Raw genomic sequence first — 72,089 nt, forward strand, 5'->3', positions numbered from 1 at the left:
GTATTTATCCAATGAAGAGATTGACAAGTTTAAGGCTCGCTTAGTGACAAAAGGGTACACCCAGATAGAAGGAGAAGACTATCACAACACCTTTGCCCCTGTAGCTAAGATGGTTACGGTTCGTACCATTCTTTCTATTGCTTCGACTAAAGGATGGGATATTCATTAGCTGGATATCAATAACGCCTTCCTTCATGGTGATTTATCAGAGGAAGTTACATGGAGTTACCTAAAGGATATCTTCCACCTGACAATTCTGTGAACCTTGTGTCAGGCTCAATAAGAGCATTTATGGTTTAAAGCAAGCCTCCAGAGTATGGTTTGAGAAACTAGGAGCACCTTTACTGTCTTTTGGCTTTAAGCAAACAGTTGCAGATTATTCACTCTTTACTTTACAGAGAGGTGATTCTTTTATCATTGCATTAGTCTATGTCGATGACATCCTTTTGACTGGAAATGATAATTCTGTCATTTGGAATCTGAAAACCTTCCTTGATCAGTCTTTCACTATTGAAGACATGTGTTTAGCAAAATATTACTTGGGATTGGAAGTTACCCGTACGGACACAGGGATTTTTCACACCAGCATAAGTTCATCCATGACTTACTGGTAGATGTTGGACTAGAAAATAGCAAGCCTTTATCTTTTCTAGTAGACACTACTGTTAAGTTGTCTTCAGATGATGGGTTTCCCATTGATGATCCTACGATTTATCGAAAGTATATAGGGAAGCTGTTATACTTAACAGTTTCACGACCTGATATAGCATACATTGTGAATCATTTAAGCCAGTTCTTACAGTTACCTAGAGTACCACATTTTCTTGCAGTTCGGCGAGTGCTTAGGTACCTTAAGGGCACACCTTTGCAAGGCTTATTTTTCCCTACAACTTCTGATCTTCGCCTCAGGGCATTTTGTGATAGTAATTGGGGTAATTTCCATGATTCCAGTCGAAGTATTACTGGTTTCTGTTTACTCTTGGGTGATTCTTTAGTTAATTGGCAATCGAAGAAACAACAAGATGTTTCCAAATCCACTGTTGAGGCTGAGCTACGGGCTAGTGCAGACACTGCTTGTGACTTAACATGCACTACAAGAAAAACACGATCTTACAACTGTTTTTCACCATTGAAAGGCATATATTTAGCCTATTTGTAATTAAAGAGGTACCAACTCAACTCTGATAAGAAAGCAAGGTAAATAGTAAGTACTGTTGAAGGAATCCGTACGAAGAACGTCAAGTGATTTATTGAAATTATATGTCTGAAGAATTTCAGGATGCTGCTGCACACCACTGGAAGAAGTTCATTAATATGTTCAAGCCTCAGTGTACAAATAATTCTTTGTAGCACGTCCAGAAGTCCAGAAGGTATAAAGTTTTAATACTTTATTTATTCAGAAAATTTCATACTAGTGTTACTAATGAAGAAGAACTACGAAGACAAAGAATCGACGAACAAGCCACGTCTCAAATGTTTATTTGATAAATAATATTTAATTCAGCTAGATACAGATGAACCAGACAGTACATTTGTGTATCAGCTACTCAGATTAAGTGTTCTGCATCAACTATAAGTGGCCGTTCAATCAAGACGAAGATCTACAACGTTCGACAAAGTCAAAAGTCCCTGCTGCTGAAGAAATATAATTTTATAAGTATTTATTTAATTATTTCACTTATCAAAATAATTAAATTAGTTGTATAATGTATTTATTAAATTGATTCAGCTTCAAATTAATTTAATTTATGAATTTATACAATTAATATAATTAAGTGAGTAATTATCTAATATTTATATAATTATTTAACACTGATTTATACATTTTATAACTCGGTATGACTTTCTTAAAGAATGTCATACCGTGTTATTTATACTGACTTTAGCAGTCGGTATGTCTTTGCTTAAAAATGTCATATCGTAGTCTGTTGTATGATATTCTATGCATAACATTCTAATGTCATACCGTGTGAAGGTATATGACATTTCAAATGTCATACCGTGTTAATCCGTATGGCATTCTGTTATGTATATGACTTGCGTGTGTATGACTTTGTTAAGTCATACCGTTTAGGCCATTATGAAATTATATGTCATACCGATTGTGTGCACATGGCTTATGCTGTGTATGTCATGTCTGGTAATCCTTTTAGGCCAAGCAAGAAAGTCATACCGCCCCTGGCAGTATGACTTTGTTTATTTATGTCATTCCTTCTTTGTTCTATGGCATGGCTTTGCTTTGTAATGTCATTCCTAAGCTAGTAAGTCATTCCTTTCAATGTCATACCTAGTTCCAAGTGCTTTGCCTATATATATGGCCTCACTTCTTCATTTCCATGTTGTTCAAGCATTGTAAAAGCTTTCAAGTTGTTTGTAACTTGCAATTGTTATATCCACAGTTTTCTGTGCTTTGATCACTCGGTTGTTTTAATCACTAAACTAGAATACATCCTGTCGAATTTATTCTACGAACTTTAGTGGACATTAAAACGAACCTTATTAATTATATAACGACTTAAAACATTGTTATATTAATTAATTAAAATCTGATTAATAAGTTTAATTCAAATCAGATTATTCCGCCGCGATTTTTAGTGACGATTGTATTCAACCCCCCCTTCTACAATCATTTCTGGACCTAACAACCATTGTTTGATGTCAAAAATTTTCATCGTCTATTGAGGAGCCGTGTGATTTCGATCAGACAACAGTGCATAGAACCATTACTGGAAGCTACAGACACAATAGTTTCATAACTGTTACCGAAAATCACATTCAACAACAGGTTTATAAAAGATGGTATTGTTGGAAGAATTTACCTGCAATGGTTTTTTCCAAGCAGACAACTGTTAGCTACTGTCAACTAAGAGTGCAAAAATCTATATATTATTTGTCAAACAACGGGTAGTTTATTGTATGTTGTTTGAAAGGCTAACCACAACAGTTTTAGGACAATACCGTTATGTTATGATGTCTTAGACAACAGGTTGAACCGGAATATTGTAAGGAAGTCTTTCCAACAACGGTTTGTGGAATGTATTTCTAATAATGAGTTGTGGTTAACTGCCATCATAAAGCTCTTTAGACCACATTTTTAGTTTAACTCCTATTGTAGTGTAATCCTTGAGACAAAATCATCGTACATAATGTTGTTTGAAACGCTAACCACAACAGTTTTAAGTCAATACTGTTATTTTATGCTGTCTTAGACAACAGGTTGAACTTAAATATTGTAAGGAACTCTTTCAAACAATGGTTTGTTAAAGTATTATCTGCTTGTTAATATCAGGACCGACCGAGGCTGGAAATGATATAGATGTGTTCCTTCAACCACTTATAGAAGATCTGCAGGAGTTGTGGGGCGGGAAACAAGTGTACGACGCATATAGACAAGAGTCTTTCATACTTAGGGGCATATTATTATGGACAGTAAGTGATTATCTGGCCTTGGGAACTTGTCGGGACACGTAGTTAAAGGGTATAATGCTTGTACAGTTTGTGTTGATAAAACAGAGGCTACTAGGCTGGTTCACTATCGGAAGACGGTAGTTATGAGGCATAGGAGGTGGTTGCCCCGTCATCATCCGTATAGAAAGCAAAAGGCAGCTTTTGATAACAGCGTTGAGACAGGTAATGCTCCGATTCCATTAATTGGTGAGCAGGTTTTTGAAAGAGTACAACATCTAAGGGACCATGTCTTTGGTAAGACACAACGCCAACGTAAACGAAAGAAAGGTGATGCTAGACCAGTTTGGAAGAAGTTATCTATCTTCTTTCAATTTGAGTATTGGAGATTTTTGTCGACTAGTCATGTTCTCGATGTGATGCACATCGAGAAAAATATATGTGAGGCTTTACTTGGAACTTTGTTAAATATTCCCGGAAAGACAAAAGATAGGGAGTCTGTCCGTCTCGATATGGCATAAATGGGAATAAGAACGGAGCTAAGGCCAAAAACTCCCGGAAAGAAAGAGAAGGTACATTTGGCTTCATGGAACTTATCGAGTGCAGAAAAAAGGTAGTTTGCTCATCATTTCTTCAAATGAAGTTACCGGATGGATTTTGTTCAAATATCAAGAATCTTGTAAATATGGAAAAACTTCGGCTTGTTGGAATGAAATCTCATGATTGCCACACAATATTGCATCATTTGCTTCCAATTGCGATTCGGTCGGTACTGCACAAAAAGGTCAGGTGCACAATAATAAGGTTTTGCCTTTTCTTCAAGGCAATTTGCAGCAAAGTCATTGATGTAGATAAATTGCAAAATATGCAATCTCAGTTGGTGGAAACATTATGCCAGCTGGAAAAACACTTTCCATCTTCGTTCTTCGATGTCATGATCCATCTCTAAATTCATCTTGTGAGAGAGGTTAAGCTTTGCGGGCCAATCTTTCTACATTGGATGTATCCTTTTGAGAGATATATGAAGGCGTTTAATGGATATGTTCGAAATGCTGCTCATCCCGAAGGTTGTATTGCCGAGGCATATGTTGCCGAAGAGGCCGTTGAACGTTTGGTCAATTTTGAAGAAGCTACATAGGTTTGCCAAAAAATGATAGGCATGAGCAAAATGCAATAAGAAAACCTTTATCTGGTGCGACAATGATCAAGCCAAACAAAGAGGACTTGCATCTAGCACACTTATGTGTTCTGCAAAATAGCAATGACGTCAGGCAATATTTTGAGTAAGTTACTAACATGTGTGTGTGTGTGTATTCTGTTATTTTCTCATTATCTGCAATTCGGTAAATATATTGAAGCAATTGATTTTACTTGTAGTGAACATATGGCATCTTTAATGGTAAGATACCAGCAGCATGGAAATGACGAGGTGTGGCTAAAACCAAGCAGAATGAACAATTCCCCGAATGGTTCAGGAAAAAGGTAAGTTTTATTACTGTGTTTATTACCTTGTTACGTAGTCCTGATTAAAAATGATACAGAGAAGTAATATAAGAAGTCGAAGACATCCAATAACAAATTAAAACACAGGCCTAAAAAGATTGTTTAAATTTTTTTTATTGTACAGATTGAGACGGAATTGCTCCATGACCATAATAGCATAGGTGATGATATAAGGTGGATGGAAGAAGGGCCTAACAAGAATGTTCCTACTTTCAGTGGTTATAAAATCAGCGGGGTTAGTTATAGCACCAAGGAGCATGATGGAAATAGACAAGTACAGTGTAGTGGTGTTTGTGTTGTTGCAGATACATTAATGCTTTCCGAAAAATTAATATATGTTGAACATACTTCATATACCTACTATGGAGTTATAACAAGTATATGGAAGCTAGACTATAACAATTTTAGAGTTCCTATATTTCGTTGCAATTGGGTAGATATGAACAAAGGGGTTAAGGTTGATGACTTGAGATATACATTGGTTAATTTAAACAAATTAGGATTTTTAAATGATCCTTTTGTTCTAGGGAAACATGTTAAGCAATTTTGCTACATTGATGATACTCTTGAAAAATTTTGGTCTGTGGTGTTGAAAGTCCCTGAAAAGAACTTTTATGACCACTGTGATGATGAAAATGAAGGCTCTGTAGAAATAGAACTTGAGAATGAGCTGCAGTTGCCCGTGTTCCCGAATGTTGATGAAGTAGACGATGAAAATACTAGCTATATGTGAGAGAAAGAAGAATGGATTCAACTTCCATCGTGGTAATATATATAATTATTTGTAGAAACTTGAGTCTATGTACCGCTGACTTTATTCTTTTTGTAGGTGAAGCTCATATTATCTACATGTACTTCTCGTGAACCCCTTGATGAGATTACTTTTTCCGTGATAAAATCATCATCTAGTTGACTGAGTTGTCAATTTGTGAATGTTGTTGGTTGATGCTCTTGTTATAATAGATGATGATTTTATCATAGTAAAAATAATCATTCGGCGGACATACAAGTATGGCTAGCTTCTACTGCAGAAACAGTGCTCGGAGATATGTTATCTACTGCAGATGATAAAATTATAAAATTTTCCACATCAAACTTGTGCAAATTTATGTTGATCACTTGTTTTTGTGTTTATGCAGAATTACCAGCATATGGTGTCAAGGCGTGCAAAATTATGGCTAAGCAGCATGCATGTTACCAAAGGCAATAAACAAGGATTGTGTTTCCATTTTCATTGTAATATTCACTACTACTAAACAACTCTGTCTTGTATATATGTTGAACAATGTAATTTGAAATCTCTGTCTTGTCCAATTGAAAGTGTATGGTTTGCCAATTTTGAGGAATGGCTTACAATTTTGATTGAGGATCTCTAGTTTGTTGTTGGTTGGACCTTTGGCTGATTTATGGTATTATCTGTTGGTTTGGTTTATTCAGATGGGGCATCGTATTATTTGGTTTGTGTTTGGTTTGTCTACAGGGTTGGGATATGTAATATGTGCAAGTCAACTTTTTTTCCATCTTTGCTGTATAGACAACGGTTTCTTTTGCTAATCAGTTAACTGTCTTCTCAACAGGATTTTCATACAACATTGTTCTAAACTATTGTATGAACCCCTATTATCCCATAATGTTAATAACCATTGTCTATGAACTTTGCTTTCTACAAAGGTATTTTAAGTCCATTGTTTGATAGAGTCTATGATATCAGTTTTAGTAAACCATTGTCTAAATTAGACAACGGAGTTGTCAAAAATTGTTGTCTTAAGATGGAATGAATTTTTGTACATACAACATGCATGCACCATTATGTAAAATGGTTACAAACAACAGCTTGTAAAATAACAGTTGTCTTAAGATAGAATGAATTTTTGAACATACAACATTGTTTCACTCTTGTGTAAAATAGTTATAAACAACAGTCCGTGAAAACACAGTTGTCTAAATAAATCAAATCGAACAGTTTAGACAATAGTGTGCAAAATCCTCTATAAACATTGTTGGATGGAAAGCAAGACAACAGTTTTTTCATAACGAAGAAAACCCCGTGGTTTGATTTTTTTGGGACAACGGGAATATTTTCAACCGTTGTCTCATGACAGTTGTGTGAATGAGAATTTGGTGTAGTGATGGATGCATTTGCTTCTTATTGAACTGCATATTCCTCAAAAGCACTTTGCTATTGAATATCATTTTGTCAGGGAACAGGTGCAGATGCAGCTGATTCAACCTGTCTTTGTACCTAGCTCTCAACAGCTTGTAGATATTCTTACTAAAGTCTTATCACGGAAGGCTCACTGGCACATTGTTTCCAGATTGAATGTGTTGTCTTCACCACATTTCAATCTGAGGGAGGACTGTTAAACCACATGGTGGTTATTCTGTTATTTTACTGTTATATATTTTGATGTTAAGTAAAGGTCAACTTGTTGTTGACTTTTGCGTATAAATAGACTTCAGGCCTACTACTTGTGGACTACTTTTTCTTGTTGTAAACATTTCGCTTGTAACAAACTTTGCTTACACTTTCTGTGTGTATACAGTTCAGTTGTGTATTATCTTCATCCCCTATCTTGTAGCTATGTGATTCGGAGCTTGTTTCAATGGCGTTTTAGGTTTTAATCCATAACTTTAGTATCTTTCAAAAGGGTTTAAAATGTTGTCAGAAGATTATAAAACCAAAACAATTGCCTTCCTGATCATTAATTCAATGGAATGTGTACTGTGTACCTGAATTCCCCTTTGACACAAGAGAATAGGAATAGGACAGGAGACCTTGGATAAATTCTGGATAAATTCTGTCCGAGTTGCCTCCTTGAGAATGTTATTGACTATTGAGCTCAACGGCAACTGCTAGGCTACTCCTATCAACCAAATTCATTTTTATGTACAGATTTAACGCAACTTCGTTTGAAAATAATACATCAAATTTTTTATTCAATGAGAAAACTCATGTCAAAGTAATTAGGAGGCCGTTTGGAAACATGCATTTCATTTCAAATGATGGATTTTAAATGATAGAAATTGAGTTGTCATTTCAAATTCTCCGATTTGTACTAAAATTTGAATATCTTGAATTCCCAAACAGCTTATTAGATCAAATCTAAGATTTCAAATGAAATCCAAATTCCCAAACAGGCCATAACACAACTTGCCTGATTAAGTAGACCGGCCTAGAAGTAACACTGTTGTTCCTTTATCCTCGGCTTCAACTGTAGCTTTTTCAATTTAGTGATTGATGTGTTTTCTTTAAGTAAAGAATACTGCAACATAAAGATAGTAAAGCATCATAGTAAACTTAGTATAAATTTTATCAGCCGTATTGTATATATAATTAAAAGTAAAAATAAATGTCTGTTTGGCAATTTGATGTTAGGTGTAGAAGTAGTTGTTTTGACGTGTTGTGTATACAATTAAAAGTAAAAGTAAATATTTGTTTAGCAATTTGGTATTGACAGATAGAAAGATAATTAATAATCAAAGTACATATTTGTTTGACAATTTGTTGTTAAGAGATAAAAATAGTTATATTGAATAAGTAACTGAAGTAGTTGTTCTAAATAGTGGATTGAAGTAACTATTTTGTAAGAAATTATTTGATAAATAATTATTTATGGACACAAAACTAGCCTTTAACCGAAAAGTCTCCTACAATTAGTAGTTCTTCCCAAAATTATTATTTCGAGTTTAAATTATAATTTCAATCCACACTAAAAATTACCCGGATCAGATGATTCATGTGGTCAAATCGCCTAAAGTCCAAACTAATAAACCCCGACGTTGGAAGATTCTGCTATCAAACCGCCCAAATTTCTAAATTTTTATCAAAATTTTCAACCACAAACATGCATGCAGCTTGTATGTTGTTTCTGGGAATAGGCCATGTTTGCGATTTGATTTGGGATTTTTAAAAACATTTCTCTTAACAACAAATAACGACCGCAGAACCGTGTTAAATCATACATTCTACTATGAAAGAATGCATTGAGCTTATTAGTAGCGAGTATATCATGTATGCAACACAGTTCTTCACTCTAAAAGTCCATTTTTGGATGAAATAATAGATCACTAAGTCCTTTTTTTGTGGCAATATTTAACCGTAGAACTCTAATAATATTGGGAGTAGCAACGTTTGAACTTGAGATCTTATTTGAATTATATTTTGAGTTATTTATAAAAATCATAATAAAAATCGTTCAATATTAAGTAGGTCACTAATCTCTTTGATTCTGGTTGGACTATGATATGACGTTGCAACAAAAGAAAATTGGGTTGTGCTGAGAGGTCTGTCAATTATTATTAATTATTAGATAGATTTTCCATGGATTTTTGGTTTCAATATTACAACCTTATTTCATTTCAACGAATATAATTATATCAACTAACTTGAAAAGCACCACATTTACCGTAAAATTAAAAATTATAACAAAAATGAAAGGGTTAGATAAGACTTTAACTAATCACCTAGGAGTCTAGGACCAGCTACAATAAAAATTCTTCATTATAATTCTTCACCTAGAACTTAGATATTATTATTTAATAATCATAGTATATACCTATCCTATGTTGTTGAATTTATTATTATACCTGAATTCTCAGCAATATTTCAACTAACAACCATATTTTTGTTATATGTTATACTTCGTACTCCTTTCTGTAGACTCTCGGATCTATTTAAATTTAAGTATGAAAGTGAAATATACCAAAAGTACTTGTAATATTTTTGGTGCCACGTCTAAGCAAGGAACACCTGAAGAAATTGTACTCTATAATGTATACATAATTTTAAAAGGATTTAAGCATGGGTTCTCTGTATTACATAATGAGGTGGCAAGTGATGACGTGGTGGGTTTTAATTGAGATGGTTGACGTAAATATAGAGGATTCATTCCAATTAAAACCCACCACATGTCATTATGTACAAGATTTTGTATACAATTATGTGCACCAAGTATCTAACCAAGAACAAAATGCATTTAAAGTTCCATAAATGATTGGGACTCGCGGTGTTGCACTCTGGTTACAGCGGGTCTACTACATACTGCAGCTTCAGTTCCATCAACAATATTTCCACCTATATTAGACATTATTACTATTTAGAGAGATGAATCAAGAATTGTTGGGCGCTCACATCTCAACTGCATGAAATTTACGGGTGAGAATGACATGAAACTGACCTACAATGTATCCCGATGAGTGTGATATGAAACTGACAAGAAGAAAATTCATAATTTAGTGGTGAGTGATGAAACTAACAAGATCTATAATTTACTGGTGAGTGTGATATGAAACTAACAAGAAATACACTTACAAGACGTTTAATATTTCCGGTTTGCAGAAATAAGCACTAATTTCAGGAAAAAAATTATACATTTCTGTACTTTTTTTCCATAAATAAATAACTTATTTCTAAAGAATAAGACAAGATAAACGGTACAGAAAATTAAATTTTGAGAAGTGCTCACGAAGAAAATGTACGAAAAAACAATCTCTATATAGATGTTGATATCCAGAACTTTATATTTTTGATTGAAATGATCTAACTAGTAACACAAAATTATTACTAGTTTACTACACACATTCTTGCTTTCTTCTTACAAATATAAATTCAAATGGAGAAAGCTGGAATGTAAGCGTATTATTTAAATATTGGAAACGATCTCAACTCATGGTCTGAACTCAATTAAATTTGATACCAGAAAGTCCTACAAGTCAATTATTCATGATTGTTCCAACAAATTGTAGTTGGCTCAAAGTTAAAAAAATGAGGTGCAACCGGGCAAGAACGGATTCAAACTAGCAGCAAACTAAAAGAGTTAAATCCAGCAAACTGAGAGAGTTAACACTTATGTTGTTTTCGGTTGGGATGAATGAACATGAAAGGAATGGAATGAGATTTGAACTATAATTTAGTTGGATGTATAGTAATATCATTCCTTCCACCATTCCAATCCTATCATCCTTAACTAAAGCTCAAACTCTCCATTTTGTGAAGAAATACTCTATTCCTTATCATATCTATTTTCTACCCAAACCCTATCATATAAAATTTGTCCTCGCTTAAGACCAAATATAGTCAGAAGTGATCTCGTTGGATTCGTATTTATGAGTACTTTGATACAATGAAATTTTTATATTTAATACTAACACGAAATTAAAGATATGAATGATTAAAAGTGTGCATTGGCAAACGTGAAAAGGGTAAACGGGAAAGTATTAAGAGACGGAGGGAGTAGCTTTAAAAAAATGACTTATTGTTTAAAATAAAGAAAAGGATTATAAGTAATAACTGAACTTGACTTATAGATTATTAAAAGTATTTGGATAATTTACTTATATATCAATTGAGTGTTTGATAATTTAAGTTTATAAATTAAAAAAATAATTCAAATTATTAATATACAAGAAACTTTATTAATAAATAGAATTTATTACACATTAAAATTTTAAAAACTTCATAATAAATACACATCATAAAAAAAACCTAAGAAAGAATAGTATTTCTGACTTCCCTGACTTCAAAAACCTGGAAAAAACACTTCTGCTTCTTTTTCCCAATCGATACACAAAAAATAGAAATAACTTAAAATGCTAAAAGAAGCCAGAAGTCCGGTATCCAAAGAATAGACGGAGATCTCTCCTTGTAGTCCTTCTCCAGTGCATTGTAGTCCTTCTCCAGTGCAGTAGCTGCCAACGATTGCAGCGCTAAGCTTTCCTTGTGCTCTTTGTTCAAGTCTTTAGTAAGTTTTGTGATGGAAGATGTACACTAGATAACAAGACTAAAATTAATACTTTGTGTTAGAAAACTCGTTACATACTGCAATAAATTTGAATATTCACATGACAGTCACTTGACAATCTACGCAGCTCATGCCTCATATATAAGGAAATACTCTGTCCTCTGAAATTAAACACGCACATGGTAATGCACACTTGACTTGGACACAACAGAAATTGACCTACAAAAGAGGGATGGAAAAGAGAGCTCACCAAGCAAATGCCCATGAGTGCTCTGGTGTTCTTGCCACCTGTCAAATCTATGGTAGAGGCGTGGTATTTCTTATAAGCTATGTGAAGATTCACAAAGTCCACCTAGCCCGTTTGGCTTAGGTTAAAATTATGACTTGACATTATTTATTGTGATAAGTTTGCAGCTTAAAATATTTGTTTAGATAATTTTGACTTATAGATTTTTAAAAATATAATAATGAAAATAAAAATGATTAATAGGTAACTTATAACTTATGGACAACTTTTATCAAAACAAGGTTAATAAATCAAGTCACTCAAAAAAGTACTACAAACTAACTTCTGGATTTAAATCAGTTTCCAGCTTAATTAAACTGACTTTAAATTAATTTCTGGTTTATTATTGAATAGATATTTTTCAACTTAAAATTACAAATAACTTTAAATCATGGTTTAAAGTCGGAGACGAACAGGCTCTACGTGTAAAGAACCTGTTGGGGCAAAAGGGAACACATTTTCATATTGATATTTTTGCATTTTCATGAAATCTTTTTAGAGATAAGTATGAAAAAGGTTATTGTATTTTGCTTTCCGGGAATGTAATTAGTGAATTCATATAACTGTTGGCTGTTAATAACATTTACTGTAATAGATTAACGCAGATGTCTTTATATGTGACATTACATTGACACTACAACAATTGTGAGCATTTACGACGGATATATTATGACGGAAAAGTCGGAGTGCAAAACTTAATTATGACGGAAAACCATTATACACTAAATCTGATAAAAATTAGTGCTTTGTGGCACACATTACGTAGTTGCAGCTTTACATGCATCAATACAATTTGTATAGTTCTAATTAACAAGACGAGTATGAGATACTTGCTATTGGAAAGCATGAGACAAGTAATATCCAAGTATATATACTGGGAACTGCTGAATATCATAATATTGTTTTGTCTTGGTTTAAAGAGCTTTCTATAATCATTAGGAAAGACCAGGTAACTGGAAATTTGGCTGACTAAACGTAGAAGCTGCCGATAAATCTGTACAAGAGGACAGGTTATAAACAAAGACAAATTTAGATGAGTCAACAAGCAAGAAAAGGAACAAAGGTCACGTAGATCTATTATCAGAGGTTGTCTATGCTGCTTCAGATAGAATGGCTAATCAGTTTGAGTTATCTACCAAGTTACTAACTGCAGCGGAAGAAGATATGAAGCTAAAAAAAGAAGCAACTAATGAAGAACTTTCAATGATTTATGGACTCGAGTATTGTGGAAACTTGAGGTTGCCAAGAAAATAGCTAAAGATTTGATGATATTGTTCTTTGCAGCATCTAAGAATAGACAACAACCTATTTGTTAAGGTTTGAGATTTGAGATTGGATTATATCTTTCATCATCTTTTTAATAACGTTTTATTAAATTGTGTTATACTTCTGTCAAAAAAAATAAAAAAATAAATTGTGTTATACTTTATTTTTGGTTTGAGAAAGACACTTTGGATGCATATTACTATGAAGTGCAACTTCTGCTTTGTTCTTGTTGGATTTTTAAGTTCTGTTTTTTTATTCCTTTTTTATATTTACGTAATATTTATTTTATGTATTTCTTTATTCATTATGTTTATTCAATTTTAAATTTTAAAAAAATACACTTTTGTAAGAGTGATAAAAATTAAATCCATTCCATTGAGTAAGCAAACAATCAAATTAAATGGAATGACTCATTCCATTCTGACCAAATATATATTAACCAAATATGAGACTTAAATGGTCATTTTATTCTCCCACCATTACATTCTCAATTTCATTTCATTCTTATAGAAATTCATTCCTTCCCGCCAAACATAATATTAGAACTATTTCTATGTACCTACTTCCATATTAATAGCATAAGCATAATTATACGAGAAGGTGGGAGATCCATGACATCGTCATGACATGGGAAACAACATTATCACTAAGCCAGCCTGTGATCATTGCCTTCACTGCTTTCTCAATTCTAATTTTTAACTATCAAATATCAACAACGAGACTCAGTTTTTTTGACACAATTTAAAAACCTCTTATAATAAGCAAAAATCACTGCATACGCTCTAATTGCCACAACATAAATATCCAATCCATAAATTCATGAATTATCCACAAATTAAAAATAGAACTTCTGCATATAAAAAAAACAGGTCTGTTCACTTGAGGAGTATTATACATAAATAATAGCCGGATCAACTGGCATCCAAAGTGCTTCCTCCTTAATGACACCATTCGACCGTAAATGATGCAAACCACGCCTTCCAATTTCTCAAACTAGTCTCTCGGAACAACATGCAAGTTATCCACAAGTATCATATTACCATTACCTCATTCAATCTCTAACACATTCTGTTAAGAATATGTCAATAAAAATCTATTGTATTTTCACTTGTGTTAAAAAGTAGTTGATCCACCGATAACAGACTATTTGTAGTATCAGTTGATCAGATAACTTATTAACGGATGCGGTGTTGTAACAAAAGAGGTAATTTTCAGTTTTAGTACTTCTTCTGTCCCTCCCATTTCTTTACACTTTCCTTTTTGGGATGTCCCATCCAATTCTTTACATTTCAAAACTTACCCAAAATAGTAAATGGGTCACACCACTTCTTCACTTTTCTTTCCTTTTCACACTACTTTTACCCACTATCTTCTTTTTATACATTAAAAATCAATGAGTCTCACCACTTCACTCACTTTTCTTTCTCTTTTCCACTACTTTATACATATTTCTTAACCTCCGTGCCCAACCCAAACGATAAGAAATGGGAGGGACGGAGAGAGTAGTTGATAAAATATGTTGATCAATTGATAAGATTTTTGTTCTATCAACGGATGTGTACTTAGGACGTCAAATTATAAATATTCTAAATCATGTAAACTGCATGAGGGAAGTAAAAATCAACGACTAAATCAAGCTATCAACAGAAGAGCAATAAAAGATTTATTAACGGCCAGTGAATAATGAACTATCAACTGATAAATCAAGATGTCATCAACGAGTAGTCAATAAATCTATCAATGACTATTTATTGACTTATCAATTGCTAATTTTTGATGTTGTCCGTTAACAATTACAACATAAAAAAAAAAGGATGGTAATCATGGGGTTGAATAGAAAAAGTACAAACTACTTTGGAAGCTAAACTATAAATAGTCTTAGTCTTATGTCGAAGAAGTCAAAGCCTACCATTTGAAGCTATATAATAGGGAAATATTCAACAAAATTACTTTGTCAAGAAGATCACAAATATTATCACAAATGTGCCTACCATTTGAAGCTATATAATAGGAAAATATTCAACAAAACTACTTTGTCAAGAAGATCACAAATATTATCACAAATGTGCAAGCAAGAAAAGAAGTAGGATGGGAGCTGTTTATAGCAGTGTATGTATAATTTTATCTTGAAACTAGAAAAGGTTGTAACCTAGTGATAGATAACCAAGTGTTGTATGTCATTTTAAGATGTCTGAAAATTCAAAGAATAAGAGCAGTCTAGCTAGTACTGTAGTTAGGTGAAATCTTATAAAGTTAGCTATTCAATCTTTATTTGCAGCTGTGTTGAAAAACACATAGAGTTTTTCAATATAGAAAATGTTTTTTTTAATCAAAGTAAGAGCTTGTTTGCGGTGACTTTAAACTTAAACCTATTTTTGACTTTAAGCTAAAAAATGTTTGTGTAATAAGTCATAAATTGACGTAAAGTCAAAAATTGACTTAAGGTAAGAAGTTAGTTTGATTTATCTTCTTCATTAACTTAATATTTAAAATTTTTAAAAAGAAATACCTATAAATCATAATTTTTTTCATAAATCACTTTTGTTTTTATTATTATATTTTTAATAACATATAAGTCATTAATCAGTCAAAATTACACATTTTAAAACTCTCAGCTTATCAAATAAAATCATGTGAAGTCATATGTCACAATTTTAAATTCAGCCTAGCATACTCTAATTCGATTCAGAGTTACAATTTTAAATTCGGCCTAACGTACTCTAACTCGACTCAGAGTTTTTCAAAATTTGTCTCATTTGTCAACGAATGGATGAAAGGATATGGAGTGGACGAAATTGTTTTGAGTATTCATACCGTTTGTTTGTCATGTTAAAAGTCTGGACGAGTAAAAAAATGACTAGATGACTGCTCCCTACAATTTTATCTGAATGGTTCACGCATCCTTTGTAAACCAACTGCACATGTTATGTTGACTAATGTGAGGCATTCGATTTTAAATTTTAATGTTAACTAACATATTTTAATTAACTTGTAATTTATTAATAAATATTAAATAATATAATAGAGATATGTATTATTAAATCCGTATAGATATCCGGCAAAAAAAATGCGTATAGATATTTAAAAATATTATATGATATTAGTTTGTTATAAATTTGTCCTTTGATAAATTAATTAGTTACTAATTAGAAATTTTTCTCATTTGAAAAGATTCAACTATTTTTGAAAGTATATTCTTTCAAAAATTCCCATTATTCAAAAAATTGATTTTAAGTTTAACATATGGACCACGGTTCAATCATTCAAAATATTATTCATCCGGAATTCTCATTCATCGAGAAAATATGATTCCTAATCCGATAATTACTTTATTTTCTACTTAAAGCTCGAATTTTTATCAAACCTAACTCCAGTTGAGATTTTTTTTTTAAGAAATGGAACTTTCATTAAAAATCTAAATCCCTCCGAACAGCCTCTTCCAAACAAACAGGAAGAGACGACAAAACAAAATGGCAATTAACTAAGCAGGGAAGTCTGGCGATCTCATGTGCCACCCTGTTAGCTTGATTCCTAACAAAGTGAATAGAAGTACCAACTAACTCTCTCCTTAAAAGCTTGCTTTGCTCAAGTACTTCTCCCACTTCCAACAAGTTTTCAGAACTGTTCTTGACTCCATTTACTACTAGTAGTGAGTCTGTTTCCAATTCCACTATACAGTTTTCGAGCTGCATGGATTTTATCCAGGCGAGGGCTTCACGCACACCCACTGCTTCTGCTTCAAACACCGTGGCAGCATGCTCAAAACAGCTCGCCCTCCCTGCTAAAAACTTCCCGTCATGATTCCTCAACACCATGCCCACCTTAAAATTGTCTGATGACGACTTGAAAGATGCATCAACATTAACTTTCAGAACACCAACCGCAGGAGGAACCCAGCGAGAAACATGATGCTGATTTGTGTGTCTATTAGGTTGAACTGGACCATTTAAAACATGGACTTTAGAAACTGCACCCTTCCACTCTTCAATATGACTAAAGCTGTTTCTCATAGCCACAGCAGCTGGTATTGTCTTGTCCTCCCAAACTCGTTTGTTTCTCCAAAACCAGATGCCCCATAGAATGGTACAAATCTTAGTAACTTCCTCACTACTGGCACTTGCGAGCTTATTCAACAACCAACCAGGTGCATCTTCGATCAAACTCATATCGAAGTGCAGACCAGCATACTCCCAACATTGAGTTGCAAAATTGCAGTCAAAGAAAACATGTAGAAGGTGCTCTATGTCCGTATTGCACATAGGACAAGTGACTGGGAGACATACCCCTTTAGCTCTTAATCTCCAACGGACAGGAATCGTGTTGCGACACAGTCTCCAGATAAAAGTTTTTACCTTTTGAGGAAGAAGCAATGTCCATAATCTTTTCCAGCCTTGACTTTGTACGGTAAACAAGCTGCTACAATTTTGGTCGAACCAAAATCTATATCCCTCTTTTGCAGAATAACAGCCCGTAGTTGAACCTGCCCATACAATCCTATCCTTCACATCTCGCTGGGGGATAGGCACTGAGAGAACAGCTTTAGCATCTTCAGGACTAAACTTCTCCAGAACCAAAGGGGCATTCCACATCTTCATCTCTGGATCAATATACGCAGACACTTTTTCGTTTCTGCCCGTATATCTGTGATCATCCTCCACACGAAAATGTTTTTTTGTTCTAAGCCACTGGTCCTTTGTTGCTCGAATATCTTCCCCATTGCCAACGACCCATCTGAATCCGGTCTTAAGAGACTCCATGGCTGTTAGCAAACCTTGCCAGATAAAGCTCGGATTTCGACCCTTCTTCGCCTCAAATATATGGGAATCTGCAAAGTACCTGGCTCTGTAGACTCTCGAAACCAAGGTAGTAGGATTCTTTATAAAGTTCCAGCATTGTTTGCCAAGAAGAGCGATGTTGAACCCATATAAGCTTCTAAAACCCAACCCACCTTTCGCTTTTGACATGCTCATCTTACTCCACGCTAGCCAGTTCACTCCTCTGCCACTGCTTGAATTTGACTGCCACCAATACTTGTTAAACATGATTTCCAACTCTTGACACAACATCTTTGGTAACAAAAAACAGGACATGCTATAGGCTGGAATGGCCTGAGCAACGTTCTTAATAAGAACTGTTTTCCCTGCTCGCGACATTGGTTTTTTGCACCATCCTTGGATACGCTGACGAGCTCTATCCTTGAGGTAACCAAAGACTCTTTTTTTCGATTGCCCCACGAGAGAAGGTAAACCAAGATAGTTTGTATTAACAATACCATTATGCACACCCAGAATATTAGAGAGCTCCTGCTGTTTGTCGCTTTGAATATTAGCACTAAAAAACACTCCAGACTTTTGATAATTAACAGACTGCCCTGAAATTTTTTCATAGTTGGTTAGAATTTCCTTCACCGCAGTAGCTTCTTCAGTAGTCCCTTTAAAAAACAAGAAGCTGTCATCAGCAAAAAGAAGATGGGAAACCACTGGAGCAGATGGAGCTACTTTACAGCCTTGAATAGTCCCATTATCAACAGCTTGGTCTAAGGCATTGGAGAGGCCCTCGACACACAATAAAAAGAGATAAGGGGAGAGAGGATCCCCTTGTCTCAACCCACGCTTTGGAATAATTGGCCCAACCAAGGATTCATTAATGCAGAATTGATAAGATACTGTTTGAACACAGAGAAGCATCCACTTAATCCATTGCTCAGAGAAATTCATAGCTTGCATTCGGTGACGAAGAAAATTCCAACTAACTCTGTCGTAAGCCTTACCGATATCTAGCTTGAGTGCTACTTCCCCATCACTTCCTCTATTCTTCACCCGAAGATGATGAATCATCTCAAATGCCACAAGAACATTATCCGTTATACTTCTTCCATGCACAAAAGCTGACTGATTTTCTGAAATAATGTCAGGTAAAACATTTTTAATTCTATTTGCAAGCACCTTTGCCAAAATTTTGTATAAAACGTTGCAGAGAGCAATAGGCCTCAGATCTCGCATCTTGACTGCGTTTTCCTTCTTAGGGATTAGGACAACATTGGTGTTGTTGAGTTCGTGGGGGAATGAATTTGTTTCCAACCAGTGTTTACAACAACTAAAAACTTCGTGTCCCATTACTGACCAGAAGGTTTGGAAAAATGCTGGATTCAAACCATCTGGCCCCGATGCTTTGTCGGGATGCATTTGTTTGATTGCCATCGTAAACTCCTCAAAAGTGAGCTCCATCACCAACTGAGCATTCTGAGCTTCTGTGACCCTCCGTGGACTGCTCATATTAACACTATCTTCTTCTGTAGTATTACCAGTGAACAGCTCGGAGAAATAATCGTGAACAATGTTACACATACCGTCCTGACTATCAACATGATTGTTATTGTCATCCACTAAATAAGCAATACGGTTTGATTTCTTCCTAGCTGTAGCACTGGAGTGAAAAAATCGAGTGTTTTCATCGCCCTCAGCCAACCAGAACATCTTCGCCCTTTGTTTCCAGTAAGTTTCCTCTTGGAACAGCAAATTGTTTAAATTTTCTTTCGCAGCAAGGTATTCCTTGATATCATTCACGTCTGTAGCATTGACTAGTCTGTCTAAGGTGCCCTTAAGCTCTCGAACTTTCTCCCTGAATTTGTGGAAGAACACTCTTCCCCACTTAGCCATGTAAGCTGACACTTCTAAAAGCTTGGGAAGAAGATGAGCACATGGAATGTTACTCCAAACTTCCTTAACTTCAGCTATAAACCCAGCCTCCTTTAGCCATATGTTCTCAAATCGAAAGCGAAATTGCTTCCTCGATAACTCTACTTTGAGAAACTCCAAAATGATTGGATCATGGTCTGATCGAGAGGTTTGCACAACTTTAAGATGACACAGAGGAAACTTAGACCACCACCCGTTAGAAGCAAAAGCTCGATCAAGACGCTCACGCACCCAAGTATCAGACCCCCTGCTTTTCTCCCAAGTAAAGTTCCCACCACTGAGTGGTAGTTCTATCAGGTTACAATCCTCAATGGTGCCGTGAAAACCATCAAGTAAATACTGAGGGTGAGGATGAATACCCTTCTTATCAGATGCATAAAGCAAATCGTTAAAATCCCCCATAATGCACCAGGGAACGGCTGACATATTAGCTAGTCTGCGAATAAACTGCCAGGCCTCCCTCCTTCTTTCTCTTTCTGGAAATCCATAATAGCATGTAAGTCTCCAGGCAATAACATTATTTTCCAGAACATTCACATCAATGTGATTTCTCGAGTAGCTAGACACTTCACATGAAAAGCTATTCTTCCACAAAATTGCTAGACCACCACTTCTGCCTACTCTATCTACCGAAAAACAATTATCGAAACCAAAACGAATCCTTAGCTCCTCTATCTTACTTGCAAATGACAAAGTTTCCATCAAAAAAACAAAAACAGGCTTATGAACTCGCAAAAGGTCGTTAAGTACTCGAACTGTGCAAGGCGACCCAAGACCTTGACAGTTCCAACTAAGGCAACTCATTTCGAATGGCTAGCTTGCTGAGCAAGCTTAGCCAAAAATTGAGGAGAAGACTCTGAATAATCCATGTTAGAAAATCCAGACTCTGTGTTTAGTGGACTTCCACCGTTGTTACTATCTAGCCCAATGTGACTTTCACTTCTTTGCCTCTTCCTTTCCTCGAAAACCAGCCCATTTAGTTCTTCTTGGTCCTGAGGCCCAATATCTAAGTTATTAAAACAAGATCCATCCAGCTTTTTTGAAATATTGTTTGCTCCACTTTTATCTCCCGTAACTATAGCATGCTCACCACTTTTTCCTTCTGTACTCAAATTTGAAATATCTGCTTGCATTTTTTCCGGGATATCCACCCGAAAATCTTGCTGTTTGTTACTAGCATTTCCATCTTTGCCCTTCCAATCGCCGTCGCTATCTTCCCGCAACCACTTACTCCGGCCACCTCCCGTATTTCTCCGTGACTGCGCACGCAGCCAAGTCCCCCATTCCCGCATAGGTGCGACTCCTTCACCACCGAACTTCTTCTTACAAAAACGTTCTGTGTGCGTCACTAATCCACAGATGAAGCAAAAGTCCCCAAGCTTCTCATATTTGCAATGCACGATTACCTCTGATTTGTCTTTTTTGCATATCTTCTTCTTCCTCTTTAAGGGACGTCTTATGTCGATGCGAACTTTCAACCGCATAAACTCCCTCCAAAGGCTGGAATTGTTGTTTGTATCATACTCAAGAAATGTTCCAAAAAAATTACCGAGTTGTTTCCCCACTGCTTCTGACATGTAACCAACTGGTAGATCATGAATCTGTATCCAAAAGTCTACCTCCACCAGCTCCACTTTTGTTGGATCTTCACCCGGTTTGATGACATTCAGAACGAGCAAAGCGTTGTCGAAGGACCACGGACCTCCGTTCTTGACCCATAGCATATCGTCCTGATGATAGAACTGAAAAAGAAAAAACCCAGCCTTAATTTCCTTAATCGATATCCCCATCGCAGGTCTCCATATATCAGCCATCTTTGTTCTCATAACCCTGACATTGATGCTTTTCTCCGTAAGGAACTTTCCTACCAGACAGAGTTCGAACCTGTTGATCTCTTCCTCCACGCCCTCATCGAAAACGAGTTCCTCATTCTCCTCATTCTCGATATCAACATCCGCCATTTGCATTACAATATCATTCACAGTTGTCATATTGACACTCTCACAAACCAGAGAAAGGAAGGAGAGAAAACAAGCCTCTCACAGAAGGAGAGAAAACACTAGTCAATACAATAGTTGAGATTTTTAAAACTGACTCTGAGTCGAGCTTCTCAAGTAGCACGTTTCATTTGTCGCCCAATCTTTTAAGATCAAGATTTCTGAGCATGATGAGTATGTTTATTTTAGTTTTTCAGTGCCATCAATTTCCAATACTGATTATGATCTCATTTCTTTTTTACTTTCCAATCTTTATTTAGACTGATTGTAAGATCTCAACAGTGACGATTTTTGCTAGTAGCACTAGCAACATGATAATAAAATGCATTACATTGTCATCAAGAAAACTAAAAAACTGGCATACAGGTCTACAACAGACTAATAAATGTCATTAAAGTGTTCAAGGCTTCAAAGGAACAATTTAAATTTGATATATTTATTCATCAGAATGTAACTCTCAAAATCGTCCTACGAAAAGCCAGATCAGGTTTCGCCAACAAATTTGTACACGTTTGAGATCAGCAAAACTACATTATTATTTAATTTCTGTCATTGCAGTGACTAGGTGTGAGGGGTCCTGTTTCCCAGTGAGCCACTAAAGTATAGTAGCAGAAATTCACAATTATGATCAATCAATGCCCAAATTGCAAAATGATTCAATTCCACCCTGCAATCAAAATTATGACAACATAAGATCTTGCACGTATGATATACATGAATTGCACTTGCTTCGGTGACCTGTCTCATGAAGATGATGGGTTGTATGTGTTCCGGCAGAAGGTAAATGGAATGCCAATTTGAGATGAAAGGAAATCAAAAATTAATTTAGGGGGAATATCCATTAAAGCATCACCTTGAGTCTTTCTACTGAAGAGTGAAGACACTGGTCGTGAAAGTATGGAAGAAGCAAAATTATCAACAGAAAACATACTTCGACGATCAGTGTCAAGAAAAGGTAATTATAGTGAACTGTAAAGTCAGAAAGAAAGCCCAGCAGCATGCTGAGATGAAAATTGGTAAATATGGAGTACGTGCGTGATCCATTATTACTTAAAAATGTACTTACTGCGTAGTCATCATGAACACGCCAGATTGTCTCACCAAGGAGATTTGCCACAGATAAAACTGTCAGCTGAGGAAAATACTTGTGTTCGGACAATGGAATGGTATTTGTGATGATCACCTCTTGAAACAAGCCGCTAGATAACCTTTCAATTGCAGGAGGACTACAATAAGATACAGATATTTCATTATACACAAGCATATTGAATTAGACTGAGGTGATTACCATACTTTACAAATCACATATTCACATGTATAAAATACTGACCAGTTATTATGTAGTAAATAAACTGACCGTTATATATATCTAAACTGATGGCTCCGGATCCCTGACATATGTCATGGCTTACTATCACCGGTTTTTCTCGCTGGATGGCTTAACTCTAAGTTTTGGATGCATATGCAGGGGAGCTACAGTGTCATCCTGTGAAAAACTGACTCATTCTAGGGTTTCTCTCATCCAGCGCTTTTTTTTCCGCTAGATGTATGCTACTAACATTCGATAGTTCTATACTAGCTACCCTAAACTGAAAAAGCAATCAATCAGAAACTGTACCACCGAATCAGAGATTGTAGGTACTAGGTAGCATTCACAAGCAGCAAAATTCACATGGCCAGCGGAACTTGAAAAATTAATAATAAGTAAAACTATATAATCAAATGTTCACACTAATAAAATTATAATTTCACTAATTTCCAGATCTGCAGTGGCAACGCCTATATAATCATTTTAGACCGTAATTATAACAATAAGACATAAACTGAATGTTACGAGCCAAAAAATATAATATACCTAAAGACAGCATGTGTTGTGCATGCATAAACTTCCCTGGCACCCTCTTGATGCAACAGAGCTGCTCCATTTGCTATGGTGCCTGAAATCCACCAGTCAATTCAGAGAGTTATATTCACAGATACAAACTGATCAGAAGGGCAAATTTCATGCCATGCTTTAGAATCAATAATTTAATGCTTCCAGTTTCACTTGATCTGATCATAGACGATCTCTATATATATATAGTTATATACACGTAGTGTGTGTGTTACATAGATCCCTGTATCATAAACATTGAAGATGGGAATATGGGCCCCAAATTCATGAAAGTAATAAAACAGAATAGGTGGAATAAAAACATGGGCAGCATACTTGAAGAACAGGATTTGGTAATAGCAACAAAAAAATTAAAGTTTATGGTCACCACTCACCTATCAGGAATTAAATTAAGGTTAAAGTGGAATGACATATCTGGGGGAAAATAGAGGGTAAAAGAAGGATGTACCAATGCAAATTACGAGCATGTCTGGCAAAACTTATTTTCAGAAAAAAGTATATATTATGTATTTTTTTTTCTATAAATAAGTATTTATGGGGTGTTTATCAATCCTTTTTTTTAAAACTAAGTTGTTCGTATAAGATAAAGTACATATTTACATACGTTTATGTAAAATCAAGTACTTGTTTCTCAAAAACAAGGTAAGCCAAACAGGACAAATATAAGATTTGTAAAGAATAAACACCATCAAGAGTGAAATTCGGATTAAACCTGAAGATGGAATAGAGGAAGAAATGAATATTTATGCATGCATTTCAAAAAAAAAAAATCTAAATTTTGTTCCATTCTTTGTTCAAATTATTTCCCTCCAAGTGAGCACATAAAATTTCAAAGTTGATTCACATATATGTATTCACGATCTACAAATCAAAATCGTTGTCCCGCAGATGCCTAAATCCATCAAGGCTCAAGCCACCAATGTTGTTTTTACTTTTTACTTGTGTAACGAAGCTAAATGCACAAGTTACCAACTGTCTTATACTCTTGCACCTTATGTTCCCCTTGAACCGGCTTGTTCTGTCAGATAAATAGCATTTAAGCACTTATACAATATTTAGATCTACTGAGTTGCATGTCTGCCTATATGCTACTTAACTACATATCTGTGTTTTACTAAGATATTCAAATTTTGTTTTCTAAATTATACAAATTTATTTTGCAGTAATACTATAAAAACCTATATAATGTTATAAATGATATAATCTATTAACAAAACTAGGAAATTTATGCCAACTGAATCAAGGGCATAACATAAGCATCTAATACACAAGAATTGAAGGCAGAATTTCCATTTTTGTACAGGTGAATATAAATATGAGTAGTCTTTGGTTGAGTACCACCAATTGTAAAAAGGAAAATTATAGCTCAGACTGTGAAGCGTGAATATCTGACTGTCCCCAAGTATCGTAGTATCTGATACAGGGGTGCATTGGTCTTTGTATAACCTAAGAATCCACTACTTACCAGGTCGTAAGAACTTTAATGAAATATCTACTTTACTAAACTAAAATTCATAAAAAAACTAAAATTCATAAAAAGGAGTTGTAGAGGATAAGAGACCCTGAAGCAGCTTACCAGCCGTATCAATCATGTCATCCACCATCACTGCTACTTTTCCTTTAACATCACCAATCAAATTCATTACCTGTGAAATGACACCAGCATATGTAAATTATAGCCAATCAAATAATAAGATATGCTCAACATGCAATCATGAAACGGTAACTTCTGTTAATGGAATCATTAAAAAGTGATGAATGTAAACCTTTATATAGGCATGAGTGTACAACTTAAATTTTTAGCTAGAGCACATATAAACATGCATGTCTGAATTTCAAAGAATGATTAACAGTGTTTCTTCCAAAGCCTGTATATAAGGAAACAAAACAATATAGGGTAATACATAAATAAAGGAGTAACATCACAATAACTTTTCTTTAAGGCTCACCTCCGCAACATTGTGTCCATGACGCCGTTTATCCACAATAGCTAAGGGTGCATCTGACAATTTCTTAGCAAAAGCACGTGCTCTAGCAACTCCACCAACATCGGGAGAGACCACTACCAAATCATCTGAACATATGGCCTTGCTCGCGAGGTAATCAAGTATCACTGGCTAGGGATGCACAAACACGGAAATTGAAAGTCAATGAACAAAGTTTCATGTAATTGGATGATAGCTGAAACACTTGGTAACACAAGCACATTACATTCTAAACTTCAATTGCCAACTAGATCAGAACATTAATGACATAAAAGTATAAAGTCAAATTTGTTCAAAAGAGCTGATGCCAATACCTTAGATTACTACAGCTAATCAATTAGACATGAAGAAATCTACAAAACAAGATGTTTTTACCTGACCATGTACATGATCAACTGGAATATCAAAATATCCCATGGATTGGCCAGAATGAAGATCGCAAGCAAGAACACGATCAGCACCAGCTTCAGTAATTAGGTTTGCTACAAGTTTGGCCGCAATTGATTCACGCCCTTGAGTCTGAAACAGGGTAGATAGGTATCTAAAATAAAATGCACTGGAAAATTCTCTAATCACACAAAAATACACTGAATAATCAAGTCTAATTTGTACTTTACAAAGAGTTACCTTTCGATCTGCCCTAGCATAACCAAAATATGGAATCACCGCAGTTATGGTTTTGGCTGATGCCCTTCGGCAAGCATCTATCATTATTAATAGCTCCATGAGATTCTCATTTGCTGGTGGAGAGGTAGGTTGCACAAGATATACATCACACCCTCGAACACTCTCTTGCAACTGAACATATATCTCTCCATCAGCAAAACGCTTGATTTTTATCTTTCCAAGGTCCAGACCCATGTAACAAGCGATTTCCTGTTCAATACAAAGATTATCCATCTATATTACTCAAATAAACAGTTTTGTATAAACAAATAGAGAACGGCTTCTTGCTGATGTTGACATTCAGTCTGAATATATAAATAGGACATTAGAGGCAAAGACTTGCACAGAATAATTAAAAGTACATTGTACTATTCTTATGTACATAAGGGTTTCGCAAATCTCTATAGCCTGGTATATCCCATCTATCTTTACTGTGAAGGCAAATAGTCAGTGGCCAATAGTCAATAGACATAAATGTAACTTGAAAAAACAAGAGAGAAGAGTATTGTAAGGTCAGGAAGTATAGAAAATAAAAGGGACGGCGAGAAGCCTTATATTATGCACAGCCACTAATAAGCATAAGTAACAAACTTAGTATAAGAGCAAGAGAAAATGAAGTTGCTAATATAATAGATTGGAGAACAAAAACAAATAACCAAATTAGGGACTAGTCAAAGCTCTTTTATATGTTTATGGCTTCTTAACATTTGAGACAACAAATCAATACATTACTGAATAATTATTATGTACAGAGGCATGTGAAATTATTTTATGCCACTCACTATGATAGTCTATATATACATATAGTAGCTACTTATCATCAACCTTGTGCTCCCCATAATATCTATATTTGGCAGAACCACCTCTGTTTTCCTGTTAGTTTCAAGATTAGTTTTCAGTTCTTGCTTCCCCTTCGATTCCAGTTATGGTGCTGAACAACATACAATTAACTTCCGCTCATGGAGTTTAGCTAGAAGCCCTACAAGACTAGTAAACTTTCATTACATTGGTAAAGAAATATATGGTAACTAAGGATATGTCATAAAATTGATCAGGCATCTCAAAATAGGAAGTGCGAAGAAATGAGCAGGACTGAGGGAATAGTAGACAGAATATCAAACAAAGACCATTCCACAATCTCCTTCTATCATTCACACAGCTAAACCCCTGAATTTACATGAAGGCAGACATCGTGTTAAATCATATGGCTTCGAATTTTTATATGTTTAATTGACTGAATGATAAACACTTCCATTTTACACCTATCTGGCAAGTTAATCCATCTCCTATCAAATTCTAAGCATCCTACTTTATTGTTTATTGTTTTCTAGGCTTGCAAAATGAGTATGCGAAAACAAATTCCAATAGGAGACATCTACTGACCTGAGGCTATTAGCTATTGTTTTTACTTTAGATAAAAAAATAATCTTACCAAGCAGGCTCCTAGCCTCTAACTCAAGCCATCGAATATCCATATAAAATAAAGGTACCTAAAGATTGATAAATACAAGGCACAAAACTTATGCATGATGTCAAAAGCAGCCTCTAACACTTTAGCCATATTATAACATCTTTTAAATATGTAATACGCGATTCTTTCTCACTCATTAATTTTTTCTTTTCTGATATATAAAAAACAGGTGTAAGAGCAATACACACACGAATGACGAATCTGGAATTCGAGGTACCTGAGAGAGTAAGGGATTAGCTGTTCCCGAGAAGATCCGAAGCTTTGTTTCATTTTTCTGAGCAGAATAATTCCTCTCATACTGATTAGATGTCAAGAAACTAGGAAGCGTCCCTTGCTGAGCAACAAGACTAGGCATGTACGGCCTCCCATTGTCATTACGATTCACAGGTTCCGTCACATTGCACCTCTGCAATCCAGATACAAAAAACAAAACTATCTCAAAAAGCATAAACACCACGTCTTTGTGGATAACCTCATTTACACTCTGTGTGTGCGTGTCCGTTAATCTGATCAAGCATTCTAAACATCAGAAAAAATGTCATGCGCCTCTAAAACTAAAAAACAACAATTAATAGACAGAAATACTATCACTCAGGTGTGCACGACATTTTTTACATTTAACAGGTTCCATAACATTGCAGCTCTGCTACGCGTGTTCGAGTCTGTTACGAGAGCTAATAGAAACAGTTTCTGTTTAATTTCATAAAAACCGCAATTGTGTACCAAATTACGGAAATTAACACCCTACGAATTGACTACCAAAAATACGGAATCGATACATACAACCTCTGCATCTAATTGTGTAGCTTACAAGCCACAAAATATGAATTTAATGTATAGAATTGTGAATACTTACAATGAAGGAGGAGATTTTGGGAGGAAAATGAGAGAGAGGCTTGAGATTAGTAGTAGGTGGTATAGTTCCAGTGAACATCAAAGACGCCATATATTGATATTGATATTTATATAATATTAATATTTGTGTGTGTATAGAATGGGATTTGGGGGTTAGGGTTTCAGAAGATGTCTTCTCCCTGTTCCATTTTACAATCCAGTAGTGTTTTGGTGCCCACTGCTCTGCTCCATTCTTTCACTGCCTATTTTTTCACTTCTGCTCTGTTTTTATTTTTATCATATCCCCAGATTTATTTTGTATTGTAAAATTTTAGTTGCATATTACGTCCGTTCCACTCAATTGTATATGTTTTTTTTCACTGTTCGACATGTATTTTAAAACTCTTATAAATTATAGTTATATAATTTATTTTTAAAATTTTTATTTTTATAAAAATATAGATATTATAAGAAATTTTAAAAATAAGTTACAGAACTATACTTTATTGAAAGCATTAAAATCTGTGTCGCGACCTCCCAATGTATACTATTGGGTGGGGCGGAAGGAGTATATTTTTTGGACTATAAATTTACATTAAAAGTTGAAGTGAACAGGTATTTTGAAACTTTTTTTTTCCTAAAGTGGACTTATAAGTTATATTTATACAAAGTGGCCGTTTGGCTGAGTTTAAAAGAAGTGACTTATTGCTTAAAATAAAGAAGTGGATTAAAAGTAAGAATTTGGTTTGAACTTATAAGCTAAGATAAGTGTTTGGATAGCGTGACTTATAAGTTTGTCAAGTGTTTGGATAACTTGACTTATAAGTTGGTATAATTTCGTAATTTTGTAATATAATAATTTGTTTTTTTAAAAATAAATTATAATTATAAAAGACCTTTTATTGTTAATACATGAAATATTTTTCCAAGTACAAAATTTTAAACCCTGCATTAAAAGAAAAAAAAGCTAGATTTCCTGTTAGAAAAAAGCAGAAGTTGAATCTCAAAAAAAGCTAGGATTCCTAGCTTTTTTTCTGGGCTTATTTTCGTTCTTTTAAGCCCTTAGCAACATTTGCCAAACGGAAGTATAAAAAGCAGAAGTTGGCTTTTCTGTGTTTTAAGCTCATAAGCTACGCTCCCAAACACCCACATAAGTTGGACCTCGAATAAATTGGCTTGGACTTTGCAATGGAGGGTCTAACTTTTCTATAACACATTAACACTAACTTTCAATTTTTTGGCATACCCCAAAAGAGTTGGACTTGTGCCTTTGCATTGTTATATTCATGGACTTTGCGGAGGATTTACCCAGATCAAGCAGGAAGGATACAATTATCATTATTGTAGACAAGCTCAGAAAGTACTGTCACTTGATAACCCTTGTACCCTACACTGCACTCAGAGTGGCATAGGAAGTGCTAAATGATGTCCTCAAATTGCATGGTGTTCTAAAGACCATCATCACTGACAAAGACCCCATTTTTGTAAGTTCATTTTGGAACCAGCTGTTCAGAATCATGGAAACCACACTGAAATTGAGTTCAACTTACCATCCTCAAACTGATTGTCAAACTAAACGAGTAAACTGATGGTTATACTGAACAATTAAGCTGATGCGTTGAGACGTATGACAGGACAAAGACCAAGGAATGGGCTGATTTAATTCCTATTTCTATTTCTTACTTTTTTGAATAAAGCAAACTCTGTTCTTCCAGGCTTTGTATTCTCTTATCTTTGTAGAGATTACAATTTTGTCAAAAAAGAAAACCTTAACCAGTGAGAAGGCCAAAGTGAGAGAGCCAAAGTTTGTAATGCGCACCCGAAGGGTAGCGGCTGCGGGTTCCTACGTTAAAAAAATAAAAAAAAAAAAGAAAAACATTGCAGAACTCTTCGTGCAAAAACCCAGAATATTTTTCAATAATGCAATTTTGACTCTGGTCCAGCAGCTTAGCATCATGTATTTTACTGTAAAAATATTTTATTAACTATACATTTAACTAAGATCCATTAGATGTGGGTCATCGGATCTGGACCCTAATGTCCTTCAATAAAACACAGCAACTAAAGCTCAGATACAAAAACTGACTCCCGGTCAACTTAAAACAAAGCTAATAGCGGCACATCTATTTGGCAACCAAACTTCCAGAATTTGCTTTCAGCTTCAAGAAGTAACTCCGTATGGAAGTAAAGCAGCAGCCACAATCCTGCCTTCCTCGTTCAGGATGTTATATGTTGACGCGGCATTTTTCTGCGATTATATAAAATTAAGTTACAGTTTGTACCTGGTAAATTTGTAATATTATTATGAAATGATCGGCATTCAGAAAAGCAGTGATACCAGTTAAGGAAAATAAAGTGTTTGTCTCCTCAACATGCAGAGAAAATGAGAATGCAAACAGGCAGAAACTTGTCCATGTCTAGTTGCAAGACAAAATCTGCTTATCCACTTTATTATATATATAAAGGAAATCAAATTGTGATGTTGTTTGTCTTAACATGAAAAGGTTTCTCATTACTTAGTGGTAGTACATGTATCGGTGTCCATTTTTTATATTATTAATTATATTCACATCTAACTGCCACAGTTCAAATATTTGGAAATAGAAATATGCACCGGTTCATCACGCCTGATATAATTAGAAAAAAAAAATAGGTATATATGAACTGGTAAGACATATTATGATGGTATGTACCGAATCAATTGCTTCCAATTTCATGCCAGTAGACCGTATAAACTGCCGCAATTCAGGATTCACTGGTTGTATATATCTCCCACAGCCAATAATCAGAATTTCTGAAATATAAAGAAGCGGGATCCGCTGAAGAACAGTATATGCAAATGACTAGTAAATAATAAAGAAAAATACTACTCCCTAATTAACATGCACCCGCTAAGCTGGTTCATTCTTATTTGCGCTTTCTTGGTTAGGATGGAAATCTAGGAAAGAGAGCACTTCTATAGTAATTTAGTAATAGTAACACATTTTAATTTAAACTTTACCTGGTATAGGCCGCACTGTTTGGAAGATGGAGAGGCTGCATGACAAGAACATGTACTATGAGATGCAAACCATGGTGAGTGACAATCTAGTTATATTCTAGCAACAAAAAAAAGATTGGTACTGGTAAACCGCCTTGAATATGGTTAAGTGGTTCACACAAAATCTGCAGCATGACTAGTAAAAAAATCAACACTAATAAAAAGGAAAAAAATGGGGACTTTGGTTGTCATGCCTTTTCTTGGAAAAATTGCAATAGACTGGATAGTTAAATGAGCAAAATTATGAAATATGTGGAAAATGATGATATTTATATATGCATTTGGATGTTGGATATATGTTATTGTTAACCACCACTACTAGAGTGAAAGAATTTCAAAATGATCCTCATACATTTTAATCACCAAATACCAAGATGAGTAATAAGGCAACATTTTGAACCAAATTTGACTCCGTGGAGGGGGGGAGGGACAAAATTATATCTTCAGTATCTAGCAATCGTGTTAGGAAACTATATGACTGTTCCAGAAAATATAAATTAGATTGATGGTATTGAATAATTTGTAATTATCTATTGGTCAGTGCAGTGGTCCGGTTCAAATGTTCAAATAAAATTAATTCACTACAAATGACTTACTGTTTCCTCCCATGACATTCTAGCCGTGGAGAAGTCCATACCTATGATTCTAGTCTTAGAAGAAGCCAATACGTTTGTTCTAAAAGGAAACTATAAAAGACGGATGTACATAATGCAAATGTTTCTTTTGAAGACCTTTACTACATAGATTTGATTCAAGGTAATATATACACTACAATAAACTTCTTAAAGGACAGCTGAAATATTAAAAAGACGAAAGTGACATGCGTGGAAAAATGTCAACAAATTGTCAGAAGGTTTATGCAAGGAAACTGTATAATGCACAAGCTATATACTCCTAAGCAAGCAGCACAAAAGATACATGCACAATGCTAATATTAGAAGAGGCAGAAAAAGATAACCATCATAAAAATTTACCTATCAGCAGTGATATCTGCAAATGTTTTTGGAGTCCAGGACAATATTAAATTTCCTATGCAGAGCACACTACCTTCGTAATTCTTACCAGTTACAGTGAACCCTGTATCAGTATACCTACAAAACATCGTCAAATAAGTCAGAGCTGGAGCTACAGCTGTTGATTTAACCAGAACACACATGTTTCTATTAAAACACGATAAACAAGATAATCCTTTATATTTGTATTTAGAAGACCATAAGTTAACATATAATCATTAACCCCCTATTGCAACCAATTTATACTAAGGTAAAGCTATAGTTATATCTCAGACCCAACAGAGTTGTAGTTGGTCTATTCATCGTAATGATCATACACACTCCAAATTAAGTCCAAAAGCCTTTCTCATTATTCTAGTTGCAAATGCCCTTTATCTAAGTGTGCATGTGTGCGATGTATCAAGCACCTTTTGTGCATATGGTGCAAAGTAAATTGGTTTACCATCATGAAATATATAAATATATTTTAACAAGGACAGAAAACTATCCAGTTAAATAGAAACCGCGATAATAAATATACTATACATGCCTCACTTGAGTTCAGGTACGACGAAATTTCAATCTTCAGCTAGCAGGTTACATTTTACCATTTTCTAGGTCTAGGCAGGGATAAAATAAAGTCTTAAATATTAGCAAAGCTCTTAAAAAATGTATGTATACAGTGCAGATCAGATACCCTTGTATAATAACTACAGCAGCTTAATTAAGCTATTGTATTTATCAAACATGCTACTACTATACAATACTCCTATCTTTATGAGCAATATGATCATATGACCGAGATATTTTCATGAAACTGTGTTAGTCAGATATCATAACAGAGGAAATCATCCATGACCAAGTCCTACTCAAGTCATTAATATATCACCTCAGCCTCACACATCTGGTTTCAACAAAAGCTCAATATTCCAACACAATAGAGGATGAAATTAACTGACTGTTCACATCAATTTACTTTCTTCTTGGCCATAGATAGGCAATAACATTCAGACCATTCATTCATAAGTTTGTGCCAACAAGGCAGCTCTTTTCCCATAAATCTGTTACTATGGAACACTTATGTTTCATAACGTAAATAATTTATGTCCAGGGCTAACATTTTTTAATCCCGTGAGCTGATGTCTCTACAACTAATCACATTCTCATTTCAATAAAAGATCAAAACACAGACAGGAGATCAAATTGCTGGACATTTAATAAATCAGTAATTTAACTACTTTGTACTTTGAGGACTAGTAATTTGTAATCCTGTAACTACAACTCTGTGTGACGACCTACTGATTTAATCATTGTAACTGCCAATTGTTAGCACTGTATCTCGATTCATTAGAAGTAGCAATTGTACCCGGTTTTTTAGCATTTTAATAGACGACCTCCTGGTTTTATCATTGTAACTGCCGATTTTTAGGACTGTATCTCGATTCATTATAAGTAGCATAGCAATTGTACATTTGTACCCAGTTTTCGCATTTTAATACTGATATAACACTATCTCAAACACGACATAATAATTTACATCAAAAACAGATTACGAACACAAAATCCCTAACTATTAACCAAAATGTAACAACTATTCGACCTAAATATTCAATACACCACAGAAACGAGACGAAAAAGGAAAGAATACGAAGCTAAGAATGAAAAAGTAAATAGTATAGATGAAATACCCTTGGAAGCGTAATTGATCTTCGGGGACGTTATCGATGAGATTGATTTGATCGTAGAGAGAGAAAGCGCGACGGAGAGAAGGTAAGGGCGTGTTTGGGAGCTTGGAAGATGGGGAGTTGATGTTGGTTTTCAGAGCTCGCATTAGCGTCGGCAATGTCGCCACTGCTCTCTGTCTACCTGCCATTTTCGGGTCGGAGATTTTGGTTGCTCCGGTTCGGACTCTACTGCGGGTTTTGCTGTCACACAAAGAGAAATAAATGGATTTCTGTAGCATGATTGCTAAATGCAAATCAAAATTGCTGGATGCAATTCGGAGAGATTACACTATTGTCCTTCTTGTTTTTCTGTGCACCTCCATCGTGTTGTCTAATTCTGTGTGAAATCATTTAATACATAATGCTAGTTTTATGTGTAGTCATTTAACAACCTACACCTACATTACGTTATTTTTATCATGCAGTACATTATATCAATTTTTATCTTAAAATAAATTAAAATTTTATTTAACTTTTAAAAAAATATCTTTTGAGTGCTTTATTTGTAAAAAAAAGTCATTTACTTTATAAATAAAACACAAATATATATATATATATATATATATATATATATACTCCCTCCGTTCTTAAATATCTGCCTTTTGACTTTTTGGCACGCATCTTAAAGTGCTTTGACCATATAGTTAAAAATATTATTTTTGAAATTTTCTTTTTCTGAATAAAAATATTATATCAACACTTTTATTCAAAAAAAAAATACTTGAAAATAACATCTCTAGCTATGTGGTCAAATCACCTTAAAATGTGTGCAGAAAAGTCAAAAGGCAGATATTCAAGAACAGAGGGAGTATATTAATGTAAATAAAACAGATTTTATTTTGTTTTATGAAAAATTATTAAATATTATTCAACTTTCGTTTCATTAAATGCTATTATATTAATATTATAATTTCATTGTCAGAAATAAATTAATAATATATTTTACCATATATTTAATTTAGACATAATATATACAGTAATTGTTTTAGATAATATATCACGTTTCATATGAGTCATGGACATCAGGCCATCTTGGCCTAAATTTTGATCTGAATTTAGACCGAACCATCTTTCCATTCCAATAGTTTGGCCTAAATTTTGGTACAAATTTATATATCAATATTTTATTCTTTTAACTATCTTTATAATATTATTTAATCTTTTAACAATAATATAATATATCATATTAATATTAAACTCAATAAATTCATTAAATAAGAGAAACATTACATTTAAACAAGAAAAAAAATCACTTAATTAAATAAAATAAAAATTATCTCAGAGGATTAAAAAATAATCTATTTAATTAAGTTGAAAATTTAGTTTTTATTATGTTTTCGAAGTTTTAGTTATTATGTTTTCGTGTAAAATTTATTTGCAATTAAGTTTTATCGAATGTAATTTTTATCTTATATTTAATGTATTGTTGATTTGAATTATTTTAAAAGTGTTTAATTTTATTATATTTCATAATTAATATATATATAATTATTTAAGTAAAATACATTAAATATAATTTATAACTATTTAGCGTTATATTGAAATATAATCATTCAATTAATTAAATATACAAAACATAAAAAGTTATTATTATATTACTAAAAAAGTTTAGTCATGTGAATAATGTCAGCCTAAATTTATGCCAGTACTATTCACCGATCTAAATTTATACCAAGATTTAGATCAAATTTAATTCGAAATCGGTTAAATTTGGACCTTTAAGCCGCTGTCGGATTTGCCGATAATCAGTCAGTGTACTGATGATGATTTAACGTGTATTTTGAGTCGAGAGTCCGCCGGTCAGGTGTGCATCTTGAGCATAGAGTACAGTGAAATTCATTAAGGCTTTCTACCGTCAATTTAGAGTTTAGTGAAATACTGTATTTATTAGGGTGTCATCCATTTAATGCCTGAAAGGATATGAACGTAAATTACTTGTGTGCACAAAGTAAAACCGATTTGCATTTAGCAACACCCTTTTTGTAGTCGTAATTTACAAATCGAATTTAATTGGGAAAATAGATTTTTTTGCCACCCAACTTATTATTTGTTTAGAAACCTACCACTGAATTATAATTTTTTTCTTTTTTGTCACTAATGTTAGGTTCGGACTTTTTTTTGTCACTAACGTTAGGTTCGGATTTGATTATTAACACTATATTATTTTTTTTGGTATTATTAAAATATAATGTTAGTCTGCAATATAATGGCGATCTGATATGTGTTTATATATTAGTGTCTCGGGTAGTTTACCTTGGAGGACGAGAGTTGGACACGCATTTTGAGACTCCAAAAAATTTTAAAAATTATTTTATTTTATTTTTTCTGTATAAAATTTAATGTTGGTGTTTTTTTCCTTAAAAAAACGTTGGATTTTTTTTTGTCACTGACGTTATGTTTTGATTTGATTATTAACAATATGTTATTTTTTAAGCATTATAAAAACATAGTGGTAGTCTGCAATATTATGGTGATATGATATGTGTCTATAACATTATATACAGTCATCTATATGTCCCTTAGCTAGTTTACCTTGAAGTATGAGAGTTTAACAGGCATTTTAAGAACCTAAAAAATTTAGTTTTATGAATTATTTTAAGACTTCACAAATATATAGTATCACTTGACTTTATAGTTATTTACCACTACCTGTCACGTATTTTAAGGTTTCCACTTTTTATAAATGTAGTTCCATAAGTTAATTTTGAGATTTCCTTTCTGACTATAAAAATCCGTACTCTCGTCCTCTAAGATAAACTACCTAGGACACATATGGAGTACTACATATAAAGATATAGACACAGATCACTATTATATTGCAGACTACCGAAAAATAAATTTCCGAAAAATATCGTTTAGATGGTCGGGAAATTTAAATAAAAGTCTGATTTTAATTAAATATAATAAAATTTCCCAAAATACCCCTTCAAAAGTTAACGGTAACGGCAGAAGATAACGGAAAGGGTGCAAAGTGTCTACAGGTTAAAAGTAAGGGGCTGCATAGTGTTTATTCCAAAACTATTAGGTGCAATGTGCAACATGCTGAAATCAAAAGGGTGCCAAATGCAATTAACTCTAAAAAGAATAACACAATGTTAATTATCAAATCCGAACCTAACGTTAGTGACAAAAAAAAAAATCCGAACCTAACATTAGTGGCAAAAAAGAAAAAAATTATAGTTCAGTGGTAGGTTTCTAAACAAATAATAAGTTGGGTGGCAAAAAAATCTATTTTCCCAATTTAATTTAGTGTTTTACATGTATATTAATAAAATTATATATTATTTTCTCCTTCAAAAATAATATATAATTTTTAACATTTTATTGTATAACGATCACATATTACATAAAATTGTAACCTGTAATTAATATTTTAAAATTGGTGTCGAACTTCGATGTCATCCGAATTCGGTCCTAGATGGTGAATAAAATTCGGTCAAAATTGGTCTTACATGTCAATATCTTGTTTATGCGATCTAGGTGACCAATAAAAAAACATAATTTTTATAAATAAAATTCAAGATAACCAATATATTTTTAAATAAAATTAAATAGTCACTTACATATAAATTAATATCTTTTATATCTAAAATAATTAATTTCTGTTGTTTTTTTACATCAGCATTTAGCTTCTTCCAATTTTGTACCCTGCAGAGGTGCCGCTAAGCTGCTATTCTGAACATTATCCGTTTTACCTGAACTTTGTTCCTTTTATATAATAAGTGCTTATATTTTCAAGAATCTGCGTAACAAAATACACATTAGGTTCTACTTAGGATCATTGGTCAAGCTGAAGTAATCAAGTAAAGAAAATGCACCAGAATAGTTCACTCCTACACCAAAGAATAGTTTGCGGATATTATTGCATAAACAAACAGTCCAGGTCATATAGTTAAAATAGTTAGTGGATGTTATTGCATTATATTCTTTCTCACTAATTTTGTTCATCTGGTCTATGGATAAATACTATTCACTTCTATATTTGCCAATTATGCGTTTTAGCCATCAAATGGAAGTCAGATAAAACTTCAATGTCTATATATAGTATTCTGTTTATATATCTGGTGAAGAACTTGTATTGTCCCCAGAAATTTTTTGTTTCAACATCCTATATTCAATTTGGTTGTTAATTAAGAGTTTACGGAACAGATATCAGATAAGCAGAAACAAAAATGCAGGCCATCAAGGGAAAGTTATTAAGTCTCAAGGAATCAAGAAGTCGCAAATTTGAAACCAAAGAGGAGGAAAAGGTGACATATAACGAATAACAACTATGTGCTAATATTAAGATTGAGAGGGAAAATTCAGAAGATTGAAACTTGCGAGATGTTGTAATTCTGAGTCCATTCTATGCAGTGCACAATACAACAATGCTCTCGTAAAAATTTCTATGACTGTGGCTTTAGCCTTTTACTAGAAAATCTAATTTCATGGTCTGAACCTGCATATAGGGATATCTAATTTAAATATTTACGCCATGAAATGTCTTCCCTAATTTGTGCCCGCTGTATCAGCCGAGGGTTGCACCTTTTTTGTGCCATGACGGCTTATAGTCACATGTAATCGTAAAATAACAATGTTCAAATTTGCAGGCTGAGAAGGAAAAAATGAAAGATCGGACTGAGGTAGCTCATGAGGTCCATCTAGCGAGAGAAGCTGAAGCTGAAATGGACCATCATGTTAAAAAGGCTGCTGAGAAGGCTGCTCAGTTTGAACAAAAGCATCCCTCTAGCAACATTGAAGATCAATTTAGAAGTTCTTAAGGAATAAAATTATGTAGAAGCTTGTAACCATAGATCATCTCTCTATCTTAGCTTGTAAATGCATAATTTAATTCTACAGGTTTGGCTTTGTTGTGATGTTCCATCTCAATTTGTATGCAAACACATGCATCATGTTTTAGCTAGGAGAGTCCATAGGCCTAAAATTCAAGATGAAACACTCTGAAATTTAAACCGTCTAATTCGTACCACTAAACACTAAATAATGTCTCCTAATATTTGTTACATTTTCCATGGATGCATTGAAGGATAAACTAAAAGAAAACTGGTAAAACTTGTTAATAACCTCTTCTTTCATGACAGAGACAAGTTATAGTCATTCTTTCAAATATGTTGGAAAATCTACACCAATTTTGTTCTGTAGTCATTCTTTAAAGACAAGACTAAAGTAAAAAAAAAATGACTCAAGGCTTTCAGCTTACACTTGAGTTTGTAGGCTGGTAAAAGAAAAGTAAATTAATGAAAGATTTTGAGTAAGAAAAGCAAATTAATCAAAGATTTGAATACACTTTAGCTCATAATAAGTAGGAGCATATGAGGGGTTAACTATAAGAAAAAGCTTTGTGTATATAATTTTACTTCTAAATCATGATGTGAAGTACAAGCATATTAGTATAATGGAAATGTTTGGTCCCTTCTTTTGCAGACCTAACAAATAGAAAAAGGGAAAAGAGATTCTTTGGTGACCTAACACTTTTCCAAATGTGTGACAAGCTGTACCATAGCAATCACACTAACTAAATGTACAGGCTGAGTTTCTAATAATTAAAACTTCTATTGACCTACATTTTTTTTTATTTGATCTATACCGTAAATATATATGGGTCAGAGCATCTAACCAACGTATGTTGCAGCATAAAGTACCACGATTATGGTTGACGAGTCATTTTGGTATGTGACTACGGGGTCCACTTATTACCGTACCGCACTTATTAAGCGCGGTATGATATGCTGCAACATACGTCTGTTGTGGACCTGACCCTGTATATATTATATAAAGTGTAAAGTTGAACTACCAGATTCTTTCTGCAAACTACCTTATATTCTTGAGAAGATAACAGTCAGATAAAATACCCACCTAAGCATGGACTTCTTGTGCCACACTTCTAGTCTTGGTTACAAGTAAACTAAATGCAGTTGAATCATCTAGGATAGGGACCTGAGTTCTCTACAGATTAGTCTCTGTTTTGATGAGAAGTTTTACATTGTTGGAATTTATGTCTTATCCAAGTACTTTTTTAACAGAATTATCGCTTAGAATATTTAATCTAACAGATACTTGTACTTGATAAATGTTCGTATATTGCAGAAGGGAGCAGAACTAAACTTAAGATGCCCTTCCTTTCAAAATATCTGAACTTCAAGAATGTTTATTGATGATATTCAATACATGAAGAACACATGCAACTATAATTTTCAATTATGAATAAAATGAAATCCCACAATTATTTGCAGACAAACATAGACAACAAAAGATGTGGTGTCTTGACACTTTTGTCATGAGATACAAATCAGTGCCCACTTCTATTTCTCTTTTGCATAGTTGCCTCCTTAGGGCTTGTTATACAAGTCACTCATTCTACTACTAAAGAAAAAGTAAGATCTATACTATTTCCAAACACACCCTCAGGCCTTATCAAGTTGCAAACAAGGTGTGAGTTGTGACACTTGCTTTAATATGTGGCAAAGCAAGATATGTTCTTAGCATATGTTGGTTTAGACTTTAGACTTGAATGTGATGCACTCAAATACATCCATATTCACCAACTTGGATTAGTCCATTTCAACCAAACCCCACCAACATCTTCTGCTCCTTTTGTTCAACAAACCATCAAATCTATAAATAAATAAATCAAAATTATGCTAAATAAATAAGCTAAAGGTAAAGACTAAAGATTAAAGTTAAAGCAAATAAGCTTAAGGAAGAATATATATCAAGAATCAAACAACCTCCTCATCTCCTTTGCCTCCATTGCTTGAATTCTTTTGCTCTTTACATAGAGAGAATTGTTAATGATTCAATGGTGCTGATATAGAAGACATTAGCATGGCTTCGAATCCGGCTACTAATTGGCCACCTTATGACAGCTACAGAGACTGTACACAAGGCATTTGCAGCATATATTGTCCACAATGGTGCTACATAATCTTCCCACCACCTCCCCCCTTTTACAATGGAGACGACAGCGACACAACGCCAAATTTCTCCCCTCTCATCATAGCAGTGATTGGAATTCTTGGAAGCGCGTTTCTACTGGTGAGTTACTACACCATCATCTCTAAATATTGCAAAAAAGCCAGTGATGGTGATCAAGATCAAATCCCAAGTAATGCACTAGAAGTTCAGCCAACTCAAATAAACGACGGCCAGATGCAGCCTAATCAACAAGTTGGATTGAGCGAGTCTCTCATCAAGTCCATCGCAGTATGCAAGTATAGAAAAGGTGATGGACTCATTGATGGGGCTGATTGTGCTGTCTGTTTAAGTGAATTTCAAGAGAATGAGAGTCTGAGATTGTTGCCAAAATGTAGCCATGCTTTCCACCTGCCTTGTATTGATACCTGGCTAAGGTCTCATCCAAATTGTCCGTTGTGTCGTGCCAATGTGATATCCTTTACTCCATTGTCATCACAAGGCCACTCCTCTGTCACTCACTATAATGTGTCTTCACTTCAAGTGACAATGTCCAATGATCTTGTTCTAGTTCTAGACAACCCTGACATAATTCATAGAAATGAGGTTTTCGATGTCATGGGAAACTCGAGCAATCAAGAAAATGAGCTGCAAGCAAATGCTCAAGAAATTACAAGATCATATTCGAGAGAAGTGCAACCCTGTCAGAACCATCCTATGATATCTGATATTCTTGCTAGCAGGGAATATACAGAGGATTTGTCATTGGAAATCACTGAATCCCAAGTGGGCAATTACCCTGTTTCAAAACAGGAATGTTGTTGATTTAAGAGTGCAGAGACAAAACATCTTGCTGTTCTCAAAACGATCAAACTACAATATTGTGCATAAACTAGAGGTTTACTTTTATATTCTGTATCAGATGATATTTATCAAACAAAGTGAAAGGAGAATGTGGATTGATGCTCTTTGGTAATAAAATCTATTTGCATTTAGTTACTAAAATGAAAAGCTATTTGTATATATTTTAATAGTAGTAGACTGAAAGCACAAATTTTTTTGCTTTAATAAAAGAATCGATAGACTAATTTGGGTGGGGGGGCGTACTTCTATCTACTTATCTATACTATACTATAATAAGCCAACATGGGTATAATTTGTAGTCCTAGATTTTAGTTATATTTTTTGGTTTGGTACTCTCCTTTTGGTACTACAAGTCTACAAATGTGAAGTTTATTAGTCTTACATTGTTAAACAGTTTCAAATACTAAAAACACTCCTAACACTACCTTATCATATAATATTTTATTAAAAAATTATAATGATGTTATAAATAAAATTATAAATAATAATTTCGAATATCTTTTTTTAACAAAAAACTTTATATAACTCTTTTTAACTTTAACGTGTTCAATATCAATATAAACACCACACATTACATAACTCTTTCTAATTCTAATCTTAAAAGTTTATGTTGCCAAAAAAATCAAGATTATAGAATCATGTTGAAATTCGATTCATTAGATTACTGAATCTTTCAAATGTATTACAAGATCGTCTATGTTTCGAAAAGATTTTAATTTTCTGATTTTTTTAATTTTTAAATCTACATGTACTAAATTCGGATTAAATGTATTATATATATATATATATATATATATATATATATATATATTTGTTAGGGTTTGTCCATTTTCAAGTAATCGGGAGAAAATATAGTCAGTCGAATGATATAATTTAATTAAATTCAATCTATTAATATTAAAATACTAATAAAATGATTTTAAAATTAAAATTGTAAATAATAAATTACGAACTATATACCCGCCCGTGCTTCGCACGGGTTAAAGGCTAGTATATATAATAGCCCAACACGTTCGTGTCAAGCCTCCCTCCTGAGCAAATAAATTACCTAGCTCCGAACTCGAGCCTAACTCCGAACCTAACTCCTCCTCATACATATAAAAAAGAGGAAATAAATTACCTAGCTCCGAACTCGAGCCTAACTCCGAACCTAAAGCCTAACTCCGAACCTAACTCCTCCTCGTACATATAAAAAAAATGTTATTCATGGGACTCAAACCCAATACCTCTTCATTACAATTACACCACTCAAACCACTTGAGCTACACAGGGCAATTAATCTTTTTATTCAAAAGCATTAAACTCATACATTAAAACTGTTGTATTTATATTCTTTTCGATATTTATTTATTTGAGTTAAGTTATTATTTTAGGTAAGTCTCATATGTTTTTTACATGATAGATTAATATCCATAAATTAATTACTTATGTAATAAATTTAAATTTGAAAAAGAATTTGAACAATTGGGCTCGAGCCATGTTTCAGACTTTAAAAAATGGATATAATTCATATTTGAATAAAATTGGACAAATCTAACTTAATACTTTAAACGAGTGCCGATACAATATAGAGAAATTTAATTCATGAATGTGAGAAATAAGCACAAAAACTAAGATTTCGGTGAGCATCTTTGAAAGGAAAAATTGATGGACTTTCAACATGGACTATGTCATATTTTTTTTTAATTATAAAAGATGACTTATAAAGAGATTACAATATTTTGAAGAACATGAAATAAGATAACTGAAAGAATATTTTTATTTAGATTACATTTTATTTTAAACTTATGAATTCAGAATTCGACGTGTAACCAAATCTTTCTGAAATTTGTTTTTTATAGATATAAGAATAGTGACAAAGACATCAAATTTGGTGTTAGAAAATATGTCTAAATGATGTGATTTTGGTGATATATGAATTTGAAATATTATAACTTGTGATACAAAGGTGAATTTAGGGAAATTCTATGCTGTTAATCAAAAGTCAACCAAATAATAATAAAACGTGTTCACGAGACCTACTAAAAAGAATTGAGTTATAAATTTTACTTGCTTAAAATAAAATAACACAGAGAAATAAGTTATATATATATATATATAGAGCTTTACTCCAATAGAAACCTCCTTATTCTAGAAACTAGAAACTATCACTAAATTTCTAAGAGAATATCACTAAATTCTCAAACAACCCCATTTTCTGTCTTCTTCTTCTCCAACCCACCAACCCTCCACCCCACTTCCGGCAGCTTCACCCTACCACCCCCGCCAAGTCTCTGCTACTCTCTCCACCTCCATGCCGCCCGACCCTCCATAGCCACCACCTCCATGTCGGCCTCCATTATTTATATCACCACCAAATCCAACCCCCCTCCGGCCTCCACCGCCCCTTCCATTCCACCCCCACCTCCACCTCCACCTCCACCTCCACCTCCACCTCCACCTTCGTCCTCACCTCCACCTCGGTCTTCCTCACCTACAGTACCGTATATCTAGCTTAATACCGATTTAAATTCCAGATCTTTGCCAAAAATCTGCCGGACAAAGCTAAAGGCTCCTTCCATGTCCACCACCTCCATCTCCACCTTCACCTCCATTATCTCCACCACCGCAACCACCACCTGAATCGGCAACTAGAACAGATTCAGAAATTCTGGGCAGTTTCCGCAAGTTTTCACTAATTCGTGCAACACATATCACTAAATCGTAAAGAGAATATCACTAAATTGTACTGAGGATATCACTAACTTGTATTGGTTTCTAGTTTTTATTTTAAAAGTGGTTTCTATTTGATCATGAGCCTATATATATATATATATATATATATATATATATATATATATATATATTAAAGTCTTAAAACTATAATTTTAATATGTCATCCATCAATGTATAACATACGAGTTAAATAAAATGATTCAAACTATAATTAAATTAATTAATCATTTACAAATTAAACTAATAAAATATAATTAATTTTGAAATGGATAATCCGACGCGATAAGGTGAAAACTAATATCTGATTAAACGGGAATAGAACAAGAATAGTTTTTCATAATCCAGAATATCGAACACCTGATTTGATCTTTAACAACTGAACATGATATACTACATTACTCACCCCTAATAAATAAGAGTATCAAAATATTTAAAAATGTGAGTTTGCACAAAACTAAAAAAGTAACTATACGACTAATTAAACTAAAAATTTCTTATTTTTATGAACTTCATGGTGCCCAACTGACATCTACTCTATTTTTGCTATTTGAGATCTGGTTTATAACATTTACATGAAAAATCATTAAAAGTCTTAATCAACAAACTCAGAAAACTAATGATAAAAAATTAATATTTTATAACAAGACAATATTATAACACGCGGTATCAAAGTAATAATCATCTAATATTTTAAATTAACAAAAAAATATATAAGACATTGAAGTACTATATAATTGATATGAAAATTAAAAGGGTAAGCTACATCAAACGTGCCGAAATTTTTCGGGTACAATTATAAGGTTAGTAGTTCAATTGATGCTTTTATAATAAAGGGTAGGGTCTTTTACATACAATATATGTTTCAATTATTATTTATACAAGGTGTGTGCAACATATGATATAAAAGAATGTGTTGATGGTCTATCTATCATATATCACTTAACTATTACACAAACGTACGCTCAAAAAAAGAGAAATAAATATAAAACAACGCGGACCACACATCTTCATCTAATCATGATTTAGGATATCGTAATTCACATATCAAGAACAAGTTTTCATATTGGATGAAATAATTTAATAATTTTTAACAATAAATTACAAATCTTTTTAATGAGGTATAATATATTTAAATTCTAAAAGTTTCAGGATTAATTTCGAATATAATTTTGAACATGTAGATAATATGGTAGTGGCCTCTATATCCTAACGAATTAGAATATAAAAAAATCAGTTCAAATGTTGTTTTTGATCCATAATTTTTTTTTAAATATAGTACATATTATTACTATATATCAATGCTATTAGATTGTAAATGTTACATTTCATATTTACATATTCTGTTAAAAAAAAGACGTAATAGTTATGCTCGAAATAATATGATGACACACGAATATTATTTAAAACACAACAAAAACTAGAGTCCCGTGCCTCGCACGGGCTTTTATGCTAGTTTCTAAATAAAATACTAAAATTTTATTATTAAATTTATTATTTTATCCAGATCATTTCATTTACTGGAAGATACTAGAATTCCGATCAATATTTCAAAATTCATATAAATAAGAAATACATAATTATATTATTAATTAAATTCATATAGTACAAAATTTGATTTAATGGGAGCCTTTCATGAGATTATGATAAAGACAAAGAACGTGGTAATCTATACTATAATATAATAAGCCAACATGGGTTTAATTTGTAGTCGTACAAAATTTTGGTTTGGTCATCTCTTTTATAACTACAAGTCGGTCACATGTAGACTTCTCTTACTCTTACAATATTAAAGAGTTTTATACCGTTTAAATTACAAACACTTGTGATGTAATACAAGATAAAAAAAACTCCACCATTATTCTTTTAAATATAATTTATATATTATTTATATACTATATTACAATAAACCGATATTGGTATAATTCGTAGTCGTCCAAAAAATGTATCAGTTGGTAAATATAATCTGATTAAAATCTAATTCATTAATACTAAAATACTAATAAGATGATGTTAAAATTTAAATTATAATTAATATGAATTCTATACCCGCCCGTGCTTCGCACGGGTTAAAGGCTAGTAGTTAATAACAAGCCATGGTTTATTAATTACAAAAAAAAAAAACAATGGTACACACTGAACTCCGTAAAAAATGGAGCCACCAACCTTAGATTGATTGTCCATGTTCTTTCATACAATACAATAAAATAAATAATAAATTAGTTTTGAATTAAAATTGCTTAGCGTAAAATTTTGATTAGACCTCTGTATTAATTTGCCAAATAATTATCAATGCTACATTGAAATAAAATCCAACTTGCATCGCATACAACATTTAATCATTAGTCACAAAAAAGAATCACAAATCTGTAGAAACGTTGTTTAGAAACCTCCCAGAATACTACAGTTACCAAAGTCAATGACATTGAATAATGTCCTATATTTTCTGTTGCAATCGTGGCTAAGCTACTGTGATTCTGAATTATTTTTTTATATTTTAATTTCGAAAATTTTAATCATATTATACATAATCTTGTCCGAATGTTTTGTATACAAAGATACTCCTTCCGTTTCAATTTACATGTCCACTTTCAAAAAAAAAATTTGTTTCAAATTACTTGTCCACTTCAACTTTCAATACAAAATCATGTTTCCAAAGTCAATTCTCCTCCACATATCCCTTATTTATATTTTCTAGATCAATCTCACTCCACATATTTTGATCATTTAATGCACTTAATTTGTGAATATCCACTTTTCTTAAACTATGTGATTTTTTTAAAGTGGACATCTAATTTGAAACGGAGGGAATAACATAATTTATCAATATATACCATTCAGAGAATGTGAGACTAACAAAATGATTTTCAGAATTAAGTTAGGTATAAGTGTCTATTTTTAATTATATATGCCGATAGCGAGTGAAGGCTGAGGGCTCTGATGAATTCAATGTACTCAACTTACATATAAAATTATGTTTGACAAACCCTATGTCACCTTTGTCGATAAATCTTATGAGAGGATAATTTATTTTTAATGCTGTCTATTACATGCATGTGTCCTTTTCTGATATTCATCGCGGTTTTCTTATGAGTAGAAATTTACAACAAATAGTAGAATTTCGATAGATGAATAATCAATCAATATACTTATATAAAGGAGAAGCGATGGGCGTGTAGGTGGCGTATCTCACATCGGTCCGTTCTATTTTTCTAATTTTCTGGAATTTTTGTCGAACCACTACAAGCCACCAACCTTAGATTGATTGTCCATGTTCTTTCATACAATACAATAAAATAGGTAATAAATTAGTTTTGAATTAAAATTGCTTAGCGTAAAATTTTGATTAGACCTCTGTATTAATTTGCCAAATAATTATCAATGCTACATTGAAATAAAATCCAACTTGCATCGCATACAACATTTATCGAGAAAAGGCCTCCAGTGGCATTTTTACGGTTTGAAATGCCCCCCATTAGCACTGGATTAAATAAAGGCCATTATTGTCACTCTATAACGTGGTTTCAACTAACGTTCAACACTTTCCACCCCAAACGCCATATGAAGTGGCGTTCATATGTTTAATATATTTTATAATTAAGCTAATAACGTTACTCAGACCCGCGTTTCACCATTATGTTTACATAATACAGACGCCATGCTTAATGTTTTGGTGTGTCTTACAGGGCAATATTAATCTATAAAAAAAGTTGAAATTAATAATTTTAATATTTTAGGGTTTATTTTTGAGTTTTAAAATGATTTATTTATACTTAAAATTAAAATACCCGACGGTTAGGGTTTAGGATTGAGGGTGTAGGGCCGATAGGCCCTACTCCCTCGAGCCTAAACCCTAATTAATGCGAGGCTGAAGGACCGAAGGCCCTGAAGCCGAGAATACGGCGGAATAAAAAAATTTACAATCGTTAACATTTAGGGTTTAGGTTTGGGTTACAGAATGATTAATTCGTATTGTAAATTAATTGGGGTTTAGGATTGAGGGTGTAGGGTCGGTAGGCCCTACTCCCTCGAGCCTAAAGCCTAATTAATGCGAGGCTGAAGGGCCGAAAGCCCTGAAGCCGAGGAACCAAATTAAAATTTTAATCTTAAAAATATTGATTAATAATTTTTAATATTTTAGGGTTTATATTGAGTTTTAGAATGATTTATTTATCTTAAAATTAAATTAATTAAAAAAATAATATTCTTGAACTTGCGTTTTGGAGGTAAAACGCAGCTTAAAGCGCTGTTTTGAAAGCAAAACGCCGTTTAAACTCATGCCAGGCTTTTTAGATTTTTCAAAACAATTAAAAAATGTGTAAAACGTTGGTTAAAACCACGTTTTATGTTCTGTAGTTTTAAAACAATGATAAAACGTTAGACGCAATTGCGTCTTGGCTTTTTTTAAGAGAAAAAAAAATATAAACGTTAACCGAAGTGACGTTTCACTATAAACGGAATTTTAAGTGACGTTTTGCCGTGACAATTAGGACCATTTTAACCTATCGTAACTTTCAGGATCATATTATTAATTAATGTGACTGCCAGGGCCTACACCCACATTTATCTATGTCTAAAATACTCTTCAAAAAAAAAAAAAAATCTATGTCTAAAATAATTACGAATTAAAATTTTTATAAATTTTATTATAAATTAAAAATCCAACAAGCTAACTTATATTTTGCGGTGTCCAATACTTTTTTCAATTTTTTAAGAAATCATAAGACAACATATTGCTTGTTTAAAAATAAAACATATTAATCTGAAATTAATTCATATTAAAATATTTGAAAAGAATTAGGAGAAAATCAAAATTCAAACTATAACAAATTTTCTACGCAAACAATAATAATTTATATAAATATATTAAAAAGATGATAATATAATCAAAAGATATTACATTTTTAATAAACAATAAACTTAAATTTTTTATGTAAATCGATGATCGGCACAATTAATAACTATACACATTATAAAGTCATCCTAGTTAAAGTTTGGATGATGTTTTACAAAATCTTTTGTGACTTTACTATTTTCATTCTCATCTCTTCTATATCAAATTCTTTTCAAAATCAGGAATTAGCTGTACTACGTTAAATTTCTAACAGAAAAGATAATAACATCATTACGGATCACACACAGCCGGTTGTGGTTCAACTCGATATCATTCGACATAGTTGAATATTTATGTAAAAAAATTAATTTTAAAAATTAATAAATATATTTGTTTTCTCGAACACCTCACCCAAACACAAAATGAAGTGTGATGTCATCTACACGTGTGTCTATAACCCTATATAATTTGATAGCTAACTTGGAAACTCTGGTATCATCTAATAGTCTCTTATATATTCGATATCCATTACATTTGTATGTTCTGCAACATTCACAATGATATGATTCCTGCATCATGTAAGATTTACAATTTATCAGAACATACATTAGTTGTTGTCTTGTTGATGCACAAAGGCCCAGCCCAACTCCTCACCCTCCACCTTCAAAACTTGAGATCCCTAAGATTGCGAGCCCGTTTGGTTGAGTTATGTTGACTTGTTTGTGTAAAAAAGTGAAGCACTTTTAAGGAGAAGCTAAAAATGCCAGCTTTTCTCTCACAGTTTTTGTTTCTTTTTCAAACACCTTACTAATTTATTTACTTCTTTACTATAAGTAAGAAGTCACTTCTTTTAAGTTAACCCAAACGGCCCCGCCTCTGCGACCACTTTTTTTCCATTCAAAACTGCAAAGTACAAACCGTCCTAATTCTTAAGTTTAGCCACCTAATATTTTGGACTGTACGAAATTACATGTTACAAGTTGACTATTAAATATTGGAATTGTATAATAATAAAGAATTCGGTAAAGTTGTATGAGAAGATGAGTGGAGTAATTTTCGCTGTAATTCAATTTAATAATATTATAATATTGGAGAAACGAGAGATTCAAAGTGACATACATATAATAATTACCTGCAAAATTACTATTCTATAAAATTTTCATTTATTTAAAAATTCCTAGCTAACTTTTGATTTTTTTTTACTGATTTATTGATCGAATTTGACTAAAAAGCCTTATTTATAAAATATTTATAATATAAATTCTGAATTGATAGATAAATCACTTAGGCTATGTTTACTTGGACGAAATAGATTGAGGGAATAATATAATGAAAAAAAGTATATAAAATTTGTAAGGAGATCTTTTAGCTGTCTTTGTTCATCTTTTACTTTTGTTCAATAAGTTCCCAATTTATTTGGGGTTTGATTGGTCTCTCCTTATGTGAGAGTTTGATTTTGATTTTCTTTACTGTTCATCGTGTCCGAGATTCTAGATCTGGGGGATTTTGATGGTATTGATTTTCATGCTGTTGATTCGATGATGAAGGTTGTTATGGTGATACATCTATGATCGATTGCTCAAAACAACAGTTGGAGTATGACAATATGTATATATCTATTCAAAAAATCGTTTGGTTTTTATATATTTTTTTTAGAATATGAAGAGAGTAGAGGATAGGCTCATTACATTAAAAAAAATATGGAAATTTCTAATAATAATAAGTAATTTAAGTAATTGAGCGTGAAATATGAATATATTTTAATTATTTATGATAAAGATCGCAAAGAAAGTAGACTGAATTCTATAGTCAAAACTTTTCATTCTTGTTAATATAAACACATGTATATAATCACCAGCTCAAGACAACTACATTAGCTTGGTACATAGCATTATCAACTCTGATTATAAAACTTATGCAAGAGGTGACAATATAGAAAAGCCTTGGCAACTTTAATTCCAATCATATCAACTCAAACAACAACAAAACCATCTCATGTCGAAAAAATGGCAGCCGAAGCAACAACCAGCACATATCCTATCAAGACAATAGTCCTTGTAGACTTGTAGTCATGGCGGATAACTTAGCCCAGGACAAATTAAGCCCAACCCATTTGTAAAATCAAGTAAGATATGTCTTTTGGTAAGAAATTTTTTCGAAACTAGCCTAGGTAAAATATATATTTTCTGACTGTAGTCCAAGAAAACCGATCATTCGACCACATGTTAGGATGGATGAAATAACTAAACGATATTAACTATATTTTACTAACCTATCATTAAAATAAAAATACGAAGGAGTTATATATCTCAAGGACCTTAATCAGAGTATAATGCCCGGAAACATTATAGATAAAAATAAACAATCAAATTGAATATAAAAGATCTATCTAAAGCTCCCCGTGGTTGGAAAGCTAGTTAATATATATTTGTTTTCTCCAACACTTCACTTAAATACACACTTCAAGTGTGATGTCATTCACACAGGTTTTTTACAATCCTGATAGCTGACTTGAAACTCTGGTATCATCTAATAGTCTCTTATATAGTCAATATATCCACTAGTATTGATGCCCGCGTTGCAGGGCTTTAAAATTAAAAAAAAATTTAACTGATAAAGGAAACCATTAACATACGAATACTATTGTTTACAACCAAAAGAAAGCATTGTAATATAGATTGTTAACATAACATAATTAGTTGAAACTGTTAAGAAATAGTAATATCAAAAGTTAACAGTTGATTGGCTGGGAAAACTCGTAATATGTTATCCGCATTTGTCTGATACTTCCTTAGTTTTTGGTGATGGTAGATGATCCTGGATTAAGATCAGAAGGTTGCTGAAAGTTTGATGTTGTTGCTTGTATGTCTTGTGTTGTTGTTTGCTGCTGCTCTGGTTGCGTGGCCTCCATCTTGAAGCCGTTGCAAACATTTGTTGCCCAGTACAGTGCACTATGGTTCCCGATGTTTGCAGTTGTTATCTCGAGTTTGAAAGTGAATGGTCTGCCTGCCAGATTCTTGAAGCATTGTGGCAAGTGTGCTGAACTCTGATCCTGCTATTTTTTATGAATTAGAATTATAGTCCTGGTTATCAGAGATGTATAGTTAAAAAAATAACCTGAGGTACAATGTCCCGAGCTCTTTTCCCAATAAGGCTTCTTATCTCCCGATCACGTAGTATGATTTGGAGAGAGCCAGTAGCATCGGAAGCCAGAACAACCATTCGAAATCTGCAGGAGTTAAGTAAATTCTAAACTGAATAGAATACAATGTAATTTACAAAGAAAACTGTGAGCATTTTTTGTTGCTGACCTTAGCTCTGGATATGGGACAATCCTCTGACAGATTGGGCAGCATTCCATACCCTCAAATGGTTCAGTCTCAGAATCACAGGAAGTACAGACTCGGATAAACCATTTTTGACTTGTGTCGACCTGGACAATGTTCACGTGTGCAAGTACTTGTTCCTATTTAGGCAAAAATGGGAAAATGATTTGAAATATACTTATACTCTGCTGGCATGTATAACTTTTACTTGCTTACTGACCTCAACAAATTCTTTATCCAACGACTTAATTGCCTCGACAGTGTACAGCTCTGCTGTTCTTGATTTTGTAGAATTCATAACTTTTTTGACAAATTCCGGATCAGTTAACCTATGATGGAATGAGTAATTGGTTAATAGTTCTAGTTAGGTAAACATTTAGTTGAATTACCTAGTTCGAAAGTAAATCTTACATTCTTCTTAGTTGATTAACGCTGTGGTGATTATAGTTGAGGTAGTATTTTGTGCCTGACACATTTCCTACCTTTGGTTCATCTGGATTGTGGCATATAGATATATAAGCTGGTAGAAAGTATGAAGATATCATTTAATAAGTAATGGGAAACAGTCAAGCAGTTACTTACTGTTCCAAAGCTGTACTCGACATGCTGCGATGATGATAATGACTGGAGTTTCCTTCTGTTCCCAGATGGCGTTAACAAATTGTTCAACAAACTTGTTCTAGAATGTGACATTGATGTTAGATCTGTGGCAAGACTGTTAATGTCTCAAAACTGAAAGATAAATAAGACAAATGTAAAACTAATTTCTCAGTTTAGATCTGACCTCCCATCTGTTATTGCGAACTTTGCTTGCTGTTGACGCTGTCCTAAACGATTAGTTATATCGTTGAGTAGGATTTTATGATCTCTTATTATTCCGACAACATCTGTTATCATGAAGTTGTTAGAAAAAGTATGAATATGTCAACCATTGTAAAATAATTCATCAAAATCAAAACAGATAGCACCTGTCATGTATGTTGTCTGGTTAGCAAGTGGTTTTAGTTCACTGTGATCATAAAAGTCAAAGAATTCCACTGCTATTTTTGATCCAGCTTCTTCAATCTTCATTATTTTAGTGTTCTTGGAGAATACCAACTGGTTTGGAGAACGAACACACCTGAATTTATCACTACTCAGGTATGCTTGCACTGTGAAAACTGATATAACATAAACACCTCCAACAATAATTTTCCATTCGAGATCATGAGCACAGACAGCCGGAATGAAAGCATGCATTTGATTGTTCTGCAAACAGATAATGAGAAGTTAGGTGAATTTAGTTTGTTGCATTTGAAATACACTTAGATGCCATACCTTGTCATCTTGCAGCAAAATGTTGAAACATGTGAATTCTTCTCCTGTTTTTGATATTCCGCGCCACAACCTTGTTATTCTTGCCTTGATTTTTAGCCTGCATTCATTTGTTTCTGGCTTGAGTGTTGAAAGTACTGCATACCGGTGTGCCATTTTCTGCAGACAAAGTTAGAGAATATGCAATTTGAAGTTGAAATGAGAGGACTTGTAATATATACCCAGGTTATTGTAAAGGCATATATTGTAGTAATACAGCATTAATGTCATAATGAGCTTCTGTGGAAGACTTCAGTTTTAGGTAGGCATTCAAGTCTTTACGAAATAAGGTTGGTAGAACAAAGTTAATACAGACTTGCAGACCGATACAGTATCCTGGTACATAAGTTTCAATACATTACAGGAGAGTTCAAACCGAATAAGAATAAATAGTTCCAGTAACAGGACTGAAATAAGGTGGATAGTCTGGATATTTAAAATGAAGCATTAATGAATCCTGTTTCCACTTGCAAAAGTATGGTTTCTGAAGTCTGTCCTGCGTAAAGTTGAAAGAACTGTGAGTTTATAGTTTTCATTTCTGATTGAAAGTTTGTTATGATTCTGCCAGACCTGACTACTCTCTACGCTGCTGTTTTGGCGGCATTTCTCCCACTGCATCAAATGCCACAGGTTCAAGATTGACCCTTCCCCTTGTTTTTGTTGAAGACACTCCAGTATTTGGTGTATTTCCACCATCCTCTTTCAACTGCAGGAGGAAGAATAAATTGTTAAATTTTGTGAGGAAATAATTAATCGTAGAGAAGAATTGAGAGAGTAGCTCACGTTAACTGTACTTGCTGAAGGTAAGTCCGAAGGCATTTGTTCCTCTGGGTCAAAATTTGCTCTGCTTTCAATTTTGTCACCAATCTCGTAAGCATCATAGACCCTGGAACCTTTTTTTAGGTTGTTGCAGCTAATTTGGAGAGTGATGATGAAAACCTTGTTTTCAAAACTTTTCAATAGTGCTGGGTATTTTTTCTCCATCTTGGCCTTTGAAAAGTAGATAAACTAATTAGTAATGTTTAGTAATTGATAAAGGATATGAGCATGGTTTATAGAATACCTGTATAGCCTCCGCCTCAATGTCGAATACAGTCTTCCCAAGGATCCTACAAACTTCATCATCATGAAATATTATCGCAATGGACCCCGTGTTATCGCTGCACAAAGTGCAAATCCGAAACCTAATTTTTGTATAAAAAATTAATACCGATATTAATTCTGAGAGTACTACAATGTGTTTGCTTAATGTAGACATAAGACCTTTTGTCAGGATATGGTATGATTCTGTTACAGTCTGTGCATTTGAAAATGCCTTGTTCTTTCAAGATTTCGTTTGGGCATTTAGTACAGACAGCATAAAACCATGATGCACCTTCTTCAACTTTTGTGACCTTCAATTTACACTTAACCTTTCACTGTAAAATGTTGTTTATATTGTCAATCATAAGAGCTATATGTTATTCAAGTAGAATGAGGACATATTAAACCTCGCTTGAGTCTTTTGCCAATGTTGTTATCTGTGTCACTGTCATACTCGGGTAGTTTATATCTTCTGGAACTGGCGACAATACTTTTTCACTTGCCGGCTCTTGGAGCCTGCCATATTTTACAATTTAATTTCCATATTCCAATGTGAAAAACATAGGATAGATGTGAATGCCGCTGTACCTCTTCTCCAGTGTTTTCATACAATAATGTGAAGGGTTGTAGTGTATGCGTGTGGCTGGATAGTTTGTCAAGTTAGGTGCTCTTGTGTTAAGAAAAATGTAGTAGTTATGAAAACACATTTTTAAGACTGCAATAACTGTCACATACCTTCATACAGTGAGATTTTTGCTGCACAAATCACAACAACGACTTCCTGTTGCTTAGCCAATCTCAATTTTTGTTCAAATTCCACTCCAAACGCATCAAAGAATGTGACATCCAGAGTTTGCCTGTGGAACATTTTATAAGAATAGTTATATTTTTTGATGGTACAAAAAACGCGTTGGTTTAAAAATGCAAAAATTATACCTTCCGTCAAACAGTTCAAATTTTGTGAGGATCTTCTCACTGTCAGTTTTGGTTGATTTTATGTTTCCTCTAACATTTCGAACCTGTCCAACAACATCTATATTCGAAGCAAGTCAAAAAATTATCTGCTTTTAAACATTAGGAAGTTATTTTAGTGTTTACCTATTAAGAACCGATTGTCTTGAGCCAGTTTTAGCATTTCTCCAAAGTAGAACAAATCAAAAGCATGTTGTTCAATTCGCAAGCCAACTCCAACGTCCTTCTCACATTTTGTGTGTGTTGTGAAATAAATATGTTTGTTGTTTCGAACAGGACGTGAAGTCTCATCTCCCACATAATCTTTAACTTTGAAATTAGCTAGAACATAAATTGTTCCTTCTTTCATTTGGTTAATCAAATCTTTACAGAATTTTGTACTTGCGAAAGCATGAATGCGGTAGTTCTGAACACATAGCACATGAAAATAAAATAATTTAGCAAACCATTGAAAAGCTTTTAAACATAAAAGTGAATTTGGTTAAGAAATCTAACTGAGTCATCGATGAGCATCATATTTAAACCCCAAATCTCTTTGGTTTTTTTGTCCACTGATGTCCATTTTGTTTGTAACCGAAGTCTACATATCCAATCGAAGCGCGTTGGGGTTAAATCCTTGATGGAATCATACTTGTTAAGTTTCATTTGGAAGACCTAATTTTGACACGGTGTTAGCTATCAAGTTTATGCAGTTAACAGTAACATCAAATTAAAAGGCTTAGAACTTTAAAGCTTGAATTGACTGACCTGATTTTTGTTTGCTTGAGAGCTGAGAATTTATGAGGGCTGTTCAATGCTGTAAGGCGGCGACCGGTGTTATGCAGATGTGGTCGTTAGTGTTAAAACTGAAAGAAAGTTTTAGGTGATGTATGATGTACCTCTGTGACCTAGCTAATGCAAGCTTCTTTGAGAAGGAATGAGTACATTATGTTTACCATTTTAGCCTCAATTGTTGTACTGTACTGGGAGTGAGCTGTTGTCCGTATAAAATGTACTTAAAACAATGAGTAAGGTTAAATTTTATTGTAAAAGTATGCAGCATGTTGAGTTTGAACGAATGTATTTGCTTTATAGTACGTACTCCTTCCTATTTTAATTGTCACATTTATATTTATGTTAAATAAATGAACATATTTTTTTGTAAATAATATAAGTCAATTTTTAATTATTTTTCATAACTGAAATCAACATCTTAAAGTAGAGTAAAAATTCATTCCAGTGACATGTTTTTCTGATATTTTCAATTGATAAATTTGTTCGTAGATTTAATGAAAGTTTGCTTACTTTAACCGGCAAACAACCATTTTTGACCAAATGTATCAATATGTATTGGTAAAACTGAAATATTTGATGTTTGAAAACGTATTTTGAAGTTTTAAAATCTCTATTTTGTCGGTAAGCTACAAATGATTTATTTTTGCACAAAATTCACTATAATGACATAAATTTTTTATAAACACCTTATCCGTAAAAGAATATTAATTTGTCGTGTCACATAGTGTGTTTTGTTAAAACTGTAGTAGAAACTAAAATTAAAATATGATTTATATTTCCAATAAATTTTATTTTGTTCTTTTTGACAATATTTTTTTTTGTTTTAATCTTCCTATTATAAAAATTGTAGAATGTTTTTTTTTTCTGATTTTGAATAACCTAATTAACTTTTAATATTAGTTAAAGCATGATTTGGACATTTTGTAGTATAGCACGCTATTTTGTACAATAATTTATTACGGTGTTAATGAAATTAAAAAATTTCTTTATTGGATGTATTTATTTTTCGTCTTGAAAGTGTTAAATAGTGTTAAGGTTACAAAAAATAAAATGTAATTGGCACTTGCAAATTAAGTTATTCAAGCATTCAAATAAATTTTAATTTGCTGTTTCGAAAGACTTCTATTAGGTTATGAATGAAAGTATTCTATTACTTCTATTTCATTTCTTTATTTTTATTCGAACTACATAGGTTTTTAACATTTTTGTGATGGGTCTAGATTATTTTGAATTTTATATTGTCTTGTACAATAATTGAATATTGTTAAAATATAAAAAAAAAAAGAGAAATGTTTTATGTAGTTTATTGGATACCTTTTTTTTTGTCATCCTTTTTTTTTTAACGAAGTACCTGGCTACGTTTCAATTTGCAGCGTAGGTGTTCATTAAATTTTTTTTGAGCCCATAAAACTTGATTAGACACCATCTCACTTTGGTTGGTGTCTTTTTGTAGTTATTGCAGTTTTTTACTTTCGTTTTAGTTTCATTTGTCATTACTGAAAAAAAAGCTTTAGTTATAAACTGCATGGCTGCATCGGCGGGATCTCTTCTCGGTTCTACTTCCAGCGTCAAAACAGTTCCAAGTTGGAAGCTTATCTTTAATGCCTCAATCTTTATTGTTTCAACTTTATTGTCCTTAGGGTTTTTGTTGTGTTGTACTTTTTTATGTTAAAAGGATCATCAGAGATGGATATTGATGAAGAAGTTAGATTTGTATGTCCGAACTTTGTGTCGGACTATATCTTCGGTGTATTGGTATGTATTTTGCTTTATTTTTGTTTAATTTGATTTCTGTATTGCATGGAACTCTGTTGACTGTTGGTATTCTCGTGCTGTAGAAACTACCGGAAGAGTTTTGTGTTGGAAAAGGTCAGAATTTGCCGGAAAGGCTACTATTACACGTTCCACCCGGTGTGGTATGGAACGGTATTTATAGAAAAGACCGGCAGTGGGTAGAAGGGGTAGAAAAACTGATGACCTTTTATTGTATAAAACCCTATCATTTAATCGTATTTGACTACATTGGTGGCCCAAGCTTTAATCTAAAATTTTTTAATCCATACGGTGTGGAGATTAACTACAACTATTTTAAGAACTCTGAGACAGCAACAGGTTTGGAAGGATGTATTCTTAATCCTTTAGAAATTGAAGTTGACAAACTTGGTGGCACATTGTCCTATAACGTCTACCACAGTGGTAGAAGCATTTGTGAAGTTGTTCCTGGGAAGAAACATATACGTAAGACTGAAGTGTATAAGGTAATTTACTCTCCAAGTTTCTTAAAATGATTATCCTTTCCTATTTTGACAGTGTGTGTCACCTGTGTTAGGTTTTAAAAAGATCTGATTGGGAAAGTCTGGGAATTGTAGAATCTATGGAATCGGTTAAATTTTCTTTCAGAAATATTACATGGTTGGTGAAGTTATTGTGGAGAAATGGGAAGCTGTATTTCGATAGAGGTTGGTATAGGTTTGCCAAGGCGGGAAATTTTGGTATAGGTGACGCTGTGGTATTTCATAAGACTGAATGGCCTCAGAAATTTATAGCAACTATTTTTGAAAGTGAGGTTCTAAGCAAGTGTAATGTGTCAGGTAAACGGTTATAATGTTGTCACTAATATTATGTTAATATTTGAAATGTTGACTCTTAGTGTTTTATTGGCAGGTGTTGGACAGCGGGATGGTGTGATGGAGTGGTTTAAAATGGCGAGTCCAACCTTCATTTGCACTGGAGAAATGGTTTGTCTGTTATAAAATGTAATTTTCTTGACTTTGTTCATACATATTTATAACTGTATTTGATGTTAAACATGTAGGAAATACCAAGAGTGTTTACACAGCTTAGCCATTTTAAGTTGGATAAAACTGTGAATTTAATTCTTCGAGATGGAGAAACAGTTTCAGTGAAGTTCTGTTCTGAACGTAATTTCCTTTTTGGAATGAGGAATTTGGTAAGACTGTATTCAATTGATTCTACAGATGTGATGGTCTTCACTTTGATTAGACAGTCGACGTTTGTGCTGTCTATATTCAAATTCTATGGCATGGAGTCCGAGTACAATGCTGTTGAAATTTGTAAGAGTGGGGCGATGAAAAAAGTCCGCTTGGAGGATATCATTATCCTCTCAGACTCTGATAACAGTGAAGAAGGTAAATTTAAAAAGATAGAAATTGTGAATGTAGTTTTGCAGTTGAAAGTGTTTATTACAATGTAATTGCTGTTGTGGTTACTAATTCGCAGGAATGGCTGTGGAGCAGGAAGAGAATGCTGAAGAGGCTGGAGGTTTGTTGCAATTCTTTGTGTAGTAATGCTTTATGCTTTTATTGTCTTTTGTTCTTAATACGTGTGACTCATTCTTTGGCAGAAGGCATTGGAGAAGAACCGGATGAAATACCTGAAGAAAATGTTAGCTTCAGAGTTACACTGAAGCCCTCTCATGTGGACAAAAGACAACATGGAGTGGTAGGTGTTTTTTATTTAAGTTGTAGTGACACATGTGATCAAATCTGAATGCTTTTTTTTTTGTGGAAATATGCAGTATTGTCCTTCTTCATTGTACTCTACTTATAAGAGGTGGACGAACATGACAAATATACGCCTCATATCTCATATGTGGTGCGAAAGTATGCTTTGTCTCAGTGCTGCGTACTGGTAAGTTGTGCCGATTTGGAAGAGGGTGGTCCGAGTTTACAACAGCAAATGAACTGTCTGAAGGGGATATTCTTCAGCTAAACTATGTTGACCATCTAACATTTCAAGTTGAAATTGTATAAATTCTGGAGTGTGCTTAGGTTTGGAAAGTTGGTTGCTACATTGATTTTGGTCTGTAATATGTTCTTCAGTGATGTTTTGGTAGATGCTGATATTGACTGTGGAAATGAGTTGGCAGTTTGATTGGGTGGCCATGCTATGTGGATTTGTATTATCTGCTTAATGTTGAGGTGCATGAGCATTACTTGAATTTGGTGACAGTAATTCTTAACATTTGTAATTTTCCTGTTAGCATCGTAGGTGAAAGTGATTGTTTGCATTATTCTTCTTTGATTTTTGTTTATGGATATGCAATTAATTTTGCTCAACAAAGTGTGGGTACCAAAGAAAACTTGATCCATTATGCAGACAGGGCAAGAAAGTATGAAACGAACCTGGTGGATTATGTACAGTGGATGTCTAATACACAAGAGTTCGAGGATAGAGCCCTGCTATCAGAAGTGGACAAGTAAGCTGGCCCGTTAGTTACTTTAGAGATGACAGCAAAGGTTATACAACGGGATATGGCAAGAAAATGGAATGTCATCATGGACTTAAATGGAAGCATCGTTCTGGTTAAAGATTCAATGCGTAGATTTCCTTATCAGACAGTTCTTAGAGCCTTTATAAAATCATTGGTTTACTTCCTTATATAAACCAAAATTTTGTTACCCTAGATTTATCACAGTTCTAATAAATCTATGTAACAATCAAAACAAACATATATTTTCACAGTATTAAAATATATATATTTATTCACAACACAACATATTTCAAAAGTTTAAGGTTCGAAAACTTGCCTGTAGTCTTGGGGTGGGTGCGAGATTGCAAATAGGTCCGGTGATCTATATCATAAGTATAGAACGTTCATTAGTAACCTATTCGTCTTAATCGTCGCCTAATACTTACGCATTTTTGTAAATATATCCAAGACCTGAGTACTTCACTTATTGGTTCATTATATGCTAATGATGTCGTTAATCATTTCCTTGAAAGTTTGGTCCATAATTAATCCCAAATTCAAAACGAATAATCAATCGTTAAGGAATCGTCTTTTACTAATCCCCTTAAGCGTTTCTTACTCGCGCGCTCTCCGCTCAATCATTTTTCATAATTCGAAAAATTAAGATTTTTATACAATTACTTTTTGTAGCCCTTCATAACTGATTAAAGTATTTATCAAGATTTTATCATATTTTTAAACCTTGTAAAAGTCATCCATTTTGTTGTTTGAAATGAAACCATTTTGTTCTTTTTGTTTTCGCGACCGCTTTCGCTAAAATATTTGTTTCTCCTAAACCGTAAATGATTTCAACGCGATTCTCACGCTCACGTGATCTATGAAACAAGATCTAACTGATTATGGTCAGTGGTGCATATATTTTCACAATTTATATTTCGGACCATTCAAGCAAACATAACCTACGTATGATCGGACGTTACGACGGCTATAAACGGAACGTTTACCGGATTTTAATTTCGTTAAATCCATTTTAATCAACCCAAACAATATCAATCTCATCCATGACTATTCTACATAAATATTTTCTGCCTAGATTATTACCGACATTCATCAAGATCATTTGGCCACAAATATTACATACATGAACTCCAAATCCACTCATTTATACTAATCCCTCATCATCTCACTTAATAACATAATCCACTTAATTAAGCAAAGAGGTTAAGAGATTTTATACCTTGTTGAAGCTTGGTAAGGGTGCTAGGGTCACTGAGAACCTTCATTTGAGCTTGGTTGATCCTTAATAAGCTTGATCTTGAACTTATAAACCAAGAACACAAAACTAATATTACTATTCATAATATTCATGTTCATCTTCATGAATTTATTCCTATGGATTGAACCATTGGATGGTGATGAAATTAAATACATACCTTAGTGATGATCCTAGGAAGCTCTATGATTTATCCTTGAATTGTTCTTGGAGTGGAGCTAGGTGAAATGATTTTTCTTTCTTCCTTGTTTTAGCTTGGGCCGAGAGCTTTTGGTCTTGGTGGGGGGAGTATTTTGCTCTCTTTTCTTTTCTTGGATACTTGTTTTAATTGATATGTAATGATATGTATATTATGTATATCACCCAATGTATCTTGCTCGGTCAATTGACTAATCAACTTGGTTGATTAACTTTATTAAAGATAGAAAACATGGATGCATGTTTCCTCCCTAATCTAGGGAACTTGGTTCCTTAACTAAGTTGCTAATCTAGTTCCTTTTCTACTCATCTAGTTACTTGCATGGATGAGCCTTGTTGGTTGATTAATGGTTAATTAACCTCCTTTAATTAATCTCGAACAATTACACGTTATTTGATTAATTTCCAAAAGCGATACCTCTTTGTAATTTGCTTCGAATTCACTTAATCATTCAAGTATAATTCACTTTATTTTTCTTTAGGACTTTTTAAATAAAAACCCTACTTTATTATATATAAAATTTCGTACGCTTGACGATTCAATAAATACGGAGTCGATATTACAATTGTGATTTGAAAGAAACTAACTGCATTTACATACACTTATTTATTGTGTACATTAGCATTCTCGCTTCTATAGCTCGACATCCCTACTTATACATAGTGTGGTCGATTTATATTCTCCCATATTGTCAAAACACTATTCATCAAGTCGTTTTAAAAATACCAAAAATTCGGGTTCTTACAGATTTCTTATGGTTGGGTTGTGCCATTTCAATAGTTGTTGAAAGATGGCCAACAATTATACATCTATAAACTATATTTTGAAATGTTTATGAATGAGTTTCTTATTAGTTTCATCACCTATTTATAGGTACTGTGATGTGAGCTTGCTCCTCTCCAATTGACTCCCAACTCATATAGATTGGCAATCTATACTTATATCCTTTACGCTAGTAAATTTATTGAACCTTTAACTGCAAAGGAGCTTGGTTTTTTCTTTAAGCTAAAAGACACAGGAAGGAGTTCTGGATGTTTTTAGTTGTCTGCATGGCCTTGTCACCAGGGTCAATGTATAAAAAATGTAAAACAAAACTTTGAGCAATGGCCAGAGAAATTATTATATTGTTATGATTGTCCTGAGGTTAGAAATAAATTCAACTATCGTCCTAGGATCCCAAAACAAACTCCTTTATCTGGTAACCGCCTCCTTAGAGCTCGGGAGATTTTAAAATTGTCATCTTCCATAAGAGACTGCTTGATTTTGATGACCCCAGAGAGTCTGATTCCTTTGGGATTCCTTCCCTCAGAATCGGGTATGACCATATTGTGGTTCTTACGAATTATCTTCGTAATTATGATTATTTTCCTTCATGAATATTTCTTTAACCTTGATTTGCTTGTTTTATGCAGGCATGACTCCTAAGGTTCCATCTTTTGTGAAAAGGTCAAAGAACGTGGATGAACTCTTCAAAATTAAGGATGATACTACTGAAGCTCCCATTGCTGCCACTCCAATAACTCAAGTTTCTACTCCAGCTTCTGTTCAGAATCAACCATCCAACTCTTCAAAACGTAAACTTGCTCAAACTACTCTCGACTTATCCGTAAGCTCTCAAACCAGAGCTATAAGAAAAGGCAAAGCTGTGAAAGTTGATCCGGTTGTGGCTCAAAATCAATTTAAGGATTTGATTGATACCCATATTCCTAGGGAAACTGTGGTTGGTTGGGGAAAGATGGACTCTGTTGAAGCTCTTGAGGCTTTGAGATTCTCTGCAGCTCAAAATGCCTTCTTTACCCTTAGATTTTGCGATGACCTAGCTGGGAAGACTCAATACAACCTCCGATTACAGGGAGAAGTCAATAAGCTTAAGAAAGAATTGACTGCTATAGAGGAAAAGGTTAATACTACAACAGCAGTTGTGAGGAGAATGAGGTTCGTTGAGGCCTCTCTGAAAAAAGACAAGGATGAGCTTCAGGAACAGATTAAAAACTTGAAAGATGAAAAGATTTCCCAGCTAGAGAAGATCCAAGAACTTGAGGTCCAGGTTGATGCCCTTAATACTGCTGCTAGTACTGTTAAATCTTCCATGCTGGCCGTTGAGAAAGCTCGTTATGATGAAGGCTATAATGAAGGAATTCGTGATTATATGCGCTCAACCTAGGAGAAGCTTCATGATATAGATTGGTCCATTCTTGGTGAGGATGTTGTGGGTATGATCAAGGATTTTGAAGCTAAAGCTGCTGTAGATGCACCTGTTCCTCCCACTACTGTGGTTGAGAGGTCACAGGACATGTTCCTGTGACTGCGGAAGCTACCGCCCCTGTTCCCCAAGAAGTTCATCTAGCCATTCCTCCTATTGCTCAATAAAAGGATGTCTCCACCAAGCTTCCAGAAGCTTAAACTCTTTTTAAATCAATCTTTTTCATCTTCTAATAACTTTGAATGAGGTCGCGGTCCCCTCGTAGTGCCTCGCATGATGTATGGTTAACTTGGTTTCAGTGGCCTTCGTGCCCTTAACTCTTTATGTTGGTTTTCCAGGGTTTTCCTTCCCCGTAACTCTTTAAAGTTTCCAATGATTATCACTTGCTTTTGCTATATATCATAACTCATCTAAACCTACTTGTTCTTTTCCTGAAACTTCTATATTCCAAGGTAAATACACAGCTTCCATACTCATGCATTCAAGCTTACGTGAGCTAACTCTTTGTAAGAAACATAATGCACTTATATTTTCACTTGTATCCCTTATTCAGAAACTTAAATCAAGTCCTAATAAATTAATCACCACTTACCTGTAGCTTAGGAAACTCATTTTTCATTCCTATTCCAAATAATGCCTTCAAAACTTTAAATGAAGCTAATCTTTGGTTTTATGACTGTTGATTTTTTTAATAAACTAACCAGGTTCCTTCCTAACACTTGTAGATAAAAAAAAATTGTTAACCCTGCAAAAACAAAACAAGAAACATAAAACAAAAATAATTAATGTTAGTAAACTAATCCTGTTAAGTACAGGCCAACTCTAGGAAAGATCACCAGCTAGGTTTTCAATCCTAACAAATCCAGGTCCCAACATTCCAATCTCGGTTCCATGTTGTTTCCTCTTCCCTCGAGGCAAAATCTAGAAACCTGTGTGGCAATCTTGGAGTCCACACAGACTCCTCATCTTTATGCACCTGTCTTGGCTTTGCATAAAGGGGAAACTTATTGCCTCTACAAGGGATGATATACCCAACTAGGCTTCATATCATTTCCTTCTTCTTCACGTATCAGGCTAGACAACTTACTAAAGGATTTCTAAGGAACCGAGTCCCTTCTTCCCATGTTCTAGTTGGCGGCTCCACACGAGGGAGAGCTTATTAGGCTTCTCTTTAAGAACATATGTGCCAATCCAGGTTCCACACACATTCCCACTTCCTCACGTGCCAGTTGGCGGCTCCACGGAGGGGTGAGACATATAGTCTCAGGGAATCGCTGTGCCTATCCAGGCTTCACAACTTCTCCCTCTTCCTCATATGCCTATCTAGGTTCCATATAAGGGCTTTGGACATATAGTCCAAAGTTCTTGTATGCCTGTCTAGGTTCCACACAGGTTCGTTCTTCTCTATGTGCCTGTCTTGGCTCCACATAAAGGTAAACAATGCTAGGAAGCTTAGTTCATTTAAGATGCCTTTCATCAGGACTTATGATGCCAATTCACAGGGCTTATTAATCAAGTACTCAAGAAATCTGAGGTTTTGAATCAAATCACCATGCCCAGGAAGTTGTCTGAGGCTTTTATCAAACTTGCTCAGGAAGCTGCCTGAGGCTTTTAATTAATCAATCAACACAATCTACTTGCATATTCAAATATCACAATTTGCATAATCAATCATCATAATCTGCTTAATCAATCATCATAATCTGCTTAATCTAGCTGCATGCTTATCAAACCCTCTTAACAGGTTCCTGCTTTCACATAGCAAGCGTTTTAAATAAACACTCAAAATTTTTCAAATTAGCATATAAAACTGCTAAGTAGATATACTACCCCCCAGTTCTTTTGGGTAATTATTGTTACGTAAAAGAACTATTAACAAATCAACAATTCACAGCTAACGAAATCAACTTAGAGCAATCATTGCTCAATATCAAATATGTCTTGCAAATATGGAGGTTCACATCAGGTACCCCCGAATACATGCAATAATCCAACACTGAAAATAAAAAAATAGTTCTGAGCAGCTACAACTAATAAGCTGCCTTTATACTTGGACGAAAGAGCCTTACTTTTCCTAATAAAAACATAGTAAAAAGAGAGTTTACTGATAATACTTCTTGAGATGCTCCGCATTCCAAGCTTTCGGAATGAGATTCCCATCCATATCCATCAAATGATAAGTACCTTCCCAAATAGCTGACTTAATCTGGTAAGGACCTTCCCAATTTGCTCCAAAAGCTCCATGTGCCAGAACTTTGGTATTTGGAATAACTTTCCTCAACACCAAATCTCCAACTTTAAAAGGTCTCGCTTTCACCTTGTTGTTGTAGTACCTTCGCACTCTCTGCTGATATGATGCCAACTTCATCTGAGAATCTGCTCTCAACTCTTCAATCATATCCAAATAAAGTATGGTTGACTTCGTTGTTGCTAGGTTCGTAGTACTTTCGTCTGAGGGAACCTGTTCCAACTTCAACAGGAACCATAGCTTCACAACCATATGTGAGGGAGAAAGGAGACTCACCAGTTGTAGTTCTAGGTGTGGTGTTGTATGACCACAAAACTCCAGGAAGCTCTTCTGGCCAACTTCCCTTCTTATCTTCTAGCCTTGTCTTCAACGTGTGCTTAATAATCTTGTTCACAGCTTCAGTCTGTCCATTACTCTGTGGATAATATACTGCAGAGAACGTTTTTGGATTCCAAACTGCTCACACAATCCTCTCAACTCCTTGCTATCGAACTGCTTCCCATTATCTGCGATCAGTTTCATGGGAATTCCAAACCTGCAAACAATAGCTCGAAAAACAAACTCAGTTATTTTGGAAGCCGTAATCTTAGCAAGTGGTTCTGCTTCTGCCCACTTAGTAAAATAATCAACTGCAACCACTGCATATTTAACTCCGCCTTTTCCTGTAGGAAGCTCCCCATTGAGGTCTATCCCCCAAACAGCTTGCACAAACTTCTGACAATTACCACATGCTTGCACAAACTTTAATGCATCTGCTTTAAGAGTCGGTCAAAAGTATCCTTGTCGAAGGACCTTCATAGCCAAAGAGCTACCACCTGAGTGATTCCCGCACACTCCTTCATGTATCTCTTCCAGGATATACTTGCAGTGTTCACCAGCTACACACTTCAACAATGGTTGATTGAATCCTCGCATATACAGGATCCTATCATAAATCACATATTTTGCTGCACGATACTTCAGCTTCCTAGTTTCATTTTGATCAGGAGGCAAATCCCCCCTATCCAAATAGCTGTAAATTGGTGTCATCCATGAATCCTCCACAGGGAACTCAATCTCCATCACCTCTTCTTTGAACACACTAGGTTGTTCTTGAATCTGGAGTGGGATTACACCTAACAATGTTGACTCCCTCTGTGAGCCCAACTTAGCTAACGCATCTGCATTCGTATTCTTCCCCCTAGGAATCTGATCCAACTTCACTTCTCTGAACTTTGCAAGCAACTCTTGCGTATGCCTCAAGTACAAATTTGTTGTTGGACGTCTTGCTTGGAATCCACCACGAATCTGCCAAACTACAAGCATCGAGTCACTAAACACCCTGATATTCTCAACCTTCATCTCCAAAGCCAACTTGAGACCTGCAATAAGTGCTTCATACTCCGCATCATTGTTAGTAGCTTTAAAAGCAAAGTGAATGGAATTATGAAGTCGATGCTCTTCTGGGCTAACAAGTTCTATGCCGGCTCCAGCTCAATTGTTATCAACTGCTCCATCTACATAGAGTGTCCAGCACGGTGAACAATTATCATCCTCCACCTGCTCTTTCAAAGATTGTTTAGGTTCCTCTTGACCAGTAACCTCCATGCGAGGTGGAAACTCAATCAGAAAATCTGCTAAATCTTGAGTTTTAATTGTTGTCTTCGGCTTGTACTCGATATCAAACTGGCCCAGCTCCACAGCCCATTTCAGCATTCTTCCTGAAGTTTCTGGCATGTGCATCACTTGCCTAAATGGTTATGAGGTTCTTACTTCAACCTTGTGGGATTGGAAATATGGTCTCAGCTTCCTAGAAGCCAGAATCAAAACATAAACCAATTTTTCCATTCCTGTATATCTCGTTTCTGCATCAAGTAACCTCTTACTGACATAATAGATTGGGCTCTGTTGTCCACCTTCCTCTCTAACCAGAACTGCACTCAAGGAATACTCGGACACTGCCAGGTAAAGAAACAAAGTTTCTCCATCCACATGTTTCCTTTTTAGATTATAATATATGATATGATCTTGATCATCTATTTAAAAAAAAAAACAGATTTAACGGTTGAGATTACTTTGGCGGTACAGGGACCAAAATTATGGATAAGATCCCTCTTAAGCTTATTATATATAAGAATGTAATTCTATTTAAAAATTTTATTATGTTTCATTTTTAAATATGTTTTAAATTTTTTATTATATTTTATTTTCGAATAGTATTAGGATAATGTTCCGAGCAACGCACTATTCCTTTTAAATATTTATAATTATGTTAAATTTTAAATTATATGTATTATTAGTTAATATCTATAATTAATTAATTATACTATTTTTTTAAAATATTGATATGTTATTAGTATAAATATAAAATTGTTATCACAAATTTGTGGAATATAAGATTTTACATACTAAGAGTGTATGTAGATTTTCTACATTGATCATCGAATAGGATTAGTAAAATATCTTAATTATATATTTTTTGAGATTCTGAGTGTTTTTATTTAAAAGAAAATTGTTAAATCATCACAAAATTAAATGTAAGTTTATGAGTTTTGTTTTTATTATATTTTGTTTTTGAATAGTGTTAGGATAATATTATGGTGGTGAGCGTAGTACAAAATTATCCCCCATATGCTTAAGGATATAATAATTAAAAAAATTATATGAGTGAAAAAAGCAACTTGTATAGATTTGTGGGTTTAAGGCAGTTTATGATTTATTTCAGTTTTAAATCGACTTGTGATTTATTAATTAAATAATAGAGTAATTATTTTGACCGGAAAAGTGTAATTATGTTTAATTAACAAAAGAAATTATTGGTTAAGGGTGTAATAGGAAAGAAAAAAAAGGGGGTGTGAAAATGGGATTAAAAGTGTGCGGCCCGGCCAGCAACACAAGCCAAGCAAGTTTTAACCTAGCAACCAGGCGGAACGAGAGGAGGGTTGGGATGGAAGTAAAAAAGAGGCAGTTAATCTTGGTGCATGTTATTTCGGGGGGATACAGATCTGATTATCAGATATTTGATCTGGAAGCTGGGAAAGTGTTGAAAAGTGGAATTCAATCTTCGTTGAACCCGGGTGGAGATGGGGACGTGGTGGTGTCGGGAACATCCATCTATAATATTGGTGGTCTAAGACATTCAATTGATGAGGATTTCATTTCTTTAGATGATTTAGAAAAAGGAGATGAGCATATTCATTTGGGAGCTTCTTGTTTAGAGTTGAACATTGATGCTAATAGGTGGAAGGTTATCGGGATTTTCGCGTATTCCCGTCTTGCGCTTCCCTTGGGGGTAAAGTGTATGCGTTGGGATCTTTATCATTGGAAGATGGCGTTTCTATTGGTGAAGTTTTTCAACATGGAACCTGGAAACGCTTGCTTCCGCCTATTGGTTATGTCCGTGCTACGCACACGGAGTTTTTGTTATTTTCTAAAAATAAAATAAATAATATATATATATCAATAATTATTTTACAAAAATTATTATAATTATATAAAAAATTATATTATGTAATTACTGTTTCATAATAAAAGAAAATTGTTCATATAATATTTTTTAATCACATGATTAGTAAAAATCAAAGAGAAAAAAGATTCTATAGTTATCTTTAGTAAAATTACCTAAAGTCACTTTTGTAATAATAGATACGACCCCCCTATATTTATAATAATAACCTTAATTGTGCATAGAAAAATTACTTAACTTTAGATAATTATCTAAAGTTAACATTAGGAACCTTAAACCCAAAATCAAATTTATCTACCAATGTTCGAAACTTAATATATTACTTTTTTTTTTGGAAACCAAACTTAATATATTACTATTTCATAATTCTTAATATTAAGGATTATCTATTGTAATTAACAAAATATCTTTCCAATAAAATATTTTTATATAATTTTTTTTTTTGCAAATAATTATTATTTTGATGTATATTTTGTGTCATAGATAATATATTTTCATTTCAAATTAATTCGGGTGAGTTTGAATTTATTTAGCTCGTAACATATTTCCGATCAAATTTGAAATGGTGACAAAAATCCAAACTTGACATAAAAACAGATCAAACTTTGTATAACATTAATCCAAATTCAAAATATTCGTATTGGAAAAAATATATTTTGATGCAATGTTTTACTCTAAATTTTTAAAAATGGAGGAAAGCGGATGAAAAGTAAGTAAATAATGAAATTTTCATTTTAATTTATTTTCCCGATTTTCTTTAAACATAAAAGTAAGTGAAAATTTTCATATATTCTTCCTAAAATATTTGGTGCAAAAATAGGATTGAAATGAAAGTAAGCGGCATGATTCACTAAAAAATACTTAATATTACAATTATACTTTTTCTTACTTAAATATAATTATAAATCTAGAAGATTATTAAAAATATTTAGATATTTAGATACTTTTTAGTTTTGTATGGAAATGATATGATCAAGGGAATTAGCAAGTATACTACTTTTTAAATCTTATTTACAAATATACTATCTTCTCTAAAATCTTGTAATATACTATCTTTTGGAACTTATTTGCAAATATACTATCTTCTCTAATTCACCATTTCATTTCTTTTTTACTTATAAAAAAGTTATATTCAACACATCTTTAAAAAAAACAAACAATTGCAACTAACTAA

General features: G+C 33.6%; 6 protein-coding genes and 1 long non-coding RNA gene across 10 annotated transcripts; 1 reads left to right on the top strand and 6 right to left on the bottom strand.

Moving 5' to 3' along the window:
• Positions 1-22,302: 22,302 nt before the first annotated feature.
• On the bottom strand, positions 22,303-29,029 carry LOC108219034 (ribose-phosphate pyrophosphokinase 1). Of its 2 annotated transcripts, none has more exons than XM_017392270.2 (9): positions 28,768-29,029; positions 28,129-28,317; positions 26,402-26,650; positions 26,150-26,293; positions 25,739-25,906; positions 25,366-25,435; positions 23,751-23,832; positions 22,962-23,103; positions 22,303-22,562 (listed from the first exon to the last, which is right to left on the bottom strand). In XM_017392270.2, the coding sequence occupies exons 1-9, from the start codon at positions 28,855-28,857 to the stop codon at positions 22,524-22,526; spliced, it is 1,173 nt and encodes a 390-aa protein (XP_017247759.1). In that variant the 5' UTR covers positions 28,858-29,029; the 3' UTR covers positions 22,303-22,523. The 2 variants fall into 2 exon arrangements, with proteins under 2 accessions (XP_017247759.1, XP_017247758.1); XM_017392269.2 differs by having other exon boundaries at positions 22,962-23,121.
• Positions 29,030-30,634: 1,605 nt separating this feature from the next.
• LOC108219035 (uncharacterized) lies at positions 30,635-34,827 on the bottom strand. The gene is made up of 5 exons (XM_017392271.2): positions 34,466-34,827; positions 32,760-32,876; positions 31,747-31,781; positions 31,439-31,539; positions 30,635-30,993 (listed from the first exon to the last, which is right to left on the bottom strand). The coding sequence occupies exons 1-5, from the start codon at positions 34,738-34,740 to the stop codon at positions 30,907-30,909; spliced, it is 615 nt and encodes a 204-aa protein (XP_017247760.1). The 5' UTR covers positions 34,741-34,827; the 3' UTR covers positions 30,635-30,906.
• A 6,341-nt stretch (positions 34,828-41,168) lies between these two features.
• On the top strand, positions 41,169-42,379 carry LOC108217737 (RING-H2 finger protein ATL52). Its single transcript, XM_017390616.2, has one exon. It carries the CDS (start codon positions 41,330-41,332, stop codon positions 42,239-42,241), a length of 912 nt encoding a protein of 303 aa, XP_017246105.1. The 5' UTR covers positions 41,169-41,329; the 3' UTR covers positions 42,242-42,379.
• A 10,191-nt stretch (positions 42,380-52,570) lies between these two features.
• On the bottom strand, positions 52,571-53,505 carry LOC108217055 (uncharacterized). Its single transcript, XM_064091409.1, has 3 exons — positions 53,138-53,505; positions 52,944-53,055; positions 52,571-52,878 (listed from the first exon to the last, which is right to left on the bottom strand). Exons 1-3 carry the CDS (start codon positions 53,185-53,187, stop codon positions 52,618-52,620), a joined length of 423 nt encoding a protein of 140 aa, XP_063947479.1. The 5' UTR covers positions 53,188-53,505; the 3' UTR covers positions 52,571-52,617.
• Positions 53,506-54,761: 1,256 nt separating this feature from the next.
• On the bottom strand, positions 54,762-58,069 carry LOC108217057 (uncharacterized). 3 transcript variants are annotated; one of them, XM_064092617.1, is made up of 11 exons: positions 57,308-58,069; positions 57,056-57,214; positions 56,687-56,966; positions 56,525-56,621; positions 56,177-56,445; positions 55,996-56,104; positions 55,769-55,923; positions 55,569-55,689; positions 55,289-55,495; positions 55,076-55,211; positions 54,762-54,996 (listed from the first exon to the last, which is right to left on the bottom strand). In XM_064092617.1, exons 2-5 carry the CDS (start codon positions 57,203-57,205, stop codon positions 56,316-56,318), a joined length of 657 nt encoding a protein of 218 aa, XP_063948687.1. In that variant the 5' UTR covers positions 57,206-57,214; positions 57,308-58,069; the 3' UTR covers positions 54,762-54,996; positions 55,076-55,211; positions 55,289-55,495; positions 55,569-55,689; positions 55,769-55,923; positions 55,996-56,104; positions 56,177-56,315. The 3 variants fall into 3 exon arrangements, with proteins under 3 accessions (XP_063948687.1, XP_063948685.1, XP_063948686.1); XM_064092615.1 differs by having other exon boundaries at positions 54,762-55,001; XM_064092616.1 differs by having other exon boundaries at positions 54,762-55,001; positions 57,056-58,069.
• Positions 58,070-61,848: 3,779 nt separating this feature from the next.
• Positions 61,849-63,128, bottom strand: LOC108218370 (uncharacterized). The gene is made up of 3 exons (XR_001806373.2): positions 62,981-63,128; positions 62,785-62,867; positions 61,849-61,929 (listed from the first exon to the last, which is right to left on the bottom strand). It is a non-coding gene; the product is annotated as an uncharacterized LOC108218370 (long non-coding RNA).
• A 4,195-nt stretch (positions 63,129-67,323) lies between these two features.
• LOC108217058 (uncharacterized) lies at positions 67,324-69,192 on the bottom strand. Its single transcript, XM_017389909.1, has 4 exons — positions 68,994-69,192; positions 68,263-68,870; positions 67,885-68,184; positions 67,324-67,683 (listed from the first exon to the last, which is right to left on the bottom strand). The coding sequence occupies exons 1-4, from the start codon at positions 69,190-69,192 to the stop codon at positions 67,324-67,326; spliced, it is 1,467 nt and encodes a 488-aa protein (XP_017245398.1).
• Between the last annotated feature and the right edge of the window lie 2,897 nt (positions 69,193-72,089).

Source organism: Daucus carota, chromosome 4, assembly GCF_001625215.2.
Source record: "Daucus carota subsp. sativus chromosome 4, DH1 v3.0, whole genome shotgun sequence".
Classification (NCBI taxonomy): Eukaryota; Viridiplantae; Streptophyta; class Magnoliopsida; order Apiales; family Apiaceae; genus Daucus; species Daucus carota.

Bases quoted from the DNA above. Each gene is read 5' to 3' on its own strand.
- LOC108217057 (XM_064092617.1), bottom strand. From the start codon at position 57,205: ATGAAACTTAACAAGTATGATTCCATCAAGGATTTAACCCCAACGCGC. The intron at 56,622-56,686 runs GTAAACACTAAA...CTTCGAATATAG, and splicing joins AGACAATCGGTTCTTAATAG to ATGTTGTTGGACAGGTTCGA. The intron at 56,446-56,524 runs GTATAATTTTTG...AATGTTCCACAG, and splicing joins TTTGAACTGTTTGACGGAAG to GCAAACTCTGGATGTCACAT.
- LOC108217055 (XM_064091409.1), bottom strand. From the start codon at position 53,187: ATGGAATGCTGCCCAATCTGTCAGAGGATTGTCCCATATCCAGAGCTA. The intron at 53,056-53,137 runs GTCAGCAACAAA...TAACTCCTGCAG, and splicing joins GTCCCATATCCAGAGCTAAG to ATTTCGAATGGTTGTTCTGG. The intron at 52,879-52,943 runs GTTATTTTTTTA...AAAAAATAGCAG, and splicing joins CTCGGGACATTGTACCTCAG to GATCAGAGTTCAGCACACTT.
- LOC108217058 (XM_017389909.1), bottom strand. From the start codon at position 69,192: ATGCACATGCCAGAAACTTCAGGAAGAATGCTGAAATGGGCTGTGGAG. The intron at 68,185-68,262 runs GTCCTTCGACAA...GGTAATTGTCAG, and splicing joins GTAGCTCTTTGGCTATGAAG to AAGTTTGTGCAAGCTGTTTG. The intron at 67,684-67,884 runs GTAATGGACAGA...AAGTTGGAACAG, and splicing joins TGCAGTATATTATCCACAGA to GTTCCCTCAGACGAAAGTAC.
- LOC108219034 (XM_017392269.2), bottom strand. From the start codon at position 28,857: ATGGCGTCTTTGATGTTCACTGGAACTATACCACCTACTACTAATCTC. The intron at 26,651-28,128 runs GTACCTCGAATT...TGTATTGAACAG, and splicing joins CTAATCCCTTACTCTCTCAG to GAAATCGCTTGTTACATGGG. The intron at 25,436-25,738 runs GTGAGCCTTAAA...GTCATTTCACAG, and splicing joins ATGGACACAATGTTGCGGAG to GTAATGAATTTGATTGGTGA.
- LOC108219035 (XM_017392271.2), bottom strand. From the start codon at position 34,740: ATGCTACAGAAATCCATTTATTTCTCTTTGTGTGACAGCAAAACCCGC. The intron at 31,782-32,759 runs GTAAATTTTTAT...CTTGTCATGCAG, and splicing joins GCAGATATCACTGCTGATAG to CCTCTCCATCTTCCAAACAG. The intron at 30,994-31,438 runs GTACATACCATC...ATATAATCGCAG, and splicing joins AATTGGAAGCAATTGATTCG to AAAAATGCCGCGTCAACATA.
- LOC108217737 (XM_017390616.2), top strand. From the start codon at position 41,330: ATGGCTTCGAATCCGGCTACTAATTGGCCACCTTATGACAGCTACAGA.